This window comes from Leptonychotes weddellii, chromosome 10 (genome assembly GCF_054177405.1).
Source record: "Leptonychotes weddellii isolate Sample4059 chromosome 10, ASM5417740v2, whole genome shotgun sequence".
Lineage (NCBI taxonomy): Eukaryota > Metazoa > Chordata > Mammalia > Carnivora > Phocidae > Leptonychotes > Leptonychotes weddellii.
The window spans coordinates 50,888,306-50,960,394 of record NC_138378.1 but is presented as its reverse complement, the minus strand read 5'-3'; the positions used below and the strand labels follow the sequence as shown (position 1 = coordinate 50,960,394).

General features: G+C 43.2%; 1 protein-coding gene across 1 annotated transcript; it reads right to left on the bottom strand.

The window, feature by feature from the left end:
• Positions 1–25,106: 25,106 nt before the first annotated feature.
• On the bottom strand, positions 25,107–67,714 carry LONRF2 (LON peptidase N-terminal domain and ring finger 2). Its single transcript, XM_081833426.1, has 11 exons — positions 67,546–67,714; positions 59,053–59,175; positions 56,533–56,691; positions 55,803–56,004; positions 55,310–55,409; positions 54,914–55,028; positions 51,623–51,744; positions 50,087–50,245; positions 46,815–46,977; positions 44,164–44,313; positions 25,107–42,294 (listed from the first exon to the last, which is right to left on the bottom strand). The coding sequence occupies exons 1-11, from the start codon at positions 67,612–67,614 to the stop codon at positions 42,100–42,102; spliced, it is 1,557 nt and encodes a 518-aa protein (XP_081689552.1). The 5' UTR covers positions 67,615–67,714; the 3' UTR covers positions 25,107–42,099.
• Positions 67,715–72,089: the final 4,375 nt, after the last annotated feature.

Genomic DNA, 72,089 nt, shown 5'->3' with positions numbered 1-72,089 from the left:
ATGAATCTGCACCTTATGGGCACCACGGGTGTGTGTGGGGGGCGGAGGGGGGTGGATCTTGTTCTCATGTGAATGAGAACACCTGTTCTTCTCTGTGATTTGTGGCCAGTGGAGAGCTTTCATGGATTGGTAGTATCTTCCTTTTTTGGCCAGCAGGATCTTAAGTCCCCCATTCCTTCCTCTTCCCCAGACAGTGGAATGAGAGCCTTTAGGAAAACAGCCTCTGAATTTGGTCTGGGCAAGGCAGCTCCCAGTCTGGGTCTGCAGAGCAGGCTCTACATTCAAGTGGAAGGTAACAGAAGGCTTATCTCTGAAAATAAAGTACTGCAGCAGATCCCAGAAAGACTGCTTTCTTATTGTTTAATAGAATCTGTAGTAATTAAAATCAGCATTCCAGGAATGCTCAACCAAGTAATAACATATCAAGATGTGAGGAATATCCCTCCATGTTGGTTCTTAGTGTTTGGTTTACCGAAGGTAAATGTTGTCACTTCTCCTGAAGGATTTCACATGCTCACAGGTGAGACCACCACCCACAGGTTTATGATACCCACATCCAGACCGACAGACCAGGTTTTCTTCCTAATGTCCAGGCCATATTTCTGATGCCTCCTAGATACTCTCTACCTGGATGCCTTTCACTCAACATATCCAAAACCACCTCATCATCTCCCTCCCCACTTCCTCGACTCACTTCCTCTCCCCTATTCCTTACCTTGGTTAATGGCAACAGTGCTCACCTAGCTATTCAAGTTAAAAATTCTGCTGTCATACTCCCTCCTGCTCTCTCTTACTTCCCACAGCCAGTTAGTTACGGATTTTGCCTGAGGCTATTTCCTCATTACTGCTTCCCTCCTCCCTATCTCCTCATCACAGCCTGCCTTGGTTCAGGCCCCATCACTTTCTGCCTGGATTTCTGTAAGAGAGAGGTCTTTCAGAGGACGTAGGGAAATTCAGAGTTCTAGAGTCAGATTAACCTAGGTTCAAGCCCAAGCTCTGCCATTTACTAGCTGAGTGACTTTAGGTAAGTCATTCATCTGCTCTAAATCACAACAGTTTCCTTGTGTGCAAAAAGGGGTAACAAAACTGCCTATCTCATAGGGTTCCAATGAGGACCAAATGAGATCATGCTCAGCAGAGTGACTGGTACAGTGTACTCTTTCAGTGAATATTAGCTCTTAATTACTATCAATTCTGGTGGGTAGACAAGGGCTACCAGGTGCTGAACACAGCCTTTCATGCTCTGTCTGTGCCCCATACATTTTCTCATGCTTTTCTCTCTGCCTGGAACGCAACCCCTCCTTTATCCATCAAGTTAACCCACGCTTAACGCTTTGAAAGTGAGCTTAGGTGTCACTTCTTTGTGACATGTCAGTATCTTGAAATCAGCGATGATGGGAGTGTTCACACCAAGGAAATTGGCAACTAACGTGAACTAAAGGTGGGTTTATTATTCTGATGATTGTCTAGACTTGAAAAAGTGATGGAGAAAAAGCTAATAATGAAGATTAAACGTGTGCCTGGACTATTACAATTGCAAAACTGTTCCTCTAGTATTTGAAAACTCTTATCCAGTTTAGCAAAGAAATTGCCCACATTGACAAGTGAGTGAATTTCCAATATACATCTTTGTTGTTTCACCTTCCTCTTGTTAATATGAACAAAAATAGGGGCACCTGGGTGGCGCAGTAGGTGAAGCATCTGACTCTTGATTTTGGCTCAGGTCATGATCTCAGGGTTGTGAGACCAAGCGCTGAGTCAGGCTACGTGCTCAGTGTGGCGTCTGCTCAAGATTCTCTCTCACTCTGCTCCTCCCCTCCTCCTCCCAGCCCCCCACTCACGCTTGTTCTCTCTCGCTCTTTCTCTCTCTCTTAAAAAAAAGTCTTAATATAAACAAAAATATCGGCCAACATTTACAGTGAAACTTCACTCATTTACAATGACATGAGTGACTACTTTGCCAAATCAGATAGTATCAAGCATTTATTTGTAGTCTGATTTTGTTACACTATTGTAGTAGTAGATTTTGCAAGAAATAGCAAGTCACACTGCAGTTATACACATAAACTGGAAAATAAGGCATTTAGCTTAAAATTCTATCCTTTCTAAACTTAAATAACAATGTCACTAATAGAATATTTTTTGTTAATCCTCAAGGAGTATGAATTTCACTGTAAATGTAAAATTCTTTTCCAGAGGCTGACCCCTAAAATACCAAAGTGAAGAGTAATCTGTTAAATTTTCAAAATATAAGGTGAAAATGATACAGAAAATAAAAACAAACATCATGGGAGGTACCAAAGCAACTCCACTTGTCAGCTCGTGGTTGAAATGCAACCACGGGATGGCTGAGGATACAGGGTTCAAGAAAAAATGTTTTTTAAAGTCTGTGAGAATCAATTAGCTATGAGGAATTTACAATAAAGAGTATGTTTTATAATTATTTGTAAGTTGTGTGCTATATGTCCTTTATATCAGTAAAATGTGTAATCAACTTATTTACATGTATTTATTTACGCTTATTTTGGAGAGTCAGTAATCCATCATTTACCAGCACACCACTGATACTAACCGTCTAAGCCTCCTGCCCTTTAGGATCTCACAGTACAGCATGGAAGACACGCAGAAATAACTCTAAACAACGAGGGGAAACCAATAGGTTACACAGACATGGAGAGATTGTTTGCTGCGAGAATTCAAATGAGTGAGACAGCATTTCAGCCGGGGGCAACTGCTGGCCTTTACTCCTAGTGGTGCACCTTCCCCACATGCCTTTTTAAACTTTGTCAATTGAGGGAAAACGCAGGAACAGTGGGGCACAAAAAGTTCACCGATCTTAAGCGAACGCCTCAATGGGTATGTCTATCATACAGCGGAATACTGTGAAGCAATAGGAATAGGAATGAACCCTTGGTACAAGGGCCCACGGAGGAATCTCACAGATACTGTAGTGAGTGACAGAAACCAAACCCAGAAGAGCAGATCCTCTGTGATTGTTTGATCGCGTGATAATTTGAACCTTACCTGCCTCTCTTCTTAAGGGTTCTCACTGAAGAATATAAGGTCCTCTCCCGGGTGCAGGGCAGCAGGCAGTTTGAAGCAGCTTCCAGGGCTGTCCCCACAGGTGAGGACAAAGGGGACCTGGAAGGGTAAAGGGGGAAGGGGGGAGGAGGAGAAGGGGAGGAGGAGGGGAGGGGGGAGGGCAGGAGGGGAGGGGGGAGGAGGAGGAATCCACTGAGGTGGGCTGGGCTGGAGCTCAGGCTTTACTCCTCGTGGGCAGAGGCCACGGCCAGGAGGTGAGGGCAAGCTTCCTGGCCCCTCAAGGTGCAATGTCCAGGCGGGCCCCCGGGGCTCCCGCTCTGCTCCTGCCCCCATCCACATTTTGGAAGGAGATTCCCAGGCCAGGTCAGGGTTTGTGGGGTCCCCACCACGGCCAGGAAGATGGCCACGGGAGCACACTCGGGCCCTCCCTTTCCACGGCTCTTCAGGGCGGGACGGCAGAGGACTGCAGGGCCGAGGCGTCACGGATGACCCTAGACTGTCTCTTGGGAGCCAGCGGGCCGTCAGATGGGTGGTCCCGCCGGCGCCCCCCGCCGACCCCTCGCTGCCCAGGACGTGAGGCTTGGGGGCCGCGGGCCGGGTGCCCCACGGGGTCAGGTCTCTCTTCCAGCCATAAACAAAGCTTGCTGCTTCTTCTGGCCACGAAGAGGGGCTGAGGTCCGCACGGGGTAGGGCGGCCCCGCGGCCATGCTGGGGTCACGCGGCTCCTTCTTGTGCAACCACGGATCTCAGGACCTGTGACAGCGCTTTCCCGGGGCTGACCCCAAGACGGGTTCTTTCACCAAAACCAAGCAGTGTAGGCTTTAAAGAACCGTGCCACCAAAGAAACAGCAGGGAGGCAGTGGTGGGGAGACGAGCACCCACCTTGACCCTTGACCCGCCTCCCCGACTTCCTCTTCCACCCCCTCGGCTGCAAGTGGAATCATGCCTTGTGATTAAGGGGTGCTGGGTGACAGTGGGGGGAGCTCCTCTTCCCTCAGCATCTCCTCTCCACCTTCCGAAGGCCCGCCTTCCACTCGTGCTGTAGAAAAACGCAGAATTTGCACCCCCGGGGCTGGTGGCGGCGGGTTGTTAATCCTGGAGCTAAATGACACGTGCACGCCGACTGGAGAGCGGTCCTATTAAAAAAATAAAAAGCAAACAAAACATCGCCAAGCGACTACCATGTTCTGAGCGGACACCTCTCTGTAGACTCACTTTCTCACCGGGTCGGGGCTCTCAGGCTGTGCCCTCCCGCGGGGCAGCCACTCCGCACCTGCGGCTCCCGAGCACGTGAAGGGCGGAGCGGGAACTGAGACAGGTGCACTGGATTTCCACGAGAGGGAAAAAAAGGAAAATAGCCCCCGTTAATCATTTCATATGGATTACATATTGAAATAACATACTAGGTTAAATAAAATATATTGTTAACATTTATACCTCAGCTGTTTCTTTTCATTTCTGAAAAAAGGACTGCTAGATTACCCCTGTGACTTTGCCTATGTGGTTAACATTATACTTCAGTTGTCTTAAGGGAATATTTACCTATATATTCCAAGGGAATCCAGGCTTTGAAAAAATAACCCAAGTCACAACAACTAAACCAAACATTTGGCTTCCATGACCCTTATATTCCAAGGGTTTCCTACAAGGGTGGTGGGACAGGCTGCCCTGGTGTGGACAATAAGGGATGTAATGTCTGTAGAGAATTTAAAAACAATAGTAAACCTCAACCAAAGGTCAGTCTGCTTTCTATTATCACCATCAAGTTGCTGCTATAAGCAACTTCAGGGCTGAATAGCTCCTTCCTGCCCGGGTGAATGGCTCCTACAGCCCCCACCCCTCAGATGAACACTGACTCCCCCACCTTAGCTTCTCACTGACTTCCCCCAACACCAGGTGCCCACTGAGACCCCAAAATGCCGTTGTTGCCCCCACCATGAGCTTGGGGCTGCGCTAAGCACCCTGGGGCCGCAAAAAGCATAGAATTTAGGAAAGGCTCCTGTATTAGTCAGGGTTTTCCAGAGAAACGGAATCAATAGGATGAGTATAAATAGAAAAGGATTTACTATAAGGAATTGGCTCATGCGATTATGGAGGCTGGCAGGTCCCAAATCTGCAGACCCAGTGTCCCTGCTCAGGTCCAAAGACCAGAAGCTGTGTAAAACCAGGAAGAGCCAATGTCCCATTTCAAAGGCCAGCAGGTTGGAGAGATTCTCTTTTCCTTGGAGGGTCAGTCTTTTGTTTTATTCGGGCCTGCAGCTGACTGTTGGGGCCCACCCACATTATGGAGGTAGACTCAAAGTCTACCAATTCAAATGCTAATCTCATCCAAAACACTCTCATTGACTCACCCAAAATAATGTTGGACCAAATATGGTGGGCACCATGGCCCAGCCAATTTGACACATAAAATTAACCCTCACAGCTCCTCACAGGCTGGAGCCAGGGAAGAGGTGAGGAAAGGACGAGCCTAGTGTATGGGCTCAAATTCTTAGCTGCACCACTGCCTGCTACCCAATCCTGAGCAAGTCATGTGGCCTCTCTGCGCCCATGTCCCCTTCAGTACAGTGGGGACAGCGATTGTATCCATCCATCCGAGGCAACACATGTAAAGTGCTCAGGACCATCCCTGGCATCCTGGGTGCCGCAATTGTTAATTTTATGGTGTGGCTGGGGGGAGAATCTGATTAACTCACGATCACTTCCTGTGGATTTGCAGCGTCTTTCGTTGCATTTTAGCTTTTGGATCCAGGGCCTTTGGAAGGTAGATTTTCATCAGATTGCAAAGATGTGTCCCAAATCTGCTTTTTCCTGGATTCAGATACCCAGGGGGCCTGGAACCATTTCCTCTGCAAGGTACAGGCATTCCTTACACTCCTGCACCTCCCGGGTCCCAGGTTCTTCCGAACCCTACGTTAATGCCCAGGATGCTGAGCCTGGCTCATCCTCCCCCCCCCCGCCCCCAACCCGTTCTCTAATTTGAACTCGTCCTAGCTGAGTGTCTGAAGTGTTTCAATAGTGCTGCTGTGGGGAAGAACTGAAGCTAAAAATAGGCACTTCTCGTGGCAGGAGGAAGCAGAGTCCTTGGTAACCAGGACCACAGGAAAAACCGAGGGAGTGACCCAGACCCCGGGGGCCTTGGGTAGATGAGCAGTCATGGGTCCAGTCAGTGTTTACTGAGTACCTACTGTCCACAGGGTATGGGGTAGGGGCTTCTCTCTTTCCTCATGGCTCAGAGAGGAAGGAATCTCCCATCCTCTCTCGCACCAGGGCAGGGGCCCCTCATCTGACTGATGAGAACTTGATATCCACTGGGTCCCATCCACCAGGGACCCAGGGCCAGTTTTCTCTGCAGAGGAGCAGAGCTTCTCAGCTGTCCTTCTAGCCACGTGGCAGTGTGGTCCAGAAACGGGGTGGGCAAATGGGAGGGCTTTACTGCAGGTGTGGAGCCAACCCCCTCTTTCTTGCTGCCTGCCATGGCCTTTCTCTGGCACTGGGGTGCTTCTGATTGTAGGCACCCCCCACGGTTGTGGTGAAACGCCACTCTGGGGTTTAGAGCTGAAAAAGACGGATTCAGAGGGGCACGGGAGAGGCCAGAGTCCTCCACTCCAGCGTGGGTGAGTACAACAGAATCAGTGCTCTGTTCCTAGAGTGGCTGTTGAGACTTGTATTTATGTCCTCCAGTCAAAGCTCTGGAGGTCGGGCACAGTTGATTCTAACCCAAGACCCTGTGCTAAGCACTCCTAGGGAGCAAAAAGTGACCTGGACAGGAGCCCCTCTCAGCAATGCATGGGCCTGGCTTGGGACCCTCACCTAGCAGCTTGCACTCATTTTAATGAGGAAGTGGCAAATGTCACGAGGCAGGTGTGAAATGTGTGCTTGGGGCTGAACTGTGTGCAGAGGATACTGAAAACCATTCACCTCCCCAGTCCCTAACTGAGCTCCTTCTGGAGGAGGATGGAGAGAGTGACAGAGTTAAGATGTTCAGGTGGTCCCACAGGCTGTGGAGCTCCACAGGTTCCTTAGCAACCAGATCTGGGCAGGTACTTCTCTGGGGTCTGGCAGACCCCTCACAGTAACTGGAGTTCTGGCAGCTCAGGCCCTGGGCAGTGGGCGTGGGGGCTGTGGGGGGAAATGTGGAAGGAGGAAGGGGACACTGGAGCAGGCACCCAGATTTAGATTTTATGGACTAGTCAAGTTTCAGAAATATCTGGGGAGGTAGTCCTAGGGTTGCTAACTTTTTCACTCAGTTAGGATGTTAAAAAAGAAAACTATCATCGATTGTCAGCAATACTTCATGAGAGAAAGGACATTTTCAACACCAAAGAGTAGTAAGGATTTCCTAAAATAGAATAAAGGGCTAGCTTTCCTTTGAAAGTGGGAGGGAATGGCACCTGGGTGAGGCAGTCGGTTGGGCGTCTGACTCTTCATTTCGGCTCAGGTCATGATCTCAGGGTCCTGTGATAGAGCCCCTCGTCGGTCTCTGTGCTCAGTGGGGTGTCTGCTTTAAATTTTCTCTCCCTCTCCCTCTGCCTCTCTCCCGCATCAGGCTCTTTTTCTTTCTCTAGAAAAAAAAAGAGAGAGAGAGAAAGAAAAGTGTGTTTGTATTAATATATAAATATATATAACCAATATAATTATATATAACTATTATATAATATTTATTTATCCCTCTTACTTCTCTTTTCCATGCATATATCATTGTATCTATTTTTTTCTTATTTATTCATTCTGCAGTAAACACACTCCTGGCATTTGAAAAGCTCGCAAGAACACTTGGTAGTGCTGGGACATGTTTTTCACTTCATTTATAGAGCCATGGTTTGCATGAACTGCTGATTCATTTATCTTGAGTAGACATACTTTCGGCTATGTTTAGGAACATTCCACTTATAAATTCCCATCAGATATTGCTTGACATGTATTTATCTAGAACACCTGAGATGGTCACCAGCCCCTGCACCTGGCCAGACCCACCCATCCCTGTGGGCATGTCTGCCTGGACTTGGTCAGTCCAGCCAGCGGAGGGCGGGGCCCTGGCTCCGCACGGCCGCATCCCAGCAGGTGTGTTCATAGTGATCACAGCCATGGTCAAAATGCAGGGACTCAGCTGGCTTCCCGAGTGGCTGATGGGTTGCTCTGCAAGCTGCCTCGATGAATTGAAAAGTGAACCAGCTAAGTCAGGGACTGGTACTAAATCCTAGCACTGCACTCAAGCCTGAAAAGCAGGTGATGAGATGAGGAATTTGGGATCAGATTTTGCAAAAAGGCAAGGGTAGATGCTGAAGAGCATTTGGACGTCCCCTGCAGTGTTACCAGGCTGCAGCTGTGGCTGGGGTTCCACACCAGAGGAGCCTGGGGACTCAGCTTCCAGGAGTTTTGGGGACTCCCAGACATCACTGATTTTCATGAACTCTCTCCCTGGATTGCTTGGTGAATACAATAAAGCTGTAAATGGAAGACACGCGCAGTTGGAAGAGCAAGTGTGTGAATAAAGAGAAGCACCTGGCACCTGGAAAGTGCCCACAAAGTATCTCCCCAAGGCCTGGGGTAAGCCCAGGGGCGTCAGGGCCTGCCCTGCACAGAACAAGTGTGCTCAACTCACCCGCACCCTTGGTTCTGCGAGCCAGGCCACCCCTGCCCTCCCCTTTCATCCTGGCTTCCCTGTCCTGAGCTCCCAATTATGAAGCCAGGATGATGGCTGTCACCCCAGACAAGAGCAAGGGCTCTGGAAGGGCTCTGGTCTCAGGACTGCTGATGGCCGGAAACAGTAACACAGAACAACGGGCTCAGGAATGGAGGAGGCTTTCTTTCCTCTGCTCCTGCTCACTGACAAGGACCTCTGGTGTCTGATGAGACTCCAGGCTTCTGTCCAGGACCAGGCTGCTCAGGAAGGACTGACGGTCTGTTTGGCTGGTTGCGCATAGTAACAGCTAGACGCCCGGTTCTGTGCTGAATGCTTCTCGAATGTTCCCCCCGTCAGGTCCTCACAGTAACCCTAGAAAAGCAGGCACCATTCTCATCCCTATTTTGCAGGGGCAAACTGAGGTGCAGGGAGCTTAAGAAGCTGTCCCAAGTGTGCCTCCCACGTGTAACAGTCACACCCATGCTTTGATTCGCCGTCTTTACTGCCTCCCAAACTGACATGGAAATTCAGAACCCACAAAGTCTCCGTCCTCGATCTGAGAATGTGGGGAGGATGTTCAGTTGACAGGAGTATCTGGATAATTTACGAGGTGTAGACCTGATCAGTCCCGACGAGTTGGCCTACTATTACTATCTCCTCAGAGATCTCAACGCAGCCCCGTGGGCAGAGCGCTGGGGTGGGGGGTCCGTGTGGGGCAGGGGTCACCCTAGCTGGGCTGCAAAGGCTGCTCCCTCGCTTACCGGATGTGTGAATGCGGGCCAGGTCACTTAACTTTCCTCCTGGGTAAAATGGGACAACAGTTCTGGGAACCTTGTGGCTCACGGGGAGGAGCCAGTAAGTTGGTACAGAACAGTGGCTGGCGCCCGGAAGTGCCCACAAATGTGAGCGGCCGTGGCTGTCTTTGTTGTCTTGTTATCATCACTGCTATTATTACTTGTGCAACCAACAGGGACCATTACCATTAGCCATTGAAAGGGTGTCAGAAGGCCACAGAATATCCTAGCATCCACATCTAGCCCTGTGGTTCCTACTTTCTTTCTTTTTATTTAAATTGTATTTATTTGTCAGAGAGAGAGCACAGGCAGGGGGGCGGGCAGCAGGCACGAGGGAGAAGCAGGCTCCCCACTGAACAAGGAGCCCGATGTGGGCCTCAATCCCAGGATACTGGGATCATGACCTGAGCCGAAGGCAGACCCTGAACCGACTGAGCCACCCAGGCGCCCCTCCTTTTTAGGATTCTTAAGGAAGCATGCATTGTTGCAGGTGGAAATCCAAGAGGGAACTTCATTACTCACTTTATGGGACCAGTAGAAATGAGTGTGCCTGGTTAGCCCTTCACCATCCACTGCCAGGTGCCAGAGCAGGGAGCTGAGAGACGGAAGAGCAATGCCTGGAGTCTGATGAGGGGCGGGGGAGGGATGGGGGCTGGGATGCCAAACAGGGAAGAGCCCCTAAGGAGAATGATCCTAGAAGCACCTCTGCCATGGAGCACAGGCATTGGGCCCACACTTCCTCTGTATCAGTGCTTCTCAGACTTTAATGAGGTCCACATCTCCTGGGGCTTGTTAAGCCCCAGCTTGCTGGTTCCCACCTGTTTCTGACACGTGGGTCTGGGTGGAGCCCAAGATTCTGCCTCTCTGGCAAGTTCCCAGGAGGTGCTGGTGGTGCTGATCAGGGAATGTACATAGAGAACCACTCACTGCTTTAGACCAATGATCTTCAACTGTTTTAAAGCCAAGGAACACTTTGATCAAATGAAATCTTTTGGGGGCAAAAATAAAGGAATAAGATGATGGGGTAGGGTCAGGGGTGCCCTGCTAGAAACAAACTAAGGCACTATTGAAGCCGACCAGAAATTCTCAAGTTCACTTTTGGCTTCAGACCAGCCACCAGAGAGCGGCCAGTCCAGGCCTCATGTTGTGGACCCTGAAAACAACTGGTTACAAATTGCATGGTATTTGGGGTTGGCCCTCCCCACAACCTGTGTTTTAACAGCCCTCCGGATGCTTCTGAACTTGTTAAAGTTTGGGAACCACTGGTCCACCCCACTTGTGGTGACTTCAGTTACGTGGGGATGGCCCCACCTCTGCACCATCCTAGAGGAGAGTTCCAGCTCTCCTGAGCTCCCTATCTGCTATTCCTCCACCTGCCTCTCCCAGAATACTGTGAACACACCCAGACTTGTGTCCGAGCCCACCATCCTCTCCCCCAGGCCTGCCTTCTTGCTGTGCTCCCTACCTCGGGAGCAATGTGGTCATGTTGGTTGCTCACTATGCGCCTAGTACTGACAGGTGTTCTACGCACATTAACTCCAAACCAAGGTAGATAATAGATTTCCCACTTTATGAATAAGAAAATAAAGGCTCCGGGAAGTGAAGCATCTCACCCGAGGTCACCCAGCCAGCATAAGATTCAAACCTGTGTCTGGGGCTAGCATAGCCATTATTTTACACCAAAACCAACCACCCAGCAGAACAAAGCTAGGCACTCACTCACGTCGGGACACTTGGAGCCAAAGATTTATTTTAGTGGGCATTTGACCTTTTTAGAGAAAAGACTGATAGCTTTTATCAACTGTGAGCCAAAAAAAAGATCACGAAATCCAAAATCCTGTAACAACGAAAATAATAAAACTGTAATATTCCAGAAGCCTATTTTCTACACTAAGACTCTTGCCTCCTGACTTTAGAGAGGGGCTCAACTGTGTCCTGGTCAGCTCAGCTTTGCAGGAAAGGAGCAACTTCATCCCTTCCACGGGCAGCTCTTTTCTCAAATTCAACCCTGCCTGACAGCAGCCCCACCCCGAGGCTGGTGTCCCTTCATTCCTGAGTGTGCAGTGACCCCATGTGGCCATTTCCCAGTGCAGCCACTTGCTGATAGTTCATCATTTTTTTTTTTTAAATCATCAGATTGATGTCTTTTGCTAGAAGTTTTGCTTTCATTCCACCGAGGAGGCAGGCAAAACAAGCAGCTCTGACTGAGAAGAAACAGGCTGAACTTGCGGGAACAAATGTCGTTCCAGCGTGCTGACCACGGGAACCCTTGAGCTCAGCAAGTGGGCTGAGAGCATCCTCTTAAGGCAGCATTTGAGGACAGCAACATGGTGATACAATGATCAGGACAGCTAACCTCAAGGTCCATTTCTGCCCTCTATGCACCCCTCCCCACTGGCTCCTTCCTCCACAAGGCCACCACCCCCAACCCCCACCCCAGACCAGGCTGTTGCCTCCTAGAGAAAAGATAAAAGCAGGCAGGTGCCACCAAGGAAACTCTGCTGTGGTATAAACTCCAGACTCAGGAAGTGGAAATGGGGGCCTGCCATATGAGAGTTGGGAAGGTCCATGGGGGTGATCTAAGACACCCCTTTATTTTATAAATAAAAGTGAGGGCCTAGAAGTGTTAGGAAGTCTCTCCTTAAAGCCACCCAGCAAGGATTTGCATATGGCTCTCAAGTCATGGTGGCTTAAAGAAGGTAAGGGTTGTTTTCTCTCACACTGAGATGGGGAAATGGAAAGGCACTCCATTTTTAGAAAGGCTCGGTCTCTGCTGTTTTTCTGCTAGGCCCCATTTACTCATGTTCTGTATTTTGCATCTGAATAAACCAAAGAAGCTATGTTCCCACTTCAAGGGGAAAGCAAGAAAGTTCATCCTTCTGAGTTTTGTCCTAGGCCCCCAGACACCTGACAACATCTAAGAAGAGCTGACATTAGCTTCAAACAAAACTCGGCTGGTTGGCATCTATACCCCCTACCTTCGGTGATTTATGAAGTAACACCTATCATTCACTTCTCACTTGCCTTTGATTGGACCCTACCCTGGATTCCTGAAGGAACACATATTCTGGACCCCTTTCCAATATAAACCCCTAACCCCAAGTGACCAGGAGACTCATTCTCCTTTCCTTTCTGAGTCTCCCAGACATTATGTCTGATATACTCTATTACTATTCAGTAAACTCTGTTTTCACTTTCTCCAGTTCACATTTGATTTCTATCCTGTGCAAAACCAAGGACCCTCTCGGCTGGTCCTGTAGGACCCCCTCTGGGTCTTCAGACCCAGCCTGCCTGAATCAATATTAACAGAAGTCCCTCAGAGGTAGGTGGCCCAGGACTGTTATGGTGTCTCCACAATGTCATCTGAGACCCCAACTGCTCTGCCCTCTGCTTCATCAGCCCTGAAGAATAAATTCTATCTACAGGGTCACATCATGGTCACAATATGGCTGCTAGAGACTCACCCACTGATTCTGAGTTCCATGCAGAAAAAAGAAAGAGCAAGAGTAAAACTTCATTTGCCAGAGGTGAAAACTTCCTTTAAAATAGCTTTTCCTATTTTCCAATAACTTCCCTTATTTCTTATTGGCCATCCCTATCTGTAAAAAGAGATTTGGAATTGTAGTTTTGTAAGCTGGGCACCTTGCTAAGAAAGAAATGGGAGAGGCGCCTGGGTGGCTCAGTCGCTTAAGCAGCCGACTCCTGAGTTTGGTTCGGGTCATGATCCCTGGGCCCTGGGATCGAGCCCCGTGTCGGGCTCCATGTTCAGCTTGAGGATTCTCTCTCTCCCCTCTCTGTTCCTCCCCCCACTCTCTCGCTCTCAAATAAATAATTAAATCTTAAAAGAAAAAAGAAAGAAGGGGGAGAATGAAGACACAGACAACTAAAAGCCTCCTCTAAGTAGGGTGATTACAATGCCCACTATTTCTTCAGTGCCTACCGGGTTTACGTGCACCGTCCTCATTTATCCTCAGAATAGCCTGCCAGACAGAGTCTGTTATTCTATTTCACAGGTGAGAAAAATGAACCTTAATGAGGTTGTCACCTGCACTACAGCTAGTGAGAGATGGAGACAACCTCTGCACCTAGATCTTACTCCAGATTCCGTGGTCTTGAAACCGAGCATCATAGGATTAATGAGGCTGAAACCAGCAGAAAGTTTAAAACTTGTTTTTCAGAGAACTGTTTCCCACTAATCAGCTACTGTGTCTTTCCAGACCCCACTGTCAAATCCACCAGCTCTCTCTGCAGAAGCTTGGACTCAAGGTCTGCTGATATGGTTCCAGCCTGGGAACAAGCAAGGCTCCATATTCCTTACCCAAGATAATGAGCCCAAGACCCATCCAGTTTATTCTGGCTCTCGGAGCATGCCCATAGCCCCTGTCCTTGCTCTAAGAGAACCTCTTGACATCAGGGGCTGAATTCCTCCTGGTTCTGATTTTAAGTCTCCACCCCAAAGTGAACATGGGATGCTTGTTGCCTCTATGTTTGCTCAATGCGCACCCTCCATCTTCATGAGTAGTCTTAAGTTTTTCTGCCCTTCTCATTAATATGTATTTCACCTCCTACCCTGAGTCTCCCCTTTTAAAAAAAACCCGCTCCTTTTTTTTTTTTTTTAAATAACCCGCTCCTTAACCCAGAACCCGGGACATCTCCCAGACCTGTCTTGTCTTTGGACATCAGTCCGCCATCTCCCCAGGTTGCCAGCCTCCTGAATAAAGCAATTTTCCTCTCCAACCAACGCTTGTCTCTTAAGTATTGGTTTTTGCAGTGAGCAGCCGAACTTGGCTTTCGGCAACAGTCCTAACATTACAGTACCAGGTGCAGGGGCAGAACCGCAGGACTCCCCCGGGTATAGGTATTTTGCCGTAGGGTTCCATTCCAAAGCTGCTCCTGGGCATTTATCATTGATTTATCCTTGGCAGTCCTCACTGATCCCTCATTGTAAGCAGAGAGAAACACCACTACAACATTCTTTTGAGGAGTAGGGTGTTTCTGCCCCCGGCACTGCCCTCATAAAGGACAGAGCATTAGCTCTAACCGTCTGGTCTAAATAAACAAGTTCGCCCAGGTGCATTTCACCCAGATCCTTCCTCTGCTTCCTGCCCTGCTGCTGCCCTTGTAATCTGGGTGAAATCTTCCCATGACTCTGGGCTATTTCGGGTTGACATCCCTTCAGTCTGTCATCTTTTACTATTTGCACATTTGAGTTCAGAATTGTAAGAAATCATTTAAATGTATAAAATAGACCAATCCTTTTGTTTGTAAAAAAAAAAAAAAAAAAAGGCTCTTGGCTTCGGAGAAGAACTCCTTCTAGGGTTCCTTTAACTGGAGGTCTCCAGTATTTTTAAGTATAAAATATTTTTAAGTATCTAGTTGGCAGAGAAACTTAAAACGAGACTGTGTGACATACTGTCAAGTGACGATCCAACGGAAATCACGAGACAGCACAATAGAGATCAGTGGGAAAATGGAGCTGCATTTACAACCAGAATTTTCCCACTCATCTCTCCTATAAAGGGAAGTCCAACTCTGCCTAGCATTGCTGATAATGAAGAGGAACGTAGACAGTCGGGTCTCTGGAAGCACTCCAAGACTCCACGATCAATTGCCTGGGCAATGGCGTTTGCGCTTTGTTCTCCTAAAGCCATTTGTCATGGGGTCTCACTTAAGACTTTTATTATTTTGGTGAAGTTCTTTGGAAAACCATCAGGTGCACGCAGAAGGCCTGACGGGAAAGCCTGGGGGCAGCGCACGCAAGCCTTTGCAGTACTGCAGCGCGTCCAGCAGATGGCGCAAAACATCTCTTGTCCGTCTTGTCCATTCTTCAAGAATGGACGCTTCCTCCCTCATTGCCCCCCTCCTTTCCTCCCTTCTGTTCTCTCCCTCCCTTCTCTCTGTCCCTCCCTTTCTTCTTTTATTCATTGATTCATCAAATATCTATGAACGCCTCAAGCTGAGCTCTGTGCAAGATAGTGGGGAAATGAATTAGGACAAGGCCCTTGCCTTTTGAGGCTAACAGGTTGCTAAGGGAGTAGTATCATTCTTGAGCTCAGCCTATAGGTTTTAGAGTTAGACCTGTCTTGTCTGTCTTCAGGTCCCAACTGCACGCTTACTGTGACCTTGTGCAAAGCCTCAGTTTCCTTATCCGCAGAATGGAGATACAGTAGATCACCCCATGAGGTTTTCATAACGTTGGAATAAATGAGTTAGCATATAGGATAAGCACTTAGCACATAAAAATCCTCAAAATGTTAACACATGTAACTCATTCTCTCATGCACGCATTTATTCCGTAGGCATCTGTTGTATGTAACCATGTTAAAAAGACCATCCTTGTTTTGAGAGGTCCATTAGAGATACAAGGAACCTGCCTGTGCTCTAGGGAGTTTCGCTTAGTGTGAATACTTGTTCAATATACTTCTGAAGACCTTCCCCAGTGAAAGAGTAAGAATCTGTCAAAACTGAAATTGTAAAACCAGCTTAGATTATAAGGGGAAAAAAGCAGCCTTGATGTTAGCCAGGCTGGGAGGACAGACTCAGAGAGCCAGCTGCAGGGTTCCCAGGGAACAGCATTTCTCCCAAAGGTCAGGCTGCAGCAGGAAAATGCCATCGAACCCCAGACGTCCCAGATCCACTTTGTTCCTCTTCTCCTTTACTGGGGACACCCAAACACAGAACCACTGTAGCTTGGAAGGGACCCCACTCTGAGCTAATCCTAAGCCACTCCTCCCACCGCAGAAGCACTGATCCGCCTCCCAGGAGTCCTCCGCCCTCCCCCTCGCTGAGCAGTGTCCATGGCTCTATGAGAGTGTCCTCCCAGGCAGTAAATAGGATTTTGTCAGACCACAGGGTATGCCTCTAAAAAGGGAGATTCACTCAGTTCTTCCAGGAGCATCCTTGGGATAGAATTGTGTTAGCTCACAGATGGGGGCACAGATGCCTCAGTCCAGTCCACCCCTCTCCCCATTCCTCCAGGTTTATGAGGATTCCTTCCAGGCTCAGTGACAGTAGGAGGACAATCCACCAGGTGGAGTGGGCTCTGGGGCAGGTGACACGTGTGCAGTCTTGAACATGGGTTTGAGCGTACCCCGATGCTCCATTTCTGGGACCTGGGCCAACAAATGAGTCTGGCCCTTTGCAGGCCTGTGGGGCCGCTAGTTCTGGCTCAGTGGCTGGTGACTCAGTTGTTTGCCAGGCAGTGCTAACTGCTCTTCTGTTCCACGCAGTGTGTCCCCAGTGCCGTGTTAGGGCACAATGGCCTATGGGATACCAGGGCCCTCACTCTCCTTGAGTATGGAGGGGCGAGAGATGCTGCTCCTTCCTGGCCAGATGGGCTGTTGGGGCCTCTGTCTCATTCTCTGGAAGTGGAGCACCGCATGCACGATGCTGGGGGCAGAGCCCCCACTTCACGACTGGGAGGAAGAAGAAAAGTGGATTCCAGGAAAGGAAATCTGGCCTGAGTATCCAGCAGGACAAGTTGTGAGTGTGGTGAAATATGTGGGGGATGCCTGGGTGGCTCAGTCGGCTGAGCATCCAATTCTTGGTTTCAGCTCAGGTTATGATTTCATGGGTCATGAGATCGAGTCCCATATCTGGCTCCCCGCTCAGTGGGGAGCCTGCTTGAGATTCTCTCCCTCTCCCCCTCCCCCACAACTCATGCTCTAAAATAAACAAATAAATCTTTAAAAAAACACATTTCACGTTCAACCCATGCCATACCATAGTTGCTCAGGACTGTAGCCAAACATATTCTGTTATGCAGGGCATTCTGCAGTTTTCTGTTCTCTTCTGTTTCATGTCATTGCTTGGAAATGATGATCACAACCCACTATATTGACAATACAACATACTAATGACCCCGGACTAGTTGTCATCACTGACAATGGTTCCACGTTTCCATCGGCTAAAGTGCCTCTAAATCCAATGGAGCTCAAGGAGGGGCACTTTTGGTTACACAGGGGCTTAGGATCCCTCCCTTCCCACTGATCTGGGTGTGGCAATTTCCAGGGGTGGAACACTCAGGATCCTCAAGAGGTTTCACCTCAGCAGAGCATCAGGCTGGGAGGCTCTCTTTCTGCCCAGCTTAAGGCCCCCCTCCCACTAGCGGGAAATGGGGGCCTAGACACCGCTGGACCTGGGTTAGTCACCCAGCTGGGGTGGACACCAAGGAGATGACTTATGTCTGAGCTCCTTTTCCTCTTGGCTTTGCTGATGCACCCTGTCCTGACTCGGGCTGAGGCTTTGGAGTGTGCTTTGCTGGCTCACCTCCTGTGAGCTCTGCAGCTCTCCCCTCACTACCATGCACAAGAATGGCTCAAAATGCCACATGTTGAAGAACAGTCTGGTAACATCATAACTTCTTTGGGTGCTACGTTTTGCTTTTATGTAGCTTTATTCATGGGTTGATTTCAATTGGAGCAGGGACCTAGGGAGGGCCTCAGGGCCTCTCAGAGCCTGTTCTCCTGTAAACCCCAACTCAGGAGGGAGAGGGGTCTTGCCTTGTCGGGAGGTGGGTGGCAGGAAGAAAGCACCATAGAACCAGCTCTGGGTACAAACCAGGTATCCTCCAATCTAAGTACCCCCTCCCTCCCTCGAGCTGCAACGCCCTGGCTCCAGCCACATGGATTGTACTCTTCCGGAAAACAAAACACCAAAAACGTTACATTGGCCAGCATCAATCTGGTGGCCCTCAGTGGTGAGCTGAGATTGTCAGGGTCTGCTGTTTATTTCCTGGGCTCTGTTTATGCTAATTGATAGGCTCTGCTCCTCAGGCTCTTCCTGGAAATAAGACATTTTCTCAAAAATGCATTTCTGAAAGCGTCTTGAAGTGGCGAAGAAGTAAAGGGAGAGGGACCCGGAAACACAGCACGGACCTGCTCTCCTGTGCCGCTCCCCTGTGGTGGCGTCTATCCCAGGGAAGCCCGCGCACTTGGCACCTGACCTCAGCTTCAGGCTCTGTCTGGACGAGTCGGCGACACTGTGGCTGCTAGGGGAAAGAAAGTGGCTGCCTGCTTCTGTTTCCTGTCTAAGCCCCTCCATTTCTTTTCCCCCCTTCTTTCTTTTTTTTTTTTTTTAGATTTTTTTTTTTCATTTATTTATTTGAGACAGAGAGAATGAGAGAGAGAGAGCACATGAGAGGGGGGAGGGTCAGAGGCAGAAGCAGACTCCCTGCCGAGCAGGGAGCCCGATGCGGGACTCGATCCCGGGACTCCAGGATCATGACCTGAGCCGAAGGCAGTCGCTCAACCAACTGAGCCACCCAGGCGCCCTCCCCCCTTCTTTCTGAAACAATGGCCCATCACTCTCTACTTTTCCAAAGTCAGCTTCCGCAGTTTCATTTGGAATACGGAGCGCTGGGGCAGTGCCAGGCTGCGCAGCTCATAGCAACCTTGGGTGGAGAGCCAAGGGGTAAGAAGTCTGTTTTTCTCTGGACAGAACGGTCTCACCCTTCCTGCCAAGAGGGTGGCAAAGCGGGTGGGCCAGGTCCTGGAAAGACAGCCATTCTGGAGTGTATGCATTCCCTGCTGCTGCTGGCACAAATGACCACAAATCCGTTATCTTTCGGCTCTGGGGGTCAAAAGTCTGACACGGGTCTCACTGTGCCCAAATCAAGGGACCCTCGTGATTACTTGGGCCCACTCAGATCATCCAGGATAGTCTCATCTCAGAATCCTTAATTCATTCAAGTCTGCAAAGTTCCTTTTTGTGTGTAAGTTAACATCTTCCCAGGTCTTGAAATGAGGACATGGACCATCTTTAAGGGGTCATTCTTTTGCCTACCTCTGGCTCTGGCTCTCAACAGTCAGCCTATGGGCACTTAGCCAGGCACTGAGCTCTTAGGCTACAAGTCATGAGGAGCCTGGGAACCAAGGTAAGGCTTTCCTGCATGGCTCAGTCTGGGTTTGGAGGAACTTGCTGGCCAAGAGAAGTCCATCCAGTCCTTGCTTTGTGCCCTTGTTCTGTCCCAGGTCGCTGATGGCCCTGAATGTCTGATTTGGTCACAGACGCACGCTTTTGTCATTAACACATTCTGCAGCCCGTGTGTTTCCCTGATGTGTGTGATGTTGCAGGCTGGGTTCCGGGAAACAGACTCTGGATGGAGAGTGGTGTGCAGAGTGTTTATTAAGGAACGCATCTGTAATCAACACTACGGAAGGGAAAGGAAGCAGACAGAAGCGGGCAGAGAGAGAAGCCAAATGCCAGCGCAAGACCAGCAGCAGCCTGGGCTGACTCCCCCGGAGAGCTCCGGAGCCAGAATGATCTTTCAGAGATGTCCAAGGGTGGCAGAGAGGGCCAGGCCTTTGTACTCCCAGACTGGTCAGGCATGGGATGTGAGCTCCCTGGGAACTCTCGGCATTTGAGACAATTCTGGGAGGGTCAGAGGGCTAAAGGCTCCGTGCTGCCAATGCTCCCAGCCGCTAGAGCAACCGGTCCTGCCCTGAAAGGGATCTGGGCACACATCCCAGTGCTCACTGCGGCCCACGCCTTGTGCCTCTCAGACGCATTTCTTCATATTCTGTTTGGGAAGCAGCTCTTTCAAGATTCCGGCGGGCCTCTTTTCCTGGAGGAAACTGAAAACAAGATTGGTAGTGTGCTCTACAGCTCCTGCCTCTGTTGCTGGTCCCAGGGCCACAGCAGAGGGGCACTACCTCCCTGCTGCACCATCCATCCCACTCTCCCTCACCTCAGCCAGCACGTCTGCCGCTCTCACGCCTTCACTGACCCAGAAGTGCGCACCCCTGGGCTACACACCCTTCGTAGGCTGGGGTTGCTGCACTTGTTCCTTTTCCATCAAAACTGAGCAAGGGAGTTCCAAGGGGCACCCACATGGATCCCCCCGGGTTTCACACCCATTCCTCTCTTCCCCAGTGCATAATCCACTCCTTCTGATCAGAGTCAACTACCACCATCAGGATGGGGACTCTCTTCCTGCTTGCTGGTCACTTTGTCATGTCTTGATGAAATGGCAGCTTGTAATCCAATGCGTCTGATGGTGCTCCCAGGCAGAAATCTGCCTCTGGAAACCAAGATGCCTCAACCTACAGAGTTCAAAACGAGGCTATGGGAAGTATGGATGCTCCAGGTAGGTCACTGGGAGTTCCCGGAACCAGCCCTTGGTTCCCAGACCTGTGCGTTCTTCCCCCTGGGAACATGGCACCACATAAAGGTGCTGGATCCCACGTGTATCCTACATCCTGGGGGATGGCATCCCATTCCTGTAAAGCAGTATCTCCGAGGGGCCAATATTCCCATAACAGGCCATAACAAGTCGCCATCAGGGGCTCGATGTGGATAGGAGTCCATGGCCACAGGCCCACTCCTGCCTTTTTGCCATGAAGAGGATCTCTAGAGCTTACATGATACGTGCCACCCTCATGCTGTGCATCACACACTCCCTAATAAACATGTAGCGGTGGTTCTGTTGTCGGGAAAGGTAAATCGATATCCAGGGTGTCTATTTCTGTCAGGATGCATTACTGGCCCTTTCAGGGTAAAAGGGGTCCAATGTAGTCAGTACGTGACCAGCTCTCCTTGAGGGATTAGGCCGGGGCAGAGACCCGGCTTGTGTCTCTGTGAACAGCAGGTTGGACATTTGGTAGCATCAGTAGCTACCTCAGCTTTGATAAGTGGAAGCATGCTACTGGGCCTGTTCACAGCCTTTATCCCTGCTACCACGGTGTCAGCACTGGGAGGATCAAGAGCCTGTCCCCCTGGAGGCTCAGTGCCTCTCCCGGGGTGAATGCTCTGCAGTCAACACTACAGGTCATGAGAGCCTCCTCACACTCTGCCTACTGTTCCCGTATGCCCATCCACATGCCTCCTCCAGACCCTGTCCCTCATCTGCCAGTCATCTTCCTTCCAGGATCTTGAAGCCAGACAAGCCACTTGTCACTGCCCGTGGGTCCATATCTATTCTGATTTTGGCCTACTTTTCTTTCCACCCAAAATGGACAACCAGGTGTTCTGCCCAAAATTCTGCCCATTGGGAGGTTTTCCCCTCCTTACTCTTTGAAGACCACCCTGGGTTGAGGTTGGAGACAGCTGCACCTATTTTTGGCTTACACATCCATATCAGGCCTACCCGACCATGAACTAAGGTTGGACTTTTTCTCCCTCCTCCATCTGGTCATAAAGAATTCCCAAGACAGACCTAGGTAGGAACTGCCAAGCTGCACTGGTACAGGACTGGTGGATGAGGCAGAGATCTCTACCACCGGCTGTGTCCCTTGCTGTGCCCTCTGCTCTTGTTTGTGTGTGACTGTAGATGTTCACTTCCATCTTCAAATGGATTCTTGCCAGCCCACCCAACTCTACGACTTGGGTCTCTCAGAACCCAGCTCATCATGGGCACGTGTGGCGGCGTGGTCACTTTACGTCCCCAGGTCAAGGGTTCTGTCTCTGCCAGGACCCACTCGCATACCAGGAGGGTTTTTTTTTTTAAGATGTATAGTTTTCTGCTGGAAATGGCACAGGCTTGTTCCACAGAGGCCAAAAGGGGTGTGTGTGCTGCGATTCTCCCATTGTGGTCTGCCATAAATTCTGCCCAGCTCCTTGCCCACCAATGATACACCTGCCTGGTTATATGGTCTCCGTGTCAGGGATCCTTGCAGGGGCCTTCCCCGTCCTCTCTGAGCACCACCCAAAGCCGGCAGCTTGCATCTCCCCTTGCATGTTGGTTAGATATGTAACATGGTGCCTCCAAAATCTAAAGAGGCTTTCAAGATTCTGTGCTGTTTTCTTCACCATAGCAGGTGCAATAATTTGTCCTTTACTTTGGACGGGGTGCCCTGGATGCCTCTCATTACTGAACCCCTTCAAAATGTCACTGATGTGGCATGCCCTGGGTCTTTGTGGGGTTTCTCTCCCATCTTCTGGAATGTGTGTATTTTACCTGGGCCTTCCATGTGCTAGCAACTTCTTGCTCATCCAGTTTGATTAGGATCAGATCGTCGTGTAGTGGATTACTGTGATGTTCTGTAGAACTCCTAGATGGTCCAGAGCTCTTCAGACTATCTTATGACAGGGCAGAAGGTCAGCATTGGTCCAGAGGCAAGACTGCAAATGTATACATTATTTGTTTAATGTGAATGCAAAGGGCCTCTTTTTCGATAGGAAATGCATTTGCTAAATCAGTATCTGTATACCATGGGCCTCAGCACAAGTGAACATGTCCTAGCAAAGACAGAACATCTGGCATGGCAGACTGCAATCAGGGCTAATACTCAGTTGAGTCCCAAGGAGTCTGCTCTTGGGGTGCCTGGGTGGCTCAGTCGTTAAGCGTCGGCCTTCGGCTCAGGTCATGATCCCAGGGTCCTGGAATCGAGCCCCGCATTGGGCTCCCTGCTCAGCGGGAAGCCTGCTTCTCCCTCTCCCACTCCCCCTGCTTGTGTTCCCTCTCTCGCTGTCTCTCTCTGTCAAATAAATTAAAAAAAAAAAAAATTAGAGGATTCTGCTCTCATTTGCCAGGATCCACCAGGATTTTTCAAGGGCTAGACTAGTATGTTAAATGGAGAAATGATGGGACCACTATCTCTGCATTCTTTTGGTATTTAACAGTGGCACAAATACCTGCCATCCCTCTGGGACAGGATACTGTTTTAAGATACGATCTTGGCTGAGGGAGTGGGGGAGCAGTTTCAGAGGCTTCCGCTGGGCTTTCCCCACTAGGATAGCTCTGACGTCACAGGCTACGGACACTAAAGTTGGTCTGTTCTATTTACACACTCAGCCATGAGAGAAATGGCCACGGGGAGGATCTGTGAAGCAGGTGACCCACGGTGGCTTGGATCCTGACCAGGACTACATTACTAGTTGGTCCTCATATGCTCCATTCCAGTGGGGGTGCCACAGTGGTGCTTTATGTGCCCGGAAAACAATGTGGGCTTGGATCCCGTCTCCAAGAGTCCTTGAAATGTGAGGCATTACTCTTCCCCTGGGTGCGCTGTCAGCTGAATGAACGTCTATCTGAAGGTGTCTTTGGGGAAGGACCCGGGGAAACTTACCATGGCGTTACAGTCCCCTCCCCTTTCAGAGAACTGGTTATCGTCTTCATTCAACAGATTCCGGGCCTGAAACTGACTCAGATATTAAAGTTGGGCAAAGGAATGTGAATTTGTATTGGGGTAACTCTTCTTCACCTCTTGATTTCTTTTAGTAGTACAGACTGAGTAGCTCCCTTGTTGGCTGTCCATCTGTTTTGCCCTAGGGACCCCTTGTTTTGATACCCATACTCGTATCTATGCGTCAACACCATCCCTCCCTCCACACCTTGGGCATCGCCACGTATTACAGCAACTATTCACCTGGCTTCCGGCAGTTCCATGCTGTCACGTGGCCTCTCTTGCTTTGGAAGTCCATAATCCTAACTGCCATTGGTGGGCTGAGTTCTCTAATGCCCTTTCCTACCATCAGGTCTGGCTGGATTTTAGGGCTGCTGGGACTCCTTTCACTGGGACACTCTCCCATCTCCTGGGGTCCTTGTTAGTGTGTTAAATACATCCTGAATTCTAGGAGACTGCTCCCAAATTGATCAGCTTTCTTTTAAGCAGGATATATTCCAATCCCTTTGATGGAGCATCCCAGAATCCCATCCCATCAAGTCGCCTGCCTTCTGCTGGTACACATGGGCTAGGTCTTTCTATTGCTTTGGGATGCAGTACTCTCCCCAACCACTTTATCAGACTCAGAATATCCCTGGGTGACTTTCACTGTGATTTAACCCTATTATAGGCTTAGTGACCACGAGGGTAGGTGGGGTACAAGGGGTATCAGAGGATCCTGAGGGGTACAAGGTGTTAGCCCCTATAGGAAGGAGCCTTTGTATCATCTCTAAGCTACTTCTGTGGATAGGTCATGTAAATAAAAAATAAATCTTTGCCATTTGAAGACAATGAGATTGGGGGGATGCTTGTTACTGTAGCATCATGTAGTCTATCCTGACTGATACATCTTGATTGCATGCTGAAAGAAGGGAAAAGATCTTTCAAGTCTCAAGAACATAAAAAGGAACCGTTTTTTTCCCAGAATAGTATGCCTTTTTTTTAAAAAAAAAATCATGTTGATTAAATAGTCATTCTGAGCACACATATGTAGGTGAAGTAGACAATTTTTTTCATATCTCCATGTCCTTGGTTAGTTTCACCAAATTCACTGGCTCAGGCCCAGTTTGCTAACACAGTCACCAGCCCCGGAGGAAGACCAAGAAGAGGACACTGAGGTGGGCAGAGGTAATCAAGTTAAGATCCTGTTGGATTACAGTGGGCCCTAAATCCAATGATGGGTGTCCTTATATAGGAAGAGGGAGACATGGACACATACAGGGAAGAAGGCCATGTGATGACAGGCACCGCATAGTCAGGTTGCCACAAGTCAAGGACTGCTAGCAACCACCACGAGGTAGAAGAGGCAAGGAAGGATTCTTCCTAGGGCCTTTGGAGGACGTGTGGCTGTGCTGATGCCTTGATTTGGGACTTCTGGTCTCCAGAACTGTGAGAGAATACATTTCTGTTGTTTTAAGCAACCAAGCTTGTGGTAATTATGGCGCAGCCATCGGACATGAATACAATATTCTACGCATTGAACTGATCTAATTTCCCGTCATCGTACCCTATTACTTGGGTGTAATTATTTATTAAAGAGCATTTACAACACTGTAAGTTTTATTTACGCCAAATATCACATCTTAGATATAGAGTTTCAATGAATGAAAATCAACAGTACAAGAATACATGAAGTAAATTTTGTAACATTTAAGACTGGCCTCACTTAAGCAACAAAATGCCAAATACTGTTACTACATATTTAACCCCGACTTGAGCTTAGAAAATAAAAGGCCAGAAGAATAATCTACATTACATGAATGTGATAACACATTGTCTATCTCTAAACAGATAAAAGCATAATTTTTAAGTTTATCTACAATGACTTATTGGTTCAAACCTGCTCTTCCAATTAAGAAGAAAAAAATACACAACAAATTTTTAACTGGTAAAATCATTTCACAGCTATAAAGGATGCTAATGACACCACCCTCTACTAGCAAAGAACAAATATACAAATAGAGCTTTCCAACCTACCTATAACAATTTTTTTTCCAGAGTTCAGTGAAGTATGGGTTGGGGAGATAGGAGGTGAGTAGTATGAGAGGTGAGATAAGCCAGTCACTGATCAAACGTTAGCATACAAAACTTGACCAAACTATTCAAGTAAAAGGACAAAGGCCCCAGTGAAATATTTCAAATAATCCCCAAAAGTAAAAGGTAGAGATAATCCACATTGCAAATGCCATTTTTGTCCTTAAGGGCCACATATGCCGACTCAGCCTCATGACTTAGACTCCCTCAGGGGATTCCACTGTTACCCCGGTTCGCACTCTTTATCTGGGGGCTGCCTTATGCCAAGGAGCCTCCCTGCTGAGCTCCGCACACACGGAGGCCCCTGGCCCAGGCCCCACTCCTGCACAGAAATACCTACTCGTTGGAGAGTACACCTCTCTTACAGAGGCTGAGCCAAAAATGCTAGAATGAGCTTCTTTAATCATGTTTTTTAAATCTTTTGTGACATTTTGGCAACTTGGGGCCTCCCTGACTGTGGAGAGACTGCTGGTCTGGTCTGGCTAGTTCTTAGAGACAACAAAGGACCCCCACGGAGCACACCTTTCATATGAAAACCAACCAATCCAGAGCCCCCACTCTCAGCTGCTTCCTCTATCTGGTTCTTACACTCCAGGAGGCAGTATTCCTCTGCCCTAATCACCCAGGGTCAGCACTGCACTATAGCCAAGAGCCCCCTGACATTACCCAAACTAGCCAATCCTAAGATGTTCCCTTGCCCTGCCTGGCCTTTGCTGCAAAAACACTAAGGGCTCTCCCCCAAACTTTCCCAGTGCGCCTGCTTCTGCCTCCTGAGCGGCTCTGGTGCGTCTCCCTGTGGCCTTTTGTGGTATGGCATTAGCTTTTCCATGTCACTCAGTCACCTCCAGAAATTAAAATCCTGTGAGTAGATTTTATCACAACTGGTGCAGTAAGAAGGGTGACTGGTTTTGACAGAGGAGCATGCCTCTTCACTGCTCCTGACTCACTAAGTAGCCCCCACCGCCAGCCGTGGGCACACCCGTACTCAGGCAGCTACCATATGCTGACAAGGCGTTCCAGCCTAACTGGTAGGAGGACCTCAAAGGCGTGCATGTCTACAGTCCTCATTTACTCTTAGGGCTGTAGCCTAGGCTGATGGTAACCCATGTTCCCGACTTGGCACCTTGTGGGGTAAATAACTGGACCCAGGGCTCCCACATGATTCCCCACCCTGATATGCCTAGTTTCTGGACTGATGACCCCTCAGGGACTAGGCTAACTGGCCGACACACAAGGCAGAGGCTTTTACCAACCAGGAGCGAGGAGTGACTTCCTCCAACGGACTGTGTTGGGATGTAAGCCGATTGACTAAGCCAGCAATGCCAAAGTCCGTTGGGGCTGCTCGCCTGAGTTACCTCCCTCCTCATTCTGTGAGCAACTGGTCCCATCACACAGATTCCAACTTCATCCAGACGATCTCTCTTTTAGAAAGGATCTCTGGCAGAAGTCCAAGCGTTAGCCCCTAGTACACTATAGGGATCCATTGTTGACATGATGCTGAGCGCCCTCCTCATGGAAACCACGGCCCCCAAAAGGCTTAAAAAGTTGCTTCAAGGGGCACCTGGGTGGTTCAGTTGGTTAAGCATCTGACTCTTGGTTTCGGCTCAGGTCATGATCTCAGGGTTGTGAGATCGAACCCTCCCATCGGGCCACTAGGCGTGGAGCCTGCTTAAGATTCTCCCTCTCCCTCTGCCCTGCTCCTGCCCCCACTCACGTTCTCTCCCTGTCTTTCTAAAAATGAGAAAAAGTTACTTCGAGGGCAGATCTCTTTGTTGTCACTTGCCTTTCTGCCATTGCAATTTGTCCCCAGACCCAATGCGATATAAGAAACTCCTTCCATGGAGACCAGTAGCTCTTTGTTCAAAGTAAATTCCATCTCAATAAAAAGAGAAGGAAAGGACAAGGTGGAGAAGTCATCTCTCCCTGCTCCTCCTAGGACCTGAGGAATGTTCTCAACTCATCCAAGATGACAAGTCTCCCGGCCAGTGTGTCTGGGCCCTCGTGAGTGCTGACGCCTATCAACACAATACAAGCCTCCTTAAAACTACGTGGTCACACACTCAGGATGCTCCTGCCACTGCTCTCCTGGATGCAACAACAAATGATACCACGAAACTTCATATAACAAATTATGTAGAATAATTACATATGGAGCAAATATATAAGACTTACATACTAAAAGAGTTATATAACCAAGAGATTAAAAAAGTGTTCATTGGTTTTTGTGCCTCTACAACCTTAGATGTAGGTTCTAAATTAACTTGAACATTTTGCTGAAATGCACCAGTGACAAAACATCCTAGACTTAATCAATACGGGGTGGGGGGAGGGTGGATTATAGTTTTTTATACCTGGGGATTCTGCTAAGTTTAGACACTGTAGCTCTTCTAATCTGAAAAAAAGTAACCAAATAGAAAACAGGAAAAAATGTAGGTATGCCTCACTGTAACTGTAGTTTTGTCTCAATTTCCTGTAGGGAGAGTACCAACTCCCCTAAAATACCCCATGTACAGACACTCTAACATAATGAATAATAAATTATAATTAACGTAAGTCTTTGTCACTTACAAATTAGATTGATAAAAATGAGACTCCATGATTCCCCCACCCAACACCGTTAAAATAGTTTACCTGGCCCAAAGTAAGTAAATAAGGTCCTTCAAGAATTAAAATTTATTCTATAAAACCTAATTCACAAAGGGGTGATTATCCCAGTTGCTTCTCCATTTTTGCAGCCCAAATTTGCCTGTTCTTAAACCCAGGGAACATAAAGGTCCTTCATGGTAGATTTCTGCCATCTTGCTGCTGTGGTCCCATGCATTAGGGCCCCAATACCCAATATCCAATAGTCTTAAAATTACTAATTCTATTCAATCAGTAACTGGTAAATATTTTGCTCTTAGAGGTTCGGCTAGTACACTCTGCTCAGTGCCTACTGCAACAGTCTCTCAGGCACACTTCGCCTTCACCTCAAAGGGACACACCTACCTTCTCCAGGCTCCCTATGGGGTACCTCAGCAACTTCGCAGACAAGATCTTTGCTGCACCCATCCTCTCTGGGAGCACAGGCACGACATCACAATGATGCCATCCTTGCTCCAAGGAGACTCATCTGACACACTCACCAAGGACACACAAGTCCAACATCTTTCAGTACTTTTTGGGTTCTGATGACCACATGGTACTCATTTACAAGTCGTCCTTAATCTCACTGATGCTGCTACTTACAAATCAGCCCACTTACATGGGCTCCCTCAAAAAAAACTCTGAAATCTGACCAAATTAACATCAATAGGCACTGCCCTCAGAGACTCTTTCACTCAAAAGATCTGGGCAATCCCCTCTCAGGTCACTGATGTGGCTATAAGTGGCCCAAAGGCTTTAGATGCAAGAAACTGACCCTCTCGGCCTCATGCTGTGTACCATTAAAACAACAAATGACTGGCCACGTACCAGACTCTCCTGAAAACAGAGGCTCTCCCAGACACTGGGCTGTATCTCTGTATCCAGATGCCCCCGGGTCAAGAAAGCAGCACCCCACAAGGTCCGCATGGGTACTGAGGCCTCCCTGGATATAGGATGGAGCCAAACTCGGGCTCTCTGACACAGTCCACCTACAGGAAGGGGTGGTCTCCCCTGTCCTCAGGCCCTTGCCAGATACTACTGTGCTAGAGGAGGTCACCCTCCCCAGACCCTTGGCTACCTGAGGAGCCCTTGGGATTAACTGAGTGAACAACAGTGAAAGTTCATAGACTATATGATTGGCATTGCCCACCTTCCTAGAAATGATGGAGAGCTCAGAGGAACATTGCAACTTTCTATCTCCTAGCCAGGATGTCCCTCTAATAAAGGATGGGAGCCCAAGGGTAGGCACATTTGGCCAAACTTTAAGGCAGTCCTCTTAGCACTGGATGCTCTCTGCTCAGCAAACAGCCCCATCGGCATACATATCACAACTGTTGCCACTGCCTAAGGGTTGTCCCTGTCAGGATAAAAATCTCTGGGAATCTTGTCCCTCACAGATCTCTAAAACACAAATCAAACTCACACATATATTAGGCCCACAACATAAGCCCTTGCCAGGACACTCCTTACTCCCGTGGAGGTTACAGGCATTATGAATAGTAACCAAGACACACATGTCACTTCTCAGAATATGCAATGCTAGGCTTTTGGAAAAGGTGTTCAACAGAACTTTCGTGTCTCTGGTAGGTCCCAGACAATGAGTTTAATTGAAAAATTAAACCCATCCCCAGGCCACGCCACGACAGTTCTGTGTTCCCTCTCTGGTTCCTGAGTTTGGAGCTTTGATCCAGCATAACTGGGGCCAAGCTGCTGTTACTCTGCCCCCCGCCCCCTGGGGTCAGAGCTGGAACTTTGACACACTCTCCCCAGGATGTGCTGATGCTGTCCTCCGCCCCCCTGGGCCCAGGCCACTGCTGTACTCGGTCATCCTAGGGTCTGCATACCGTGCTCCTGGGGCTCAAGTCATGCACAAGCCCCAGCCCCAGGCCCTGGTTCCATGGGAGATCTGTAAATGCCAGTACCTCAGACGTGGGTGTCCCAGCTGCAGCAAGTGCATCTGTGCACAATGATGGTTCTGCATGCAACCCAGCCTTGGGCCACAGCTCCACTGAGGATCAGTGTACTGACTGGGTGCCAGGAGGGATGCTCTCAACTAGAACTTCCTTCCATGGGCAACAAAGGAGAACAGGAGAACCTCAGCAACCTTTACCACCAAGGACTGCAGTAGCCCTAGCCACCACTGCCACCGGCAAGCCCTCCACCAAAGATCCCCACAGCCTTTACTGACACCAACCTCATCTAACAGACCTGCATAGAGACCATGCCACTGTACTCTCCCCAGAACAAGAAATGCACCCTACTCAGCTAGTGCCCTCACAGCGCATGTTCAGGTAAAAAGCTTTCCCCATCAAAGCTAGTCTGAAAAGGTTGGAGGAGGTAAATTCTCCCTTAAATGCTCAGACATCAATATAAACCCACTAGAAACATAGGAAAAAAAGCAAGGATACATGACCTGACAAAAAGAACACAATAACTTTCAGGCAACTGACCCCAAAGAATTGGAACTCTGTGAGTTACCTGAAAAAGAATTCAAAATAATTATTTTAAGGAAGCTCAGTGAAAATCAAGAAAACACAAATCAATGAACTCAGGAAACTAACGCATGAATAATATAAAAACTTCAACAAAAAATTAGAAATCATAAAAAAGAACCACATAAAAATTCTAGAGGTGACAGATACAATAAATTAAATGAGAAATGCAACAGAGAGCTTCAATAGCAAGCTCAACTAGCTGAAGAAAGAATCTCTGAACTTAAAGACAGAGGATTGATATTATCCAATCAGAGGCCAAAAAAAAAAGAGTGGAGGAAACCTATGTGTGTTATGGGACACCAGCAAGCAAAAAATGTTCATACTGGGGCACCTGAGTGGCTCAGTCAGTTGAGCATCTGCCTTTGGCTTGGGTCATGATCCCGGGGTCCTAGGATCAAGCCCCACATCGGGCTCCCTGCTCAGCAGAGAGTCTGTTTCTCCCTCTCCCTCTGCTCCTCCCCCCCCACCCAGTTTATACTCTCTCTCTCACTCACTCTCTTTCAAATAAATAAAATCTTTAAAAAAATGTTCATATTATGAACGTCACAGAAGAAGAGACAAAGAGACAGAAAATCATTTAAAGAAATAATGGAAGAAAACTTCCCAAACTGGGAGAGAGATAGGAATCATCCAGGCATATGAAGCTCAAAGGTCCTCAAACAGATTCAACTTGGAGAGATCTTCACTGAGACACATTATAAGGAAACTCTTAAAACTCAAAGACAAAGATGGGACGCCTGGGTATTTCAGTCAGTTAAGCATCTGAGTATTGATTTTGGCTCAGGTCATGATCTCAGGGTTGTGAGATTGAGCCCCACATCAGACTCCATGCTCAGCAAGGAATTTCCTTGAGATTCTCTCTCCCAGGGTGCCTGGGTGGCTCAGTTGGTTAAGTATATGATTCATGATTTTGGCTCAGGTTATGATCTCATGGGTCCTGTTATCAAGCCCCACTTAGGGCTCCACATTCAGTGGGGAGTCTGCTTGAGATTCTCTCCTTTTGCCGACTTCTGTGTGAGCACTCTCTCTCTCTTTAAAATAAATAAATCTTAAAAAAAATATTCTCTCTCCCTCTCCCCCACATCTCTTGCTCTCTCTCCCTCCCTAAATAAATCAATAAATCAATAAACAAATCAAAGACAAAGAGAATTTTGAAAACAGCCAAAAAGAAAAAAGACTCATCACATACAGGGAAACCCCATAAGACTATCAGCAGATTTCTCTGTAGAAACCTTGCAGACCAGGAGAAAATGGGATGATATATTCAGAGTGCACTAAGAAAAAAACTGCCAACCAAGAATGCTTTGCCCAGCAAAGCTGTCCTGCAGAAAGGAAGGAGAAATAAAGACTTTCCCAGATACACAAAAACTGAGGGAATTCATCATCATTAGACCTGCTTTACAAGAAATGCTAAAGGAATTCTTCAAACTAAAATTAAAGGATGCTAATTAGTAATTGAAAACATGTAAAATATAAAATTCACTGGTAAAGATAAATATATAGTCAAATTCAAAATACTCTAATGCTGCAATGATAGTGTGCAAATCATGAGAAAGACAACGGAAAAGATCAATGAAGAGTTGTTGTTTTTTTTTAAAGATAAAATTGACAACCCATTAGCCAGTCTAAGAAAAAAGTGAGATGATTCAAATACACAATAAACAAAAGAGGAGACATCACAAATGATACCACAGAAATACAAAGGATCTTATGAGACTACTGTGAGTATTTATGCCAACAAATGAGAGGACTTAGAAGAAATGGATAAATTCAAAGAAATACACAACTTACCAATACTGAATCATGAAGTAATAGAAAAGCTGAGCATGTCAATAACAAGCAAGGACACTAAATGAATAATCAAAAATTCTTAAAAGGAAAAGACTAGAACCAGATGGCTTCACTTACAAATTCTATCAATCATTTAAATAATACCAATCCTTCTCAAACCATCTCAAAAAATGGAAGAAGAGAGAACATTTCCAAACTTACTTTACAAGGCCATTATTACTCTGATACAAAACCAGGTAAGGACACTATAAGAAAAGAAAATTACAGACCAATATATCTGATGAAGATAGATTCACAAAATCCTCAATTAAATACTAGTAAACCAAATTCAGGAGCACATGGAAAAGATTTACCCATGATTTACATGATTTTCATCAGGATCAAGAGGGATTTACCCCTGGGATGCAAGGAAGGTTCAACATATGCAAATCAACTAATGTGATACCCACAGAATGAAGGATCAAATGTATATGATCTTTTCAGTAATGCAGAAAAAGTATGTGACAAAATTCAACATCTTTTCATGATAAAAATTCAACAAATTAGGTGTAAAATGAATGTTTCTCAACATCATAAAGGCTATGTATGACAAGCCCACAGCTTACATCACACTTAACAGTGAAAAGTTAAAAGCCTTTCCTCTAAGATCATGAGCAAAAGAAGGATGCCCACATTCACCACTTTTATTACAGACAGTACTGGAAATCCTAGCCACATCAACTGAGCAAGAAAAAGAAATAAAAGGCATTCAAACTGGACAGGAAAAAGTAAAATTATCTCTTATAAATAGAAAACCCCAAAGTTCCTACCAAAAAACTGTTAGAACTAATCAATGAATTCAGTAAGGTCCCAGGATACAAAATCAATTGCATTTCTATACACTAACAAAAAACTATCAGAAAGAGAAATTAAGAAAACAATCCCATTTACAATTACATCAAAAAAACTATAAAATACATAGAAATAAGTTTATCCCAGGAGATACAAGACCTGTACATTGAAAAATGTGAGACACTGATGAAAGAAATTGAAGACACAAATAAATGGAAAGGTATCTTATGTTCTTAGATTGGAAGAATTGATATTGTTACAGTGTGCATACTACCCAAAGTGATCTACAGATTCAGTGTGGTCCCTATCAAAATTCCAATGGTATTTTTCACAGAAATAGAAAAAAAATCCCCAAAATTCATATGGAAGCAAAAAAGACCCCAATAGCCAAAGCAATCTTGAGAAAGATGAATAAAGTTGACAGTATCATATTTCTGATTTCAAACTACATTACAAAGTTACAGTAATTAAAATAGTGTCATACAGGCATAAAAAGTCACATAGACCAGTAGAACAGAACAGACAGCACCAAAATAAACCCATGTAGATATGGTCAAGTAAACTTGACAAGGGTTCCAAGAAAACAAACACAATGGGAAAAAGATAGCCTCTTCAATAAATGGTGTTGGGAAAACTGGATATCCACAAAAGAATGAAACTGGACAGCTATCTTATACCTATGAAAATTAACTCAAAATAAATTAAAGACTTAAATGTAAGACCTGAAAACATAAAACGTCTAGAAGAAAATGAAGAGAAGAAACTCTTTGACATTGGTATTAGCAATGACTTCTTTTTGGATAAGATGTCCAAAGCACAGGCAAGGAAAGCTAAAATAAACAAGTAGGACCACATCAAACTAAAGTGCTTCTGTACAGCAAAGAAAATAATTAATAAATTGAAAAGACAGCCTATAGAATGGAGAAAAATATTTGTAAACCATATAGGAAATGAAATGAACTCACATAAGGAATGAAATTTGTATTTTGAACAAATATCTGCACTCCCATGTTCACTGCAACTTATTCACAATAGCCAAGATATGGAAACAACCTAAATGTGTTTCAGTGGGTGATTGGATAAAGAAAATCTGATACACACACACACACACACACACACACAGGAGTATTATTCTGCCTTAAAAAGAAGGAAATTGTGTCATTTGTGACAACAGGGACGAATTATGCTAAGTGAAATAAGCCAGACACAGAAAGACAAATACTGTATGGTATCACTATATACGGAACCTTAAAAAAAAAAAAAGCTGATTTGATAGAAATAAGGAATAGAATGGTGATTGCTAGGGGCTGGGGAGAAGGGGAAATGGGAGGATGCAGGTCAAAGGGTTCAAACTTTCAATTATAAAAGTTCTGAGGATTTAATGTATAGCACAGGGACTAGAGTTAATTATATAGTATTGTGTTCTTGAAAGCAGCTGAGAATACATCTTAAGCATTCTCATCACACACACTATGTGAAGTGACAGACGTGTTAATTATCTCAATGTACATGTATATCAAATCATCATGCTGTACACTCAGAAAGTATGTAATTGTATTTATCCATTTTTAATAAAGCTGGAAAAAATTTTTCTAATTGCACTTTCCTCTGTTTAAAGGGGGTATGTGTTCAGATGACTAACAGACACATGAAAAGATGCTCAGATCACTCATCTCAGAGAAATACAAATCAAAAACCACAATGAGATACCATCTCAACCTGCCAGGATGGCTAAAATTAACAACACAAGAAACAATAAGTGTTGGTGAGGATGCAGAGAAAGGGAACCCTCTTGCACTGTTGGTGGGAATGCAAACTGGTACAGCCACTCTGGAGAACAGTATGGAGGTTCCTCAAAATGTTAAAAATAGAGCTACCTTACAATCCAGCAATTGCACTACCAGGATTTACCCAAAGGATACAAAAATACAGATTCAAAGGGGTACATGCACCACAATGTTTATAGTAGCATTATCTACAATAGCCAAACTATGGAGAGAGCCCAAATGTCCATCGACTGATGAATGGATGAAAAAGATGTGGGATACACACACACACACACACACACACACACACACACACACACACACTGGAATATTATTCAGCCATCAAAAAGAATGAAATCTTGTCATTTGCAATGACATGGATGGAGCTAGAGTGAATTATATTAAGTGAAATAAGTCATTCAGAGAAAAACAAATACCATATGATTTCACTCATATGTGGAATTTAAGAAAGAAAACAGATGAATATATGGGAAGGGGGAAAAGAAAAGAGGAGAGAGGGAAACAAGCCATAAGAAACTCTTAACAACAAAGAACAAACTGAGGGTTGATGGAGGGAGGTGGGTAGGGGATAGGCTAGATGGGTGATGGGTACTAAGGAGGGCACTTGTGATGAGCACTGGGTATTGTACATAAGTGATAAATCATTGGATTCTACTCCAGAAACCAATACTGCACTGCATGTTAACTACCTAAAATTTAAATTAAAAAAATAAAGGGGGATATGTGCTTTCATGTATATTAAAAACTCATTATATGTTAGTCCCTTTAACAAGGTTTCCCCCTGTCTTTATACATTTTTCTATTTTGCCCCCATCCCACAAGGGCTAAAGGCCAGATTGAGGGCACATACTTTCTTGGGACCCATTAATCACAGACATTCCCACAGGCCAGGTAGCTGCTCAACTGATAAGGGACCCAAGTGAACCTAAACCAAAAATCAAAAACAAAAACTCTGCCAGGTGTAGCTGCCCACTGTTCTACTGACTGTTGGTCTTATTACTGCTGGTCTGGTTGCTTTCACTGGTTTGCAAACACTTCAAGTAAATCACTGTTTCAAGCAAACATAGCAAACATTGAGACCCACATCAACCTGAGTGGGTACCCACTTAAAATGAATACCTCATGTCCCACTCCCTAGACAACATCACTCTGGCCCAGAAGCTCATTGCTCAGATGACATCTCCCAGACCACGAGCTTGCGACTGGAGACAACTCTATTTTGGACACTAGAATTTATGCCCATAGACTGCCTTTGTTAAGTCACGAATTGGACACAGGACATTTTTACTTCTCTTCCTTAAATATTAGGGATTCTATTATGTTTCTGAGCTTGCTGCCTGTTTAGCACATTACCCTGGTATATTCCTTGCTCTCTGCCAAAACACATACCCCTACACTCCCATGCCTGAAGTGAAATCTGATGGAGGTTACTATCTGTAAAGTATTCCAAAAATGAATGGTGATTATTACTTTCCCCAGGAAGCACCTGCCTTCTCTCAGTCAACTCAAGTCTCTGGGAGAGCACCACTCACTCACTCTCCTTCTCCTACTGCCCTCTCCAGCTTTCCACCAGAACCTCCTACCCCATGTCTCTAGTCATAACACTCCTTTCCCTTGGTTACATACACTTACTGCTTAATCGTTAATGTATTTATTAAATTATCATATGCTCCAATAGCATAACTGCTGGACCTGCCATCTTGACTTGAGAAATAGATCAAGATATTATCACACTCATACTTTTCATACACTTTACAACTCTGCTAAGACATTGTTGAAGACCACCCACCCCCAAGACTCCAGATCTATGATCCTGGCTAATTCACATAAATGGGAACCGTAGTTATGGGCCGGCCTCAGGGACTCCTTACACCTCTGCCTGTGCTGCTCCTTTCTACTCTTATAACACTTTGGAGGACATTAGGGGAAGGAAGGGAAAACTGAAGGCGGGGAAATCGGAGGGGGAGACGAACCATGAGAGACTATGGACTCCAAGAAACAATCTGAGGGTTTCAGAGGGGAGGGGGTGGGGGGATGGGTTAGACCAGTGATAGGTATTAAGGAGGGCACCTGTTGCAACGAGCACTGGGTGTTATACGCAAACAATGAATCATGGAACACTACATCAAAAATTAATGAAGTGCTGTATGGTGACTAACATAACATAGTAAAAAAAAACTTTTGGTGCTGTTCAAGGTAACGTATGTGTCTCCATTATTATCACTCCAAAGTTTCCTTAATGTGATGTCAAAACATCAGAGGACAATCATATTAATCATGTGTTAAAAAAGACTTTATGATATTTTGACATCTTGGGGGTCTCACTGGTTGGTGAGACTGCCCGCCCTCGGCTGGTCAGTCAGAGGCTGCAAAGGGCCCATGAGGAAGCATAACTTTCATATGAGAACCAACCAATCCAGAGCCCACACTCTGAGCCACCTCCTTTGTCTGGCTCTTAACAGTCCACAAGAAAAAGAGTCCTCGGCCTTACTCACCCAGGGCTCAATACCAGACAAGAAGATCCCACCCGTATAGCCCAAAACCCACCACCACCCAAACTAGACAATCCCAAGCTGTTTCCCCTGCCCTGCCTGGTGTTTCCCACAGAAACACAATAAAGGCTCTCCCCCACACTCCTGCTTCTGCCTTCTGGCTCTGGTGCTTCCCTATGCGGCCCTGACTGCATGCCTCTCATTTCTAGTGGAAATATGAGTAACAATAAATTTTTCTTTCAGTGGCATGGACCTCTCTGCATTGTCACCCAGCCACTTAGAAATTAAGTCTTGGGCACAAATCAGAGCTATGTCCCCAACTAGTCTATCTGCAGTGGTGGCAAATGAATTTCTTCAATAGTTTATGCTACTGCAATATTCTAATACTCAATATGCTAATATTCACCTAAAAGCAGATCCACTACTAAAAGCTACTTGACAGGATTCAGCAGACTTGGTAATTTTTTTTTAGCCGTTCAGAGGCCAAAGTTAAGGTGAAGTTAAGGGGAGGAGTTGCAAAGGTGGAAATACCTCCTATGAGTCAGAAAGCAATGGCTCAGAATGAAGTATTAGCCCCATTTGGGACGAGGTGATACTGGGCAACAATCAGTGTTCAATTTCTTCCATATGGCTGGCACAGCTCACCCTACTCATTCAGATCTAGCCTCCCTGGCTTTTTAGTTTCCATGAGTCACAGAATCAGAACAGGGTCTTCTCATAGGGGCAGAGCTACAGAGAAAGAGCTTCTTTCTGCAAGCTGCCACTGCTATCCATGTTGAGAATGGGAGATGGGGACCTTTCTACCCTATTCCATGGGGGTATTTAGGAAAAATAAAACCTTATGCCTTAAACAAACAAAACTCACCCACATTTATTTTCCCTCCTAATGCTCCATCTTTCTTTTTCGTATCTGTCACATTATTTGATAGATAGCATCTAAATTTTAAAGAGTGGTACCTATCAAAATAATTTAACATAAAAGGGGAAAGGAAGAAGAAACAGATGAGTACTTTTTAAAAGCAATTTAAAAATCATAATGACTTCTATGTAATACAGCTAGTCCAGGCAATGGAGTATTTTTGTGATTATAACAACTACCAATTTTCAAATAATTTTATGACAAAATGATACTATCATAGTTCATGGTAATTCTACCATCTATAATTTTGTTCTTTGATGATTCAAAAGTCCTGTAGTAAGACTTGATATATGTTAATAGTTGAGATACAACTTACTAAACAGTTTTGGTGCTTTTTGGTTTGGGAGATGGTGGGGGGTGATGCTTAAGAGAAGAAAGGACATCTTTGTGGTTATAAAAATGGGATAACACTCCAAAAGTTGGCACATGAATTGGTTATGAACCACTTATGTGGTTGCATGGAAAAATCTTAAAATTTTACATTTTTTTAAAATTTGGAACTTTAAAAAGTATTCTAACTTTCAATTTTGAAGATGAGGACGCATAGGGAATGTGATATCCTAAAAATCTCATGAGCTTTCAGAACACTGCCCATCAGGATATCAGTCGTATTTCAGAGATGTAGGCAGGGATGGAATTATGAGTCAAGCCACTTACGAGAGTGAAATGGAAAAACGCCTAACAGAGTGTACAGAATGTACTTCAAGTACTATACTTAAAGAAGAAAAATTACTACCCCCCACACTGTTATTATTACTCTAAGTAGATTCTGTTTTTATTCTGATGTAACTAGACCATTAGTGTTGGAACATTTTCAGTAAAATTAAACTTGAATGTTCTGATTCTGAATGAGACCTTATTTTCTGAGAAATATTAGAAATGACATCTCCATGATAGAAAAGAGGTATGTGGGGGTGGAGCTGTTCCACTGCTTTAGCTAAATTTGTAGCAAATTTGTAGCAAACTGGAGTTTAGGTTTCCTTAAGTTTGTAAAAGTAAGCTTCCTTCATAATATGACTTGAGATATTATTTCCCTGGTCCAACTTCCTGATAAAGAATGTCATCTAAGGGGCTCCTGGGTGGCTCAGTCAGTGAAGCATCTGCCTTCAGTTCAGGTGATGATCCTGGGGTCCTGGGATCAAGTCCCATGTTGGGCTCTCTGCTAAGTGGGGAGTCTGCTTCTCCCTCTCCCTCCCTGCCCCACACCCTGCTTGTGCTCTCTCGAGCGTGTGCTCTCTTTTTCTCTAATAAACAAATAAGATCTTAAAAGAAAAAAAAAAAAAAGAATATCATCTAAGTGCTCAGGAAGTGCCCATCTGATCCTGCTCTGCTCTAGGCAGAGGTGAGATGCTGGACAGAGCCTGAAGTGGTCACAGTCCATTCCCTTGGGTGTCAAAAGATAAAGACAACAGAAACTTTTGCTGTTCTATCTACATCACTACTGCCAAACAGACTTTTACACAAGAACACTTGGAACGAGCTGAAAACTCAGAAGAAGGCAGACAGAATCAGGAAAAGATAAGTTAGTGGTTCTGGTCAGAGATCCATTCCAGTAATGACATTTCAGGAGTAAGGCTGAGAAAGCAACAACATCTGATGTACAGGACAAGCCCTGGTACTCTGAGCACAGGGACTTAACTTCAGGAAGGCTCCTGGGGAAACTGTGATCACACTGTGGTTATTTTACATACTCTCAGATGGAAACAGCAATGATATGGTTTTAAGGTAGGAAAAATTCTCCAAAAGAGAAAGAAAGAGAATGGTCAGTGCATACCCATTTCCGTGAACCAGTCCCGAGAAAGGTCCTCTGGCATACTAGACAGAGTTTTGTTTTCTTTTAGATGATCAGATTAAGATACAATGCCTAAGAAGGTTGGATACTATCATTAACACATGAATCAATAAAATATTTTAGAAATCATTTGGCAAAACTGCCTTTAAACCATGTTCAAGATGAGATTTGAGATTTGCAGGAAGTGAGGCACTAGAAACATCTGATTGGAAATACTTTCACATTTTCACTTTATGACTAAGTTACATAAGAATAGTATTTTCTCACTCCCATAATGAAACTGAGCTTTAGCTATTGAAAACTTCTACAATTAAAATGAAACACAATTATAAAGTCTTTCTAATAAAATGCTTGATGGATTGATAAACAACCAACTTTTGACATTATGAAATATATTTGTTAAAACTCAAATGTCATACACCTTGAATGAATAAAGCAAAACTTACAGCTGTGATTTATTCCCTGGCCTTGCTCTCATCATCTTTCCATTCTATCTACAGCATAGACCAAGAAGCCAACTCAATGCACCAGCTGGTTAGACCAATGAGAACAATTCAGTGTCTCAGGTTCAAATGGTTATTCCAATTAATACTACCAACATGCATCCGAGGCTGAAGTTGTCATGTATTGTTCTTTAATAGATAACACCAGGTCTGATCACTTCTAAAACCTCTTTTCAAAAGACACAAAGAAAAGTTTTAGGTTGAACATGGAGGAAAAACTTGCCGACTATTTACAACCCATCCCCACCTCCTCCTTCTTGCATATTGTCCTGGTATGTTTTCCTGGAATAGATAGATGCCCATTCCATAGCATGTCTTCATATATGAGTGGATGGATGGTGAACTCAAATTACGGATGGGCCTAATTTCCAATGCAAATCCTAGTAGCAAGAGGACAATTTCCTAAATGCTTGGTACCTACCAAATAATGAGACAGGGTTACGTTTTCAAGGAGTTTTTTGCACTAGTTTGGTTGTATGTTGACATCCCAATGCATGTAGGGTTTTAGCTAACTGTGGCTCACTCTTTCTGGAGTGTGTAGGAATATATGTCCTCAAGTCACCTATACTGGCCTCAGATTTTTCTCTATCCAGGGTACACTTTGTGTATTCTGATGTTCATTTGATTACAACATGCAATGTACAATATCTGAACTACCGCAGGACACAAAACACAGTGCTATCCGGCAGCTACAGCTTCTTGGGTGACGACTAATTTGGGCTCCTGCGCTGGACCACAGTTTGATTCCTCAACTTCACAGACAACTTTACAGTGACACACAAAGCCTAAGCACATTTTCAGTTAGCTGCGCTCTGAGGAATCTGCTTCCAGATAAAAATGTGGTTTCCCCCTTTCTGTCTAGCCACCAAAGCATGCTGTTTCCATCTGGTGCAGGAAGACACTTCACTGGGGAGAGGGTCCTTCTTTCTTGCAAAACCTAAACACTCGTCAACTATCTGTGGTGTTCCCTGCTGTCACTGAACTACACCCTAGAGCCTCTGCTTCAGAGAGATTCTCTTAGGTTCTTTTCCAACCATGGGCTCCATTCAAACTTCAGGCCAATCTTGCACAGAGTCAGGTTTCGCGAGGGTTTCGCGAGGCACAGACTTTTAACATTTGAATAGGAGTCAGTGTTTGCTAAGTGTTCCATTTTGTAACCTATCAACGAGCGTTTTACAAAGCATGATGAATGGGAGGATACTCTCCATGCCTAGCACTCCTCACAAAAGTACAAGGGCTTCCAGAAACCTTGACAGAGAGAGAAAATTAATTATTTCTCTCCCTGCTATTAACCAGCTCCTGCCGACTATTCATCTTACGCGTGATGATGACTAATATTCGCCGAATGGCAAGCAGACGCTCTTTAAGGGAGATCATGCCAAGAATAGCCAGCTGAGCCTTGCGTTCCAATGGCAACACCGCCAGGATCCACCAGGACCACGCGGGGCCACTAGGGTTACTCTGCAAAAGAAATGAAAGCAAATCAAAATTATTACCTAAAATACAAGTCTCTTCCCCCGATACTGTCCTTCTGTTGCACCAACAAGGCAGAAGCGAGAATTAAATGTTACCTTCTATTTTAGGTCTACTTCCCATCCATTCAGCCCTTGACATACAAAGTTTGCTTTCCTACTACACATTTAAATGTGGAAGAACTCACAAAACAAAGAGCTTGCAAAGAGGAGCATCTTCCACAGGGAAATTTCATGAATTACTTGTTTCTGTTCTCTCAAAGCTTTAGTTGGGAGTATATAGCTATCGGATGAAAAGACCATAATTTTTACCTCTATTTCCAGTGTTCTGTGTTATTGTTTTTTAGTTTTAAATATACCATAAAAACTCAATAATAGGAAGGCTAAAATTATGTGTACAAGTTTGAGTATTATAATAAAGCTTTTAATAGCTATGTGATGGATGTGCACACATAGATGAAATACCTATATATGAATTATTGTTAATTACATATATGGAAATCACCATGAATTAACTGTATAAGAATTATTATGCTAACTGATAGCCTTTATTTCACATACCCAAACACACACTTCTGGATTGAGCTCTAAGCAAAGCTGGTCATAAAGTTGTTCTCGGTATTCCTGGCATTAAGAACCAAGACAACCAGGCTTCCCAGCTTCCTGTGCTGGATTCTCCTCCAATCCCACCCCAAAGGTATACAGAATCCCACCTGGGAACTAGAGGGGGTAGACTCTGGTGTCAACTTAGTTTAGGATGAGGAAGATTCTACTGAAAGATCGGGAGGATTACGTTTGAGACAATTTTTGGCTTACAGGAGGTCTTGAGTTTGGAAAAGACATGGGCGGGGGGAGGCGTGGAAGTCAGAAATCCTCAAGAGATAGGAAAAGAACATAAAAATGAATGGGAGGGGCGCCTGGGTGGCTCAGTTGTTAAGCATCTGCCTTCAGCTCAGGTCATGATCCCAGGGTCCTGGGATCAAGCCCCACATCGGGCTCCCTGCTCCGCGGGAAGCCTGCTTCTCCCTCTCCCACTCCCCCTGTTTGTGTTCCCTCTCTCGCTGTATTTCTCTCTGTCAAATAAATAAAATCTTTGAAGGAAAAAAAAAATGAATGGGAAAAGTACAAAGGACATTTCATCTTCCCCCAAACCTTCTGAGAGCTGGTCCTCCAGCCCCACTCTCTCCACAAGAAAGATGAGCATGTACAGTAGAAGGAACTACATACTCTCAGCCACAAGCCTAAACCATCCCTGCCCTGCTCTGTCACCCAGAGAAGGAGGAGAGGATTCATTTGCACTTAGAACTGCTTCACAGCCTGAAGCCAGGCATTGCTTGAAAAGCCAGCTTCACGGAAAGCATGCTTGCAGAGCACCAGAGAAAGCTGGGCTGGATAGAAGGCAGGAAGGCTTCTAATTTAACGAGAGTTTGATTTTCTCTTCATTTATTCAACACCTGTTTATTAGGTACAAGGCAATATTATGTGCAAAACACGGAGTGTTCATGCCAATATACAGGATTATTACTCTCTAAATTGTAAGATTTAAACAAATGATTTAAATAGTTGGGAGAAGAAATAAAAGTACTAAAGCTGACAGCCAATCAGAATAAATTCTTTTTTGATAGAAAAGAAATTACCTTTATGAAGTACTAATCAGAAAGCATTGACTGTTTTGCTCCAAAAGGCACATGTTACTATATTAGGTGCTTCTTTGTGCTGTTGATAAATGAATTGGTTCGTAAGTGATCACGATGGAGTATATTGCATAATACTGCCTAATTTTCCTTCAGAATAATATGTCTTAGCACATTATATAGCAGCAGATAATAGCATTATAAAAGAAATAAGGAGACTATACCTGAGGCTCAGATTCTCTGTCTGGCATTAACCCAAAATGGCTTAAAATTTGTTCCTTCATGTGATCCTGAAGTGAAGTAAACCAGGAAACCGACTGTTGATAAACTGAATCATGAAGACTGGTAAGTTCTTCATATGCTGGACCTTCCACCTGATCAAGGAAAAAGGGACCACCATTTCAACAACTCATTATTACACATGAAATGCAGCGACATCTGCCGCATTTGCTAAGTGGATTCGTGGCATTTATTTCTTAGATAATTGATTCGTGTTTTATAAACCTATTATGTGCTCAACATACAAATCTGTACTTTTCTTATACAGTGAAGATCTATCTACCCTGTCTTTCTATAACATCCTGATTTTTCTCTTAACAATATAAACATATCCCATGTTACTATGAGTAATTTTCAATGGCTACATACAATCCTCTATTTGAGAATTCACTCCACCATTCAGATAAGATATATTTAAAAATAACACAGCAATATAAATATTTATGCAAAAGTAGGGGGGGTTGTTTTATTTTTGTTGTCGGTGGGGAGAGAAGGGGCCGTCATTCCCTCAGGATAGTTTCCTAGAAGTAGAATTGCCAAGTCAAAGAGTGAGACATTTAAAATATTGTATTCCATATCACCAAACTATATTCCAAAAGACATGTTACAGCTACCACACTTCTCTGCATTAGCCTTACACAGCCTTACACAGCCTGATGCTTTAGATTTACCATGCTTTGCTTCTGGCTGCCTATCTCACTGCCAACTCATTCATTTTAAGTATGTCCCATCCTACTCAGGAACCCTAAGTGGGAAAAGCACTGGGCAGGGGACAAAGTGACCCCGGTGTGTTCTGGCTTCACTGCTGATTCTCATAAGCCAGTCACACAGCCTCCTGAGGGTAGGGGTTTTTCATCTACAAAGTGGGAATAACCCATTCAGGTCCTTTCTGGTTATAAAATTCCAGTATCTCTAGAAACTAGGGTAAACTGAGGAATTAGATTATCATGCATACAACCATTCTCAATTTGACTTATACAAATTAAACATTCTACGTAGTAGAGGATTTTCTTTTTTAAAAAAAAAACACCAAAATTATTTCATGTTGTAGCTATGTAAGCTCTCATTTTACATACATAGACCACTAAAAATCACCATCCACGTCAGTAAACCCTCTCCTCAGATTTGTTACTAGGGCAGCAGAGGGACCCCAAAAACAATCACACTCGGTCACATCCTTTAAACCCCACTCTCCGGTCCTGTGGCGTTAGGGTTGACTCGCTGTGCTTGGCTCCCCTGCACTGCGAGCCCCTGTGCTCAGGATGACCAGAACCAGCAGCTGGAAAAGGGATGATGCTGGTGCTGTGGGTGTGGCTTTCTCGTGGGCATCATGAATGTACATCACGGTCCCCAAAGTGACTTCCAGTGTGATGTCAGATAGCTAAAGACTCTCGCTTTCCATGTTTCTAAATGTGAACCAAAGAATTCAAAAGAGGGATACAGTGATTCCAAGGATTTCCTCTTTCTAGATGGTTGTAATGTTTTTCTGCAGGATAATTTACATACAGAAAATGCATCAGTCTTAATGATTGGCTCAGAGTATTGTCAGCCGTACACACCAGTGGGATCATGATCCTCAATAGGACAGGGGGCATTTCCATCACCCACAATGGCCCTCCCTCTACCCCCAGCCAGCCTCTGCCCTCCAACACCAGAGACAAGTGATGCCTGGTCTTGGAATTTATAAATGGAGCCACACAGCATGTGTGGTTATGTGTCTGGCTTCCCTGGCTTAGCATCACGTTGAGAGATGTATTTGTTGAGAGACCTAGGAGATTCTTCCTCGTTGTTCTGTGTGTCAGCAGTTCCTTCATTTTTACTGCCAAGTAGTATTCCACTATATAAATATACTACAGTTTGTTTATCCATTCCTCTGCTGATGAGCATCTGCACTATTTCTTGGTTTTGGCAATTAATGACTAAGACTGCTAGGGACATCTTTGTACCCATCTTTCTGAGAATCCCTTCAAAACATTTTGTTAATCTGTCAAGATATGGGTTCTGATATTTCTATTAGACATATCAGTATTTCTGAAGGGGTAAGAAATCCAAACCTTTTACACTGAGCTTTAGAAGGTATTTTTAAGCACTGTTTTTTATATTATATCTCATTCTGAACTAATACCAGCATCCAGAACAGGGATGGACTACTACTCACAAGTCAAATCCTGTTCATTGCGTATGTTTATGTAAACAGCATTTTATTGGAAACGGGTCATGCCACCTCATTTACAGACTGTCTACAGCTGCTTCTGTGCTAGAATAGCAGAGCTGAGTAGTTGCAACAGAGACTGCATGACCTGGAAAGTCTATAGTATTGACCGTATGGCCCTCTGTAGGAAAGGTTTGCCAACTCCTGAGCTGGAACACTGAGACAACAAATCACAAAGGCATTTCACAATGTGCAACAGTAAGGTAATTTTTTTGAGGAGGAGATGTGTCCACCAGCCCCAACTCAGGTGAAAAATCCACTGAGGTAATAAATCAGGGAGGATATAAGTAATCTTGTCAGTAAAAATCCGACCAAGTTTTTCCACAGCACAGAGGGAAACAAGGTGACTGACCTCTAAACACGCAGCAGTAAAATAAACCTCACCTTTTCATCTTCGAGATATTCAATGTCGGCTGTGTTATAGCCATCTCTGTGACGGTGGCTCAGAACTCTGAACCGACTAATCCCAATGGCATCCACAACCGAACTCCCATCAGGAAACGTTCTGACGTCCTTAATCTCCAGCATGCAGCCGTACTCTGAAATTCTGACAGGACAGTCGGGAGAAATGACCACGATTTTAAAAACGCAGAAGATCCAAACAAAACTAATGGTGTCTCCACACGGGACCAGCAAGCTTATTTTCTCTAAGAGACACCTGCAGATGATTCCTTCTGTTAAATGCAAAACATACGGGTGTGCTAGGGCTGCAGTGGTTCAAATAAGCTAGTGCTTTGGAAGGACCTGAGAGGTCCCCTTGGTCAGGGCACCGGCAGGGGGTACAGAGAGCACACGGTATGTCCAGGGGCCGCCATGCCACTCACAGATTCTGCTCCCTCCTTTCCCATTTCCACTGATGCCGGCCAGCTCTGTCCTTCCCAACAAACCGCTATGGAAAGTCATCTACAGTCACTGCCTTCATCTCCTGCTCCCCAGCAGATCTCCATACCCCACCATTCCACTGAAATGACCCCACTGGAAGTCACACATGACTCTGGCACGAGCCTGCTGATCTGTCACTGACCCAACACCCTCTGCTGCTCTCTGTGGCGCTCCCTGACCAGTGCAGCCCTTTTCAGCTGCCTCCCTCCTCCACATGTCCCTCACACACAGGGCCCGCCCAGGGTGTCGTCCTTGCTCCAAAGCTGTCCCCTGTGATCTTAACCACTCTCACTCTTGTAACTCTCATCCGCTTCCTGAGGAGACTGAGCCCATTACATGTCAAGCATTACATGGAGCGGTTTATAATATGTACTCATTCAAGCCTCACAAAAACAGGAAGGTTTAAAAAAATCAAACAACTTATGTAAGGCCATGGCAAGATTTAGACCTGAGATCTGAACCCAAGGCTACCTAATTCTAAAGTGAAAGAACAACTTCATTACATACCTTCAAGCGAACGATGAGTGACGGTTCCCAAGTCACGTGCCTGTAAGGCTGGACACCTCTGCTTGGATCTCTCCTAAAACTCTCTCTTCCTGCTTATCTAACAAGGCTATCTTATCCATAGCCAGTGGCACTGATGGAGGTGCCCTGAAGATTCCCTTCAAGGGAGGACTTCCTGCCCCAGCCATCAGCAGACAAATGCCTTCAAATGTCAGCTCCTCCAAAGCCTGTCTCAGCTACAGAAACTCTTTCCAATGAGCATCCTGTCCTGTCTGTGGACAAGAACTTGTGAATGAAGGCAAATCCTCCTTGCATCTGTAACTCCCAGAGCATCTGGACTCTCATGCTTGTCCACATGAGGTCATTAGAACATGGCCCCCAGAAAACTAGCTGAATTCTTCCTGCCCACTTGCAGGTCTCCTCCTGGGCTCTGCCACAGGTAAGCCAGGCTTTTGTCTACTGCTCTCCCTGGAGGGACTTGCCTTTCCTCACTTACTATGAGCAACCTCTGCTCACCAACAGGTTCAAGAAACTTATATCCTAGAGTTTGTCTGGAGTAATGCTCTTCTTAGTGTTCTGTATCCTTCATGGAAGCAGAACTTCTGGAACTTGTTTTTTCACTCTGTTTTTTCTGATTTTGATGGATCACATTTTAATATATTCAAATGTATTAATCTCTTCTTCCATGCTATGTGCTCTCAGCATCTTGTACAAAAAAAAAAATCTTTTCCTTTTCCTAATTATAGTCTCCAATGTTTTCTCTTAAAATTTTTATATGTTGTTTTTCATACTGAGAACGTAAATAACATGTGTTAATTTGTGTATATGGTGCAAGGCAGAGAAAAGATTGTTTTTCTCCATCTGGACTGCCCACTAATTTTCTAAGCACTTTTTAAGTGAGCAGCTTGCCTTTTCTCACAAAATTATATGTAAATATGGGGTCCATAAATGAGCGGATATGTTCCTTATCTCCATATTCTGTTCCAGTGATCTACTTACCAGGACTTCTAAGTTTATTATCAGAGTGTTCTCTCTTCTTACTCAACTGACTTCTTCAAAACTATCACGGTTTTGATCTTTTACTTTTCCATAATAATTCTAAAAATCAGCTTGAACAATTCCATGAAAAACCCCTTTTGGAATGTTGACTGAAACTCCTTTAGATTTATAGACTAATTTGGGTAAAACTGACATTTCTATGACATCAAAGTCTATGCATCCATCCATGGATATGGTATTTCTCTCCATTTATTTAGATCTTCCTGAATATTTTTCAATAAAGCTGTAGATTTTTTTCCATAAAGGTCCTATACATATCTTTAAAAAGATCTGTTCTGGGGGGCCTGGGTGGCTCAGTCAGTTGAGCGTCTGCCTTCGGCTTGGGTCATGATCCCAGGGTGCTGGGATTGAGCCCCGCGTCGGGCTCCCTGCTCAGGGGAGAGCCTGCTTCTCCTTCTCAGTCTGCCTGCCTCTCTGCCCACTTGTGCTCTCTCCGTCAAATAAATAAATAAAATCTTTAAAAAATAAAAAAAGATCTGTTCCTAGGTATATATGGTGGAAACTAGTGGATAGTCCTACATATCCATTCTCCCTTTCTTCCTGGGCACATGGGTGGGCTACATTTCCCAGCCTCCACTGCAGTAGGTGTGAGCAACAGTGATATGTATCCCTTTTCTCCAGAATCCTTCCAGAGCATATGTGCCTCTTCTACCAGCTACAACTTGCATGTAGTGACCTTATCATAACCATGCAGTAATGACAAAGCCCTAGGGGATAAGGAAGCCAACAGATGGGAAGGACCCAGAGTCTCCAGAGCAGCCATGGAGGGGAGCTGCCTGCCAATTTGATGTACAACGAGGAGAGGTAAAAACTTAAGAGCTGGGGTTGTTATAAGACTGAAATTTGTCTGGCTGTGTAGGTGGAGGCTTCAATTTTTTAGCAAATTTTTTAGACCTTAAAAGTTAGACTGGATTTGTTTGCATGATGATGAACTAGAAGAGAATTACAGGCAGAGAGAAGTATGAATATGAACTGTATTTAGAGAAAGGCAAATAATATGGTAGTGGACTAGCAAGTATGATGTATGAAAGAAAGGAGTAGGAGATGAGGCTAGAAAAAAGGCTGGGACCACATCATAGATAGCCTCACACTTAGACCTTGTTGTGTAATGGGAGCTACCGGAAGTTTTCAACATCATCTTAAATTGTTCTTCGAGAAAAATAACAAGTTATGTATTTATTTAGGACCCTCTGAATGCTGAGAGTTCTTACCCTGCATGCTCAGCAGATAGACACATGCCAAACCGTTTGGTGCCAGTTTCCATGCATCTTCTTATCATAAGCCGATAGCGGGGCTCAAAGACATGAAGTGGACACGGGACCGTGGGGAAGGCCATGGCACACACAAAGATGGGGACATCTCTGGTCAGACTGTTGGGTGAGGGAAAATGTAAACTTAGAAGTAGGAGCAGTTAGAAACAAAAGGGAATATTAGTCACTGTAATATAGAAAAAGCTAGCCAACCTCAATTTTCTCATTTACAACATAAAACCCTCAGGCCTGTCTCAGTCTTTAGTGGGGAAAGGAAGCCAAGGACCACCTCATGAGAAAGTTCTCAGCTTACCAGGTTTCCTGCCAAGCCGGTCTTATTTAATTTGATGAGACAGAACATGCTGAATTGTATTAACTTACTTGGAAAAAGTTATAGCTTATGACTATGATAAAAAAAAGTTCTAATGACCTTGAGGGCACTATGCTAAGTGAAATCAGTCAGAAAAATGAATACTGCATGACCTCACTTACAAGTGGAATCTTAAAAAAAAAACAAAACCAAGTTCATAGATACAGACAAAAGATTGGTGTTTGCCAGAGGCTGAGGTGGGGTGGGGGATGGGTGAAGGGGGTCAAAGGTACAAGCTTCCAGCTGCAAAATATGTAAGTCCTGGGGATGTAATGCACAGCATGGTGACTACAGCTAATCATACTGGACTGCATATTTGAAAGTTGATAAGAGAATGGGTCTTAAAAGTTCTCACCACAAGAAAAAAAATTTGCTAACTATGTATAGTGATGGACGTTAAGACTTATTGTGGTGGTCATTTTGCAACATATATAAATATCAAAGCATTATGTTACGTACCTGAAATTCATACAGTGCTATGCATCAATTTTACCTCAGTAAAAATAAATAAGAAGAAGAGAAAAAAGTTCTGATAAAAGCAAAAACTACACAGTAGTCAAAGGTAATGAGTTCTGAATAAAAAAGAGTGGAAGAATTATAAGACCTCAATAGTTAAAGTTTGCTACAACACACAACTCTAATCACTTTAAAAGATAAATACACCTGTCAAGACTATTTCAAGGGGTAAACCTGTTTTCCCTCCTGTTTCTATATACTGTGCCTTTTCAATTCTGAAAAATTCAGTACCACTTACTTAGATACAAAAAGCAACTACATAATTTTGTGAAGACACAATTTTTTTTTAAAGTGGGCTCCATATCCAGCATGGGGTCCAACATGGGGCTCAAACTCATGACCCCGAGATCGAGACCTGAGCTGAGATCAAGAGTCAGACACGTAACTGACTGAGCCACCCAGGGGCCCCATGAGGACACACTTTTGAAATATTTCTTATGACCCCTTTCAATCAAATTTCCATAAACTCTTTGCAATTAATTTTTTTTTCTATTTTTAGGTCTAATTTCTCTGCCAAGGGGGGGATAAAAACCTGAGATAAAGCTATGAATGCAGAGGTTTCCTTCTTTAATCTGAACTCAAAACCAAGTACATACAACATGAGGACTTACTTTGACAGTTCTGTCATTTCTTCATCATAAATTCTCTTCCTATCAGAGAGTTCATCAGATAAATATCGAAATATTAATTCTTCGGCCAAAATAGTTATATTAAAATTTCTGCTTGCCAACAACTGTAACAAAAGGAAATGTTAAATAATACCACATGGTAATTAATTCTAGAGTACAGAGCTCTCTGTCCCCAGTAGTAAAGGTCAACAAGGGAGGAGAGGGATAGAGTCTCCGGGAAGACAAAAGGATGGGGATGGAGAGCCGGGAGGTCAGCCAGCCTGGGGTAGGGACAGGGGCAGGGCAGTTCCTCCCATCTGAGAAAAAGGTAGGAGAAGGTGTTCATCATCTGGAGGAAGGATGAGTGAATCCCAGCCTTGCTGGCTTCTGCATTCTCAATCATGTATCACAATGTTAGGGAAGGGAGAGGAAGTGAGTAGGATATGTTGCGAAAGAAGAGAAATGGGAAATAATCACCCGAGAAAGTGGAAAATTGAAGCTACTAGAGAAGCATAGTAAGAATGACTACTAATGTTTTGAGTCTAAGATTTAAGACTGTGAATTTAAACTGAAACCAATCTTCCCAATTTTGTGGCTTTTTCTCTAGCTTTGCTTTGTTACTTAAATGGACATGTGCGAAAGGCAGAGTTGACTTTATTTGGATTGGGAAAGGGACTGAGGGACCAAGGAATTAGAGCTGGATGTAAAGGGAAATAGGTGGAAACTGAATTAAAATGAGCCAGGATCCCGGTGGCTGGAAGGGTCAAATGTAGCTGAAGATCTATATTACTCTGTGTGTGTGTGTGCACCACTTTTATCTTAGGCATATGAATTTGCAAATAACAGCTCTTTTCCCTAACGTCCTAATATATATCAGGTACCAATTACAGATGTTTCATATAAATGAAGTTAGGCCTTGAAATAGCCCTATCCCAGAAGTATCGTCTACAATGTACTAATAAAGAAGAGGGGTCTCAGAGGGGTTAAGGGACTGGTGTAGAGCCACGTGGCACCAGGACCGTGGGACTGGTAGGTCTCAATGTGAGGGTGTTGCTTTGTTAACATGCTGCATTTCTGGGTTTGCGCTACAGATTTCTAACAGTTACATCTGGGCAAGTCCTAGACATACTGCCATGTCTCCCTTTAGCTTGTGTGAAACAAGCTACGTGTATTGCTGTCACTAAGAACTAGGAGTTCAGCCTCGGGGACACAACTGTGTTTGAGGCCCTCGGTAACAGAACCAGCAGAAACAAGTTTAACTTAATTCACAGTAAGTATTATTAATGACATCCATATTTTATACTGTTAGTTTATGGCACCATTTACTGAAGAGTAATATAATTTGCTTTACTTGGCATTACGTTACCCAAGACTTCTGTGCATACCTAGATAGTTGATGATTCGTGTTTATAATAATGTATGTGAGAAAGTCTAAGCTCATGAAGGGGTTTCTGCATCAAAGAAAGAGAGAGGAATGATTTTTAATTTTAGTTGGTTTCGTTATATTCCAAATTCTGCAGCACTGGCAATCTATGCAGAACTTGCACTTAACCATTCACTTGTTCATTCAATCATTCATTCAGAATGGATTTCCTGAACCTCCTCTGTGTGTTCTGGCCCCTGGAGACAGAGTGAAAACAAGACAGAAGTCCTCTCTGTCCCTAAGGAGCTTATATTATAGCGCCAACCTCAACGCACTAATCCACACAGCCCCCCACCAGAGAGCACTGAACATGGAAGTGAACAAAGGGTCTGTGTTACACACAGTAGTCATAAAGACATGCATTTTACTGTCTGAGAATCAACAAGCCACCTCCAGGCCCACCAGCCCAGACAAGCATGGGTACGACAAGGTAACAGGCCAGATGCTATGCCGCCGTTAGCAAGAAGAGAGAGCAAACACAGTGCAATGGACCTGCCGAGGAACTGCCAGAGGAAACTGCTACTCAGAAAGCACTGTCATCATGACACATGGCACATAGTACAATGAATCATATTCATGATGAGAGCCCTGATTAACTTAGAGAGTTCCAGCATGTATGCAATTTAAAAAAGCAAGTATATACATAGAATGATTTAGAAAGGTCTCAATTATAACTTATTTTAACACACTTTGGCAGTGAATTATGTTACAATTATTCAAAAATTCACATAAGTATAATATCTCCTTTACCATATCAAATTCAAAAATAAATTTTACTGGACATTTGTTTTAAAAAAACCGCTTTAGCCTAGGGCACCTAGGTGGCTCAGTCCGTTAAGCGTCTGACTCTGATTTCGGCTCGGGTCATGATCTCAGGGTCTTGAGATCAAGCCCCGCATCAGACTCCGCGCTCAGCGGGGAGTCTGCTTGAGATTCTCTCTCTCCCTCTCTCCTTCTGCCCTCCTTCCCCAGCTTACACCCGCACACGCACACACTCTCTTTCTCTCTAAAAAGAGACAAATAAATCTTTAAAAAACCACTTTGTCCCACTTAAAATGCATTAAGTGAGTTTAATCTCTAGGAGTAATTAAGGCAAATAGAATTAGTATCATTTTATGGATTAAAAACCCCCTCCCCCCCACAAGAGGTTAAATAACTTGCTTCGTGGAAGGTTAGTGGCACCAGGGCCCAAGAGAGTTGATACATATTCACAATTTGAAAAGTTGATCAGAAGAGCTTTAAAAGCTTTTAAGTGTTGTTCATTGTATTTACCATACCTAAGGATGGATTTAACAGTTTATTTTTGAGTTAGACATAACTAAATAGCTTCCCTCCATGGAATCTTAAGTACTACTGTCTTTGATTACAGACAAAAGACACAACTGACAGCACACCAAAGGGATTTCCCCGTAGTCAGAACTGATCAAGTCTTCGATCCCATGCAAAACTGAGTACTGCAATATGACTTCACCTTGAGATGAGGTAAAGGAAAGAATCCTTGGCACGTATTAAGTGCGCCATAATGTTATCTCAACCCTTTAGGATTAACATATGGCGAGGACTCAGTAATGTTATCTCAACTATTTATAACTAACACATTGTAAGAGCTCCAATTATGTTACCTGTTTTCAGTATATCTCAACTATAATTCATGCCTGAAAATTTCCCTGACATTTAATTGTTTCTGCATCTAAACTTCCCTTGTGTACTTTTTGAGAAATCAGATAGGAAAAAGACCTATCTTTGACTGGAGAAATCCAACTTTCTTTAGTAAATGGGTAGTGGAAGCAAAGCCAACCCCAGAAATGAGCATCTACTGAGGGATGAGAGGAGTGGCTGAACGGTCCTGTTGTTTCAGAAGAAATACTTACTTCTGAGAGTTTTTCTTTACACAGTGGACAATGTGGGGCATGGTCGAGGCAGCGTTCAAGGCATTTCAGGCAAAACGTATGTCCACATGGTGTAGTGACAGGCTCAAAGAGCAACCTGGAAAATATATCTGAGTTTTTAGCCAAAAATGTCCAGAAGAGATTTTCAAATAATCTATTTATTTTCTAAGAATTCCTTAAGATAATTCCCTTACAGCTGTAGAAATTACAGATATCCATTTCCATTGAGATTTTCCTTATCAAATTTTTTGAAAATAAATCACTTATTACTAAGGTATACGTAATTTCTCTGAAAATAAAAAGCCCATTATGTTTAGGATATCCAATTCAGAAAGGATGAGGTTTTCAAACAGTTGCACAGGTTCTCTGTCATCCTACCTCATGCAAAGGGCACACTCAAAGTCAGTTACATCTATGGAGAGCTCTGGACTTTCTCCTATGTTAGAGGTCATGTTCCTTTGAGGTGAGGAATCTGCCTCTGAAAAAGTTTAAAATGCTATAATTAACATTGCTCATCTGGACAAGAGCATGCAGCATCTGCATTTCCTCTGGCTAAAATGTGTTACACCAATATAACAAATCATGCTGGGCAGAAATAGTTCCTATCAGATTAAGCATATATAACAATAATCTATCTGGACAGTGAGCATGAATAAAAGTTAAAGTTATAACTAAATTTTCCCTATTCCTGACTATGAAGTTTTTGTAGGATTAACAATTTTAAACTGTTCTATAATCATAAAGCTGATATATTCCTTTCATTATTAATTTTAAACTATCCGTATAAAATTTTTTTTTAAATATATTGAATATTATCTAACATTCTATCACTCTGGAGTCATACAACTCCATGACAAAATAACTTACTGACCTTTCTTGGGAATTTTCCCAGGGCCATTCAGGTCATGCACATCCTCCAAATCATTTGGAAATTGTCTCTTTAAACTAGTGCTGGGTGCTACTGGAAGGATACTCTCCAACACTTCTTTATCCTCTTCAAAGTGCAGACCCAGTGTAAAATACAAAACTGAAGAATTGGTATTTCTAAACACATCAGATTTCTCAGATGGATTCTGGTTAAGTAGGAAAAAAGAACCCTGAATATTAAAGAAATCATAGCATAAGAGAAAACAATATTCATGTAGTAGCTTTTCTTAGAAATCTCTGGAAAAAAGAGGGCTTATGCTCTTCCTTCATGATTGGTTTCATCTATTAACTTCCAAGACGAGCTTTACACTTCCCATGGTAAAATACAGAATAATTCTTTTTGAGACAGATCAACTGAACATCAATCTTCATATATGCAAACCAACCCTCTGTTTTCTTTTCTCCAAGCCAAAATAAATTCGAGTCTCCTGATGCCTGGGGTTCTCAATGTGTGATGTCCTGAACGTTTCTACATGTTTCTTTCAATCATTTTCATTACTTCCACCAGCTTCCTTTAAAACTTAAAAACTTTCAGGTTGAGGAGCTAGAACCGGTCTTGAGAAGTACTTCCAACTAACATAACGCCACAGTCTGAATAACTTGTAAGTGTTCAAAATTAAGGCATTACATAAAGCTTAATCAAGATAATCCTGACAAACACATGCACTTCATACCTTAGAACCCCCTGCACTACCACCTTCTTCCAGAGGCTGGGTGTTTACATGGCTGGCACACTGAGCCTTTAGCCTGCTGTTCAATATTCTGCTTTGGATGGAAGATGTCAAATTCTGAGGCACATTTTCTGAAGCTGGAAAAAACACCTCGCACATTACCTATAAAATTTCCAAGAAGAAAAAAGCAATTTTAAAACACTTTTGAAGAATATATAATATGTCTTAAAGATCCAAAGGAAACTCTAAGGCCAAATAGGCCTAACACATTGAAAAGAATATTTACCATATTCCAACTGCCACTATTTCAAAACTCAAGTTTCTGGAACCATAATCAATGCTTTAGGCAGTTTAGCTACCAGTCCCTTTCCAGCTTAGTCTTACCAATTATAAAATATGAGTATTACCAGTTCTTTCTGTCTGGTCCTTATATATCTGCTACAGAAAGTCATCCTTAAAAGTCTCATGGTTAAGAGAGAAAAGTGGGGTGTAGAGGTTGTGGGGATCCTAAATTAAATCCAAGTTGTGATCACCCACAACTGAGATATTCCTAGAGGAACTGCTCAACTTACAAGAGAACCAGAAGAGCCGCCTAGTAAAGAACTTCAAAGGAAGCTCGGGTGAAGAGCCATAATTCTAGTTCAAGAGCCATGGACTAGCCTCTGGTGGTGGTGGGAAGTGACTACCAGTCACTCGATGGTCCTGCCAAACCTCATGGACTCAGCTGAATCCAAAGGCTTAAGAGAGGTATAAAGGAGTGACCGAAACCCAATAAAGAACCTGCCACTGTTCTTCATGTGACAGATCAGTGCACCAGTACCCATGACCCCTGTATCAAGAAGGAACAGCACTCAGCAGGGACATCAGTGTCCTCAGCACTGGCTCTGGGGGGCTCCAGTACAGCAGCAGAAGGCTGCCTGGGAGATTACATTTCACGAGCATCAACAGGCTGGCAGTGTTGGGGCACTGAGATAGAAGGTATCTACCCCTCACAGAATGCTACAGGGAAAAACATCATATCTGAAATAGCACCAGACAGACAAGAAGCACCCCAAGCATCACCAGGCCTAGATTCTGGCCCTGGGACCTTTGTAAATCCGCTTAAGTTTGAGCTCAGGCTGAATTTCTTAAGCTGTTGTAAAGAGCAGTTGAGATACGTTTTAAGGTTCTTGTGAAATTTGCAGGTGGGACAAAGCAGGCAGGGATAGAAGAGCCGATGTTAAGATTGAGTATTATTCTGACAAGTTGAAACAACGGCCAAAACCCAGAAGTGATAATTTGACAGCATTAACAAAGACCAATCCACTGCACAATACAAGGATCAAAAGTATTGCTAGAAAGTTCTCACTGAAAACAAAAAAAGATCTAGGTGTTTGGGCTAACCCAGGTTCTTTTTTTTTTTTTTTTAAGATTTTTATTTATTTATTTGAGACAGAGAGAATGAGAGACAGAGAGCATGAGAGGGAGGAGGGTCAGAGGGAGAAGCAGACTCCCTGCCCAGCAGGGAGCCCGATGCGGGACTCGATCCCGGGACTCCAGGATCATGACCTGAGCCGAAGGCAGTCGCTTAACCAACTGAGCCACCCAGGCACCCCTAACCCAGGTTCTAATAGGAGCCAACAGTGTGATGGTATTAGGCTAAAAATAAACAAACACGCTTCATGATATGAACACAAGGGAAGGTAAAAGTTCCCCTCATGTCGCTGTCAGATGTGGATGCTGAGGTACACTAGAATGCATCCAGAGGAGGAAACCTTACAACCTTGTTCCATGAGAAAAGGATGTTCAGTCCAAAGAAAGACTTAGGGCAAAGATAACAGCCAATCTCAAATATCTAAGGTGGTTTAAAATGGAGGAGGAAGAACAGATTCATTCCCTCTTGCTCCAGAAAATAAAACTAGCCTGTAAAGTGGAAATTGCAAGGTAAATGTATGAAAGAAGTCAGCAATGAATAGTGCTAAAATAGGGAAACACTGACATAAAAACAAGAACTCGTGGTCACTGGAAGTGCTAAGACTAACTATTGTACAGGCTCTTATATATGGGATGGGTTCCCACAGTAAATGTGACTCAATGACCTCTAATAAGACTGGGTTAAAGACCTGCATCATGCTGGTGAAGCTTTGCTGGCAATTTCAAGTCAACCTTTCCAGCTGAACTGCTATATTTTGTATATTATCACAATGTCTTTTATAGGTCTCCTATACAAACTATAATGCTTGAAATTACAACTCTAATAAAACTCACTTTGCCTCCACTAATCTCACACATTGACCCTGCCTCCTTAGCCCATGTCATTATCCCAGCAGAACGGAGCTGTGCAAAGCTGTCTCATGAAACATTGTGCTTTATCCCTGGATGAAAGATCATGAAACTCATGATCATTCCTGTGTGCTTTTAATCACATTGTCATGAATATTCAGAACTATATTATTTGTTTATTTCACATGCAGGAATTTCTCAGCATGGACATAAAGGCTATATAAATGAGACTTAAGAAAGAATTCGTTTAAAGAAAATCACCTTCTGTGCTTCTTTCTTCACTGAGTTACATTCAGGATTTAAAGCAAGGCAGTAGAGAAACTCCTTTAACACTTCCTTACTTCTTCCCAATCCAGAAAGAGCCTGAGCCTTCATATGATGCCCCTGGATTCATCAAAAGACAAGACACACATTTTTAAAAAGTGTGATTATATACTTGCATACAAAGGGCCCCGAAAAAAACTCATTAGAACTACTGAATTTTCATATCAGCTAGAATAAACAAAAACCCCCCAAGGATGGCTCTAGCTCTACTACCTTGGAACCTGAGGAAACCCGAATATCTCATAAACACAATCTATAAGCAGAACACAGGAGTCACCAGACTAGGAATTTAAGCCCAAGGCAGTTTCAAGGGCCATGCTAAGTAAGAGAAGTGACTATCTACCAATTTTAAATACACTCAGTCATCACAGATCACAACCATGTTCCTGTCTTCAAAGAGCATAGTCTTGTGAGAGAAGACCGACATGACAAGAAATACCTATAACACAAAGCATAACATACAAATTACTACAACAGAAATAAACAAAGTGCAATATGGGATCAGTATTTTCCACCAGAATTTTTTTTTTTTTGGGTGAATGCAGTATTTTCTCAAATCATTGTAAACATTATAATTTGTTTTATCAATTCATGTATTATATTTCCATTTGGGTCAGTCCTGATCATGCATTTTAGTCTTTTTCTTCTTTATTTTATTGAATTTTTTCTTGTTAATCCCTGTTTCTTCATTCATATATATATTTTTTAAGATTTTATTTATTTATTTGACAGAGAGACACAGCGAGAGAGGGAACACAAGCAGGGGGAGTGGGAGAGGGAGAAGCAGGCTTCCCGCCGAGCAGGGAGCCCGATGCGGGGCTTGATCCCAGGACCCTGGGATCATGACCTGAGCCAAAGGCAGATGCTTAAGCATCTGGGCACGCAGGCACCCCTTCATTCATATTTTAAAAAGATGTACTGTTTCCAACTGGTTTTGTCTCATGTTGAGCCAGACCTTGACTTCATAGACTTCATTGCTGAATAGAAGACTTTTTGGATCCTTCATCTACATGAGGGAGATCTATTTGAGAGGTTTTATTTTCAGGTGTGTGGTAGGGAAGCCAGGCCTTAGGCAGGGAGCCCCATGCATCAGGATTTAGAGGGGCTTACTTAGGGCGGGGTGGAGGGGGGAACCTGCTGCATGCATTGGCAGCCACACTTGCCCCAAGCAGTTTGTCCAAATTCTTTGCAGGAGGTGGAGGCGGGGCATTATGATTTTTTTTTTTTTTTGCCCCACTACTGTTCTGCATGGTGGAGTGAACTGGCATGTCAAGCAAACCTCCTTTCTTATTCCTTTCCCAAGAGCTTAAATTGAATCTTCTCTGGAGTTTGCATTAGGACATGAGCTCAGCTCCCATTTGAACTATAATGTTCTCTGCTTTTTCATCCATTCACCTGCATTCCAAAAATTTGCTGAGCTTTCTCATCTCATAAATATTCCCTATTCTCTTCTGTGATGGACTTATGGAGGTATAATTTATATATAATAAAATGCCACCAACTTTAAAGGTACAATATAGGACTTTTGACAAATACATACAGTGTGTAAGTACAACCACCATCATGATGTAGCACATTTCCATCACCCCAGAAAGTTCTCACATGCCCTTCAAAGTCAATCCTAACCTCTCTCCAAGTCCAGGAACCACTGATCTGTCACTAGAGTTTTGCCTTTTTGGGAATTTCATATAAACGAAATCACACATGTATTTCATTGATCATTTCTGTTGTCTCTCTAGTCTCTATTTTGTTTCTGCTCTAATTTTTATTCCTTTTGCTAAATTTGGACTTTTTTTTTCCTAGTTACTTGAGGAATAAGATTAAGTTGTTTGAGATCTTTATTTTATTAATGTAGGTGTAAACCTCCCTATTAGAACTATTTCTGCTGCATCCGATAAGTTTTGGTATGTGTGTTTCCATTTCCCTTTGTCTCAAGATTTTTTTATTTCTCCTTTGATTTCTTCTTTGACTCATTGGTTGTTTGGAAGTCTGTTGTTTCATTTCCACATATTTGTGATTTTTCCAGCTTTCTTTCTGTTACTATTTCTAGTTTTCGTGCCATTGTGTCTGGAAAAGATACTTGATAAGATTTCAATCTTCTTAAATTCGTTAAGACTTGTTTGTGACCTAACATATGATCCATCCTGGAGAATGTTCTGTTTGCTCTTGAAACAATATATATTTTACTGCTCTTGGGTGGAATATTCTGTATGTATCTATCAGATCCATTTGGCCTGAAATATAGTCCAAGTCCATTATTTCCTTGCTGGTTTTCTGTCTGGACAATGTGGATTCGAGGGGGAAAGATTTTCATCTCAAGTTGGCTGCAAGGGCACCAGCTGGCTAGGGTGCGGTAGCATAGTGTCCATGCAGATCTGGCAACTGCGTCCAACACTGGCCAAGGCTGTGGGAATCCTTAACAGCCGAGACTGTGGGCCTCCTGCGGGTGTCTGTGACAGCAGTGATGGCTAGGGCTGTTGGGGGGGAAAGCCTGCTGGGATCCTCCTGTTGTACTTTGTCCATGGGTGTTGGCGACAGTGCTGGTGTGCTGGCCTTCACAGCAGCAGAGAAGCTGGGGTCACAGGCTCAGTGACAGGTAGAACTACCTCAGCCCATGGTCTGGGACACAGACTCACTTGCTGTGACAGTAGTATCTGAGAGGTAAGAGTGTGTGCAGATCACCCATGGAACCGGGATCTGGGTCTCTGGAGCTCCTTGCTGTGACATGAGTTTAGGGGGATAATGGGGAGGGGGAGAGATGCATCAACAGATAGCCCAGGGATAACAGGGCACAGAGGTACCCCAATTCAGGACCACGGGGGTGGGATACACAGCAATGGCAGCATGACCCAGTGGCAGCAGGTCAAAGCTGTCACTTGGGACCCAGGATGAAGGGCACAGAGCAGCAGACGCTCAGGTTTGAAACGATGGGTCAGCGTCAGGGCTTCAGACTGAGGGAGGGGGCGACAACACAGAGGCAGCTCTGCTTCCTGTAGATGGTGAGGCCCTGTGGCATTCCAGTCCTGGAGAACAGGGCATAGCAGTAACTTGGGCTCCAGTGGCCAGATGTCACCACAGCAACAGCACCAGCCCTGGGAAGGAGACCCTGAGGCAGGATTCTGGGCACTTCTATCAGCGGGGTTCAGCATTGGTTAAGAGTATTGGGGTCCTCAGTAGCAAAGGCTGCAGAAGCTCATGGCGATGACAAGGATTGCAAGAGTCCTCCGGTTCTCTTTACCTCATGGGATGAAATCCTTCTGAGGGGACACTTCTCAGTGTTGAGCTGCTCTGGACCGGGGAATGGAGTGATACAGGTAAAATACTTCCTACACTTTTCTTTGTGGCCACCCTTAGTTTTGGGGCTCTACAGGGTTTCTACTGCTGCTTTACTGCAGTCCAGAGCTTTCCCAGAGCTGTTTTCATTGGTTTATAGTTGTTTATTTATTGCTTTTGTTGATTTTGTGGGGGAAATGAGTGTTGGGACCCCCTAGGCTGCCATCTTGCTGATAACTTCTGTTTACATGTTGATGGACCTATGGGTTATTTTCAGTCTTTGACTATTATGAATTAAGCTGTTATAAATATTATATTAACATCTTTTTACTTCTCTCGGGAAAATAACTAAGAGCACGATTGTTAGGTCACATAGGAAGTGTATGTTTAACTTTAAAGAAACTTCTGAACTGTCTTCCATTGTGGCTCTGTACTGTTTTGCATTCCCACCGCATTGTGTAAGGGTTTCAGTTGTTGGACATCCTCGTCCACGCTTAGTATGGTCATTCTTTTAAGTTTAAGCCATTTTAGTGGGTATATAGTGGTATCTCCTTGAGGTTTTAATTTGCATTTTCCTAATGACTAATGATGTGGAGCCTCTTTTGATGTGTTCAGTTGATATTCCTATGTCTTCTTTAGTGAAGTATCTGTCCTTGCCCATTACTTAACTGGGTTATTTACATTATGATTGAGTTGGTAAGTGTTCTTTATATATGCTATATACAGATGTATGGCGTACCAGATATATGTCTTGCAAATATTTTCTCCCATTCTGTTTGCTGTTTTGTTTTTGTAGCATTATCTTTTGAAGAACAGAGTTTTCAGTTTTGATGAAGACCAATTTACTTTTTCTTTTACAATTTGTCCTGTGTCCTGGATAAGAAATCTTTGCTTTACAAAAAGTGTCAGAGATTTTTATATTTTGTTTCAGATATGCTTTAGTTATAGACTATATGTTTAAGTCGATGCTCCATTTTGAATTAATTTTAATATATGATGTAAGGAAAGGGTTGAGGTTCATTTTTTTTTTTTTGCAAATAGATACCCAATTTTCTCCTACTAAAAAATGAGAAAGTTATTCTTTTCCTATAGACTTATCTTTGCACTACTGTAAAAAACTAATTCACCACTGATGTGTAGGTCTATTTCTTTACTGTCTTCTGTTTTAGTAATCTACACAGTTCTCAATACCGTAGCTTTATAGTAAGTCTTGGTATCAGGTAGTGTATTTCCTGCAACTCCATTCTTATTTTTTAAAATTGTTTTGGCTCTTCTGTCCCTTGTATTTCCATAAATGTGTGTGTGTGTATACATATATGTATATTTTAAAGCCAATTTCCCAAATTCTGCAAAGAAGAATACCAGAATTTTAATTGGAACTGTTTTTTGGGGAATCTGTCATCTTACTAACATTGAGTATTCTGAACCTGGTACGCATTTATACTTATTTAAGTGATACTTCATTTCTCTTAGCAATGTTTTGTAGTTTTCAGTATATAGATTTTGTAGGTACTTTGTTAACCTTATCCCTAAGTATGTCATGTTTTTTTAAACTATTGTAATAGTATTATTTTTAAATTTTCATTTTTATAATTGTTTCTTGTTTCTTAGTAGAATATGATTGGTTTCATTTTTGCATACCACCTTGTATCCTGCAAGCTTTTTGTAAATTTCTTGAGATTTCCTCACAATTATGTCAACTGTGAATAGACAGTACTGCATTTTCCTTTCCATTCATTATGTATGCCTTTTATTTCTTTTCTTTTTTGTTTTTGGTTTTGTTTTACCATTTTGGCTAGTATCTCCAGTATCTTATTGTGGTAAAAGCAAACACCTTTTATTTTTCTTGGTCTTAGCAGAAAGGCACTCCATTTCCTACCATTAAGAATGATGTTTGCGGGTGCCTGGGTGGCTCAGTTGGTTAAGCGACTGCCTTCGGCTCAGGTCATGATCCTGGAGTGCCGGGATCGAGTCCCACGTCGGGCTCCCTGCTCAGCAGGGAGTCTGCCTCTCTCTCTGATCCTCCCCCCTCTCATGCTCTCTATCTCATTCTCTCTCTCAAATAAATAAATAAAAAAGAATGATGTTTGCTATAAGGGTTTTCACAGATAGTGGTTATCAGATTGAGGAAATCCCCTGCTATTTCTAGTTCATACAAAATTTTTAACATGAAGGGCATTCAATTTTATCAAGTGCTTTACCTTCATTTATTGCATTTTTTCAGTCTGTCAATACAAATTGATTTTCAAATGAGATGATGACAGGTATCAGTGTGAAGTTTGTTTGTTTGTTTTTTTAATGTTTTTGCCTGGTTTTGTTATCACAATAATGCTGTTCTCATGAAATAAGTGTTCCTCCCCCTTTTCTGTTTTCCAGAAGAATCTTTGAAGGATTTGCATTATTTCTTCCTTAAATGTGTGATAGAATTCATCAGTAATTCCATCTGCTCCTGATATTTTGGAGGGGAGGGTGGTTAACTACAACTTCAATTTCCCTAAAGAAAGATAAGGCTATTGAGGTTCTCTATTTCTTCTTGAATGAACACTGGTAGTTTGTATCTTTCAAGGAGTTTGTTAACTTCTAGGTTGTTGAATGTATTGGTATAAATTTGTTCATAAAATTGTTCCTTTTTTATCCTTTTAATGTCTGTAGGATCTATAATGATATCTCCTCTTTCATTCCTGATATTAGTAATCTGTATCTTTTCTCTTTTTTCCTGATTAGTCTTGTGAGGTATATAAATTTCACTGATCTTTTCAAAACAGGTTTTGTTTCATTGACTTTTCTTTATTGTTTTTCTGTTTTCTATGTATTGACTCCTATCTCTTATATTATTTCTTTCTTTCTACTTCCTTTTATTTTAATTTGTTCTTCTTTTCTTAGTTTTTTAAGGAGGAAGCAGATCACTCTTTTGAGACCTTCTTTAATAATTTACTAATGTTATAAATTTCCTTCAAAGAATGGTTTTAGCTGTATATGACGAATTAGATGTAATGGGCTTTTATTATCAGTGATTTCAAAATAGTTCCTAGTTTCCTTTGTGATTTCTCCTTGGTTCCATGGATTTTTAGAGGTAATCTAATTAAATAACAAGTTTAAGGATTTCCTGGATGTTTTATTATCATCAATTACTCTTTTCATTCTATTGTCAGAGAGCATACTCTTCAAGATTTCAATAATTTGAAATCTACTGAGACTTATTTTACCAGCATAGGATTCTATGAGCATTAAAAAGCACAGGTATGCTTACCCATTTGAATAAGATCAAACTTATCACATGCCTATTTATATTTCTGCATATGGGCAAATATTTTGTTAGCACTGACTTGTCTCCATTTGCACCAAAAGTTGTGAATCAGTATCAGCCATGACGGATGGCTTGAAAGGATAGTTTGCCTGGATAAAACACACTGGTATAGTAGTCCCCAACTGAAAACTCGAAGTTGGTTCTGCAAGTGCTTCTGTATCATCTCAGCCACAGTTGGACAACTTCATCCTTCCCTCAGTCCTTTCAACTTACTTTCTAATGTCGCTTCTGCTATAATCCTTTAGTTATAACATTAACCTGGAAACAAATTTCCATCCTTCATTACCTTAAATTGATTTATCAGGGTATACTTCCACTAAAGCTGTTCTTCACTAGGCATTTATCAAGAATTGAGGTCCATAGATTTGCAATAAACCCTAAAGACATAACCTAAATCCCAAAAGCTAATAATTCATTTGCTGGCTCTCTTATAGTTAAAATTCTCAACGTAACTTTGTAGTAACTAAGTCTGTCTTTCATCAAAGACACACTGCCAAGTTTTTACCTCAAAAAATCAATACTGTGGAGAAGAAACTAGCCTCATAGGGCAATACAGCCTCATAGGGCAATACAATTTCTGTCAGTCAGAAATAATAAACTTATAATTCATAACAATTAAGGCTCAATCATTACTGACAGAAATTACTTTAGAAGAGTAATAGATCAAGGCATAGGAGAAAAGTCATCAGAAAAAGGAGGATAAAATATTTTTAGTGAAGCAAGCAAGCAAAAAACAGATTTCTGGGCTTGGTCCAACAAACATTTGTTTCCCATCCTTAGGCTCATCCCCAATTCCAATTTAACACTTAATCTAAGCTGAAAACATTTTTTTTTTAAAAGAATGGAAGGTTGGGTAGAAGGAAGGAAAGAAGTCCATCTTTTCTATTAACATGGGTTAATGCCTCTTCAGTGTTTCTAAAACAAAAAATGATAAACAGGGGGCACCTGGGTGGCTCAGTCATTAAGCGTCTGCCTTCAGCTCAGGTCATGATCCCAGGGTCCTGGGATCGAGCCCCGCATCAGGTTCCCTGCTCCGCGGGAAGCCTGCTTCTCCCTCTCCCATTCCCCCTGCTTGTGTTCCCTCTCTCGCTGTGTCTCTCTCTGTCAAATAAATAAATAAAATCTTAAAAAAAAAAAAAGATAAACAGTAATATAGAGGGACAAAATATTTTTACTTACTAGCTAATAGAGCATGTGATCCATGTTAATTTCATTACAAGTTCCTTAAAACTTTAAAATCTCTTTTGGGTTTTAAAATCCAGAGATTCATGAAAAAAGCTACAACTTTTATTGTTTGGCTTCTTAATCTTCAGTGACAACTTAAGCTATCGTTATTATTTTAACAAAGCTTATTTTGCATCATCACAGAAAGAAATATTAGACCTTTCCAACACAGACTAAAATTATTCCAAAATACATACAAAACATTCATCCTTTCACTAACAACATTTGTAGGTTCCATGCATATTAGGGCCCAACTGTTAATCATGATTATTATACGGTCTTACTAACGTGTAATTTTAAACATTTCCCTTTACTCACAAATTATACAATTTTATCATTGTGTTTATATATTTATTTGTTTATTAAAAAGGTATATTATTCAGCTAAATATCTCCTAAAAGTAATCTAAATTAGTGTTTCTTAACTAAATCCCATTGGGAGACTTTTTGGTCTTTTAAACTGAGTTGGCTTATTATGAAGTGGATTGCTACATTTAGACTACTATCATGAGGGAAATGTACACTGTGTATAGGTACTTAATCACAATCATTTTCGTTTATTCTTAAGAAAATCCCATAAACTTACATTTATTATCTCCAAAGCCAACTAATACCTTAGTCAAATACCTTAGTCAAGAGAGGTTCATTCTGACAAACGGCATTGGCATCCTGTAGAGCCTGCTCGTAGTTCTTCATGGTTAAATGTAACTCTGCTCGCAGCAGCAATAACGAATTATCTCTAGGAGCTGAAAGACATGGGCAATAGAAAAAAATTAAAATGACTACATTTAAAAATAAATCTTTAAGTCACTAAAAATATTAAATTGGAAAATAAACATAAAGGCAAAATAAATACTTACTCCCTCAAATCATATGTGGTTTAATAGCTTGAGAAGTTTATTTTACATAGCTTCTCTCAGGAAAACAGAAAGAGTATTAACATGACTTCAAAACGCACCAAGAAAAACAGACTGCCAAATACACACTAGGCACAACATTATCTGCAATAATAATGAGTAAATGCTGAATCATCTTAATGCTATAACTAGGTATTAAAAATGAAAAGATTTAAAATAACTTTCTTGAGGGGTGCCTGGGTGGCTCAGTGGGTTAAGCATCTGCCTTCGGCTCAGGTGATGATCTCAGGGTCCTGGAATCGAGTCCCGCATCGGGCTCCTTGCTCAGTGGGGAGCCTGCTTCTCCCTCTCCCTCTGCCTGCCAATCCCCCTGCTTGTGCTCTCTCTCTGTCAAGTAAATAAATAAAATCTTTAAAAAATAAATAAAATAACTTTCTTGAAAGTATACAAGGAAATTCATACTCAAGAAACAAAAGAATCCGTAATTTTTTTCTTATACAACTGCATGAATGTGGACTTATCATCATAAATGTACCTACAGTACGTTCTCTTAAGTGAGAAAGGAAAAGGAAAAAAAACTTCCTCAAACAGAAGAGAGCTTGAGAACTGCTCATATGAGACTATGGAGATAAGCTTCACTACACAGAAGCCAAGAGTGACTCTATGAGCTGATATGTAGTATGTGAAGTCCTTGACTTGGCAAGGTACCATGGAAAGGTGACAAAGCCAGAGCTTATGAAAGCAGAACCATCACAGCCATTTTCATCCTGCTGGGGCCTGGTTCACTCTACCTATGCTCATTGCAGGATCTTTGCAATAGAGCTACAGCATGCATTTTAATTGATAAATATTCTAAGTACCTAATGTGTTCTCATTTCTCTACCTAATAACCCATTTCCGTTTGCTCCAGAACCTAGACCTTGACTCTTTCTCAAACTAGCCACTTGGTACTTTCCAAATGCCACCACATCTAGTTTATGTAGGTAAGTGGGCAAGTGTGCATAATAGAACTCATGCAAAAGGATATTACATCAAGACATGGGGGGGCTACTTATGACTCTGTTATTGCTACATATGTGTAATAGAGAAAAGGTATGACAAGGAAAAAAGGTGGGAAAAGAGCAAAGATATGGCAGAAATGGAGAATCTAACAATAAAAGTTGAATCTTTTATTTTTTTTATTTTTATTTTTTTAAGATTTTATTTATTTATTTGACAGAGAGAGACACAGCCAGAGAGGGAACACAAGCAGGGGGAGCAGGAGAAGGAGAAGCAGGCTTCCTGCGGAGCAAGGAGCCCGATGTGGGCCTTGATCCCAGGACCCTGGGATCATGACCTGAGCCGAAGGCAGACACCTAATGACTGAGCCACCCAGGCGCCCAAAAGTTGAATCTTTTAAAATGACATGGACTGGTTAGAGTAAGGATCAACAACTTTTTTCTGCAAAAAACCAAACAGTAAGTATTTTAGGTTTTGTAGGCCAGGAAAAAACTTGAGGATATTGTACAGGTACTTATATAACAAGAAAGAAAACAAATTTTCACAAAATTTTTATTGGCAAAATTAAAAAATAACAGTAATAATTTAGTACTTTTTTGTAACACAGGTCTACTAATTAGAAGAATGGAATTCTTTGGGGGAAGGGACATTTTCCTTAAAGTTCAAAGTTAGTTTCCCCTATCATCAAAATAAATTGGAAAATGTTCATGTGCTGATTATGATCTGTAATGAGATTTTATGTTTTTCATCTTGGAATATGAAATACAGATGTCAATCCACAAGCATATGATTTTAAATTGAGCATTTTATTGCTTATAAGTTCTTTATAGAATTCTATTAGATTCTTCTCATATTTGTCTCTGTAGTATGTCATATAGTAAACATAATTACAGATTAATCATTTGCAACTGAAGACTAAGTAAAAGTTCCTCAAACGCACAATTAAATACATTTTCAAATACGGAAATAACTTTTAGAGATTTTTGGAAATCTCAAAAAAAAAAATGCTGCTAGAACTATAGTTTGAGCTTGAGAAATACACCTGCTGCAAATGTGGGTGAGAATGAAGATCTCCCACCTTGTTCCTACTTTGCCAGAGTTGATTTTCTTGAATCTTCTAAACAACCATATCATGTGAAAACAATCAGCTTTGACTCTGGCATGCTAGGTTTTATTCCTTGTGTTTCTTTTCATTTCCACATTGAAGTAACAGTGGTGATAGCAGACATTTGTCTCTTATTTTTGAATTTAAAAAAGGACATGTGGAATGTTTTAACATGAAATATGTTTACTGTAAGCTCCTGACAGAATATTTATCAAATTAGTTAAGTTTCTTTCTATTCCTAGTTTTCTAAGAAGGCATTACAATAAGTAGGTGCTGAATTTTATAGTATGCTCTTTCAGCAGGAGAGAGATTACTTGGAGTTTATCTCCTTAAATCTGTCCTTATAGGGAATTACATTGAACAATTTGTCTAATACTGAAACATCCTCATATTCTTGGGATAAGCTCATCTTGATCTTAAGTCTTACTGTATTGTTGGATTCAGATACTAAGAAATTTAACTAAGATTTTGGCAACTATGTAGATAGGTAAGACTAGCCTATGATTTTTTTCCTGTCTAAGCTTAATTGATTGTAGTATCAAAACCACTAATCTTATAAAACTAAATGAAAAATTTCCCATATCTCTCAATGATCTGAAATAAGATGAAAGTTAATCTTCCTTGAAAGCTTGTTAAAATTTGTTTGACCTTAATGTCTTTTTCAAAAGAAAAAGCCCTGAGTAGCACTTCTATTTTGTTTATGGTTATTGGTCAATGTCAGGCTTTTACTTCTTCTTGGGTCAATTTTGATAATTTATAGTTTCCTTAAAATTGTCCTTTTTATATAGGCTTTAAAATCTGTTATGTTCTTTTATATCTGCAACTGTGCTTCTTCTTCATTCCTGATCCTAATTGTGTTTTGCTTTTTCTTCATCACATCTGCCAAACATTTGTTTCTTTTATTGGTCTTTGTAATGAACCAGCTTCTGACTTCTTAACCAACCTAAGTTTTTTCTGTTTCACTAATGTTTTCTTCATTATCTCTTTGCTTACACTTGTGTTAGCTTAATTGATCTTGACAAAATTTTTGGAGTTAAAAACACTCTTCATTTACATTTATTTTTAATCATTCTTCTCTAATGAATGCATTTAAGCCTCTACTCCTCCCATTCTAAAGGCTACTTTTACTGAAGTCCAAAACAGTCACTTCCCATCCAGACACTGAATGAATCAAATTATTTTCTTTGTTGACTTCCACCATTTCGCAATCCATTTATGAAGCCAGAACTTCATAATTTAATCTTTTAAAACATTTCAAATAAATCACTACACATTTCCTAAGCATTAAGCCTTAAGCTTAATAAAACTGAGAGAATTTATGGAGGAATCACAAAAAATAAATGGAAGAGGAAAAGCACCTTAAAATTCTTTGTGTGGAGACAGCTTATGGAAGAAAAACACATGTGTGCACCTTCCAAGAAACTGACAAAAATATCCAAACAGTTGATCAATTAACCCTTGTATGGGGAAAGGAGTCAACCAGGCTTTGTGAGGAAAAGAAGAGATAGTCTACTCTCTACATTTGTGTTTAGGGTTAATCAGAGACTGTTCTCTTCCAACTGCAACCCAGGGTCATTTTTATGCTGGGAGCTAGAGTTACGACCGTAAGATCCGTCAAATGAGTGGGCAGTGGTGAGAAGTAGAGAACTGTACAAGTGTTATTTATGAAGAGTTGAATGAATTGATACACAAAGCAATGTCAACTAAGTAGTGGTCCTGGTGAATAGAAAGAATAAATGGCAGTACTCCTCATGGTTTATTTGTTCAAAATGATGTAGGACTTACAAAGTCAAGGCTACAAATCATAAATGTGTATCTTGAACTTTTATATACATATACACCTGAGTGATCACTACCCAGATCAGGACCTAAGAAAGCTCCTTTGCACTTTCCCAGGTAGTACACCTTTCCTAAAGGTAACCACCATTCTGACTTCTATCAACATGAATTACTTTCACCTGTTTCTGAACTTATACATGGGGCTATATGAACAGAATGTACTCTTTTATCTGTCACTATCATTCTGTGAGATTTCTCCATATTGCTGTATGTCTCTGTTTCTTTAAAAAAAAAACCCTGCTGCCTATGGAAAGAGCCAAGATGTCCACCAACAGAGGAATGGATAAAGAAGATGTGGTATATATACACAATGGAATATTATGCAGCCATCAAAAAAACACCCCCAAAATCTTGCCATTTGCAATGACGTG

What these genes read in the sequence shown, in the direction of transcription:
- LONRF2 (XM_081833426.1), bottom strand. Translation starts at nt 67,614, where the DNA reads ATGAAGAACTACGAGCAGGCTCTACAGGATGCCAATGCCGTTTGTCAG. An exon ending in AATATCTCGAAGATGAAAAG is followed by an intron (nt 44,314 to 46,814) that starts GTGAGGTTTATT and finishes TTCCTTGATCAG; the next exon opens with GTGGAAGGTCCAGCATATGA. An exon ending in ACAGAGAATCTGAGCCTCAG is followed by an intron (nt 42,295 to 44,163) that starts GTATAGTCTCCT and finishes TTTCTTTTGCAG; the next exon opens with AGTAACCCTAGTGGCCCCGC.